At 43.0% G+C, this 72089-nt stretch overlaps 1 protein-coding gene and 1 non-coding gene across 2 annotated transcripts; one reads left to right on the top strand and one right to left on the bottom strand.

Annotated features, from left to right (window-relative positions):
• Positions 1-45347: 45347 nt before the first annotated feature.
• On the top strand, positions 45348-46667 carry LOC148804473 (uncharacterized). The gene has a single exon (XM_088901467.1). It carries the CDS (start codon positions 45348-45350, stop codon positions 46665-46667), a length of 1320 nt encoding a protein of 439 aa, XP_088757593.1.
• Positions 45726-45832, bottom strand: LOC148804474 (small nucleolar RNA R71). Its single transcript, XR_016081696.1, has one exon. It is a non-coding gene; the product is annotated as a small nucleolar RNA R71 (small nucleolar RNA).
• Positions 46668-72089: the final 25422 nt, after the last annotated feature.

The following is a 72089-nucleotide window of genomic DNA, read 5'->3' as shown; positions in this document are numbered from 1 at the left end:
AATCGTATTACCAAAATAAACAGTATATCCATCAGCCCACAATTTAGAAATAGAAATTAAATTTCTTCTCAAGTTCTGTACATAAAGACAATCTTTAAGTACAAGTACTCCTCTAAAAACTAATTCTACGGTTCCTATTGCCGTAGCTACAACACTTGCAATCGTTCCAAAGAATAGTGTCACTTCGCCTTCACTCAATCTTCTGCTAACTTTGAACCCCTGCAGTGAGTTACACGCATGAGTTGAAGCCCCAGAGTCAACATACCAGGACACAGAAGTAACTAACATATTAGTTTCTATGACACAAGTTTCGATATTACCTTTCTTAGATTCCAGGTAGGCAGGACAGTTCCTCTTCCAGTGGCCGGTCTGCTTGTAGAAGTGACAGACATTAGATGCCTTGTTCTTCTTCTACTTCTTAGGCTTGGCAGTTTTCTTCTGGGGCTTATTTGCCTTTCTCTTTTTCTTGCTCGATTTGTTAGCTTCAGCAAGCATAACCATAGGCTCATCCTTCTTGAGTAGATCCTTGGCCCTCTACAACATATTGCTGAGTTCCTGGACGCTGACATTCAGCTTATTCATATTGTAGTTCATTGTGAACGCATTGAAGGAAGAGGGCAAAGAATTCAAGATGGCATCCACTTGCGTGCCAAGATCTAGCCCGGATCCAAGAGCTTCTAGTTCGTTAATGTATCCCATCATCCGAAGACAATGGTCATGAACTTTCTGCCCCTTGGACATCTGCGCGGTCATGAACAATTTCAGGACCTTCTGTCGAGTAGAACAGTTCTGCTCTTCATACATTGTCTTTAGATTGTCCAATATGTCCTTGGCTAATTCGATCTGATCGAACTGCCTCTGTATTGAGTTGTCTAGTGAGGTAATGACAAAGCAGCGGGCTAGGGAGTTCTTATCCTCTCAATCTTGGTAGTCCCTCCTACGGGCCTCAGAAGCCCTATCACCCGGACGCTTCGGGGCAGGATTTTTCACCACCTTATCTAACTTTTCGGAAGTTAGGACTAACATAAGATTTCTATACCAGTTGGCATAGTTTGGGCCCTTAAGCTTGTTATTATCTAGTAGCTTTGCGAATTGACTGTTTACCATTTTCTGATAAAACAACAAAGACGTTAGTCCACAACCTTAGATTGATTCATGTCACTTACATAGACATGGTTTTTAATCTATGTTCCATTCCCATTTGTATATCTCTGAGATTTCCCTCCTTTCTTAGTGACGAAGACGACGAAATGTCTCTAGAAATGTGGGAAATCACATGGGGTCCCCTTCGAACCCTAGATTTGGTCCAAACAGTTTTGGTCCAATCTAGTCCGAAATGGTCCAAAACTGATTTTCAATTCAAGAATTAATTCATGAAAGATCTGAAATTAATAATCTTGATTTTAAACAATCACAAATCAATTATGGACTATTCGCACCACCTGCAAAACAGAGGTTAATAACAGAAATCCTATTTCTATTAATTAACTACATTCTTGATCAAATCCTATACATTCAGTCTAAAAATAAAAAAAAAAAAATATTTACAGACCGAATTGAATGAAATAATCGAAAAAGGGTGCGCAGACCATCTGCGCCAAATCTGCACTGCGATCTCCAGGTTCGAACAGTCCATTAAATCAAAATAAATAAAGAACAATTCTAAATAAATTTTGGATTTAACAAAAATTAATTTTAGATCAATCGCCCTTAACAAGAAACCATTTCTTGAAAAGAAAAGAAAGCAATCTGCGCAAATCTTGGTAGAACATCTTCTATCCATCTACGCAGGGTCAGATCTGATTTTCTTTTGGTTCAAGATTCGAACCTGTGGCTCTGATACCACTGAAAGAATGGTAGGATCCATCTAATGGACGCCAATAAGGTTGCAGAATGGGTGGGCGAATTTCAAAAATTTTCCTACCTTCTTCCAACTGGGAATCATATTCCCTAAATTTAGAATACTATATTCAAGGATCCTACTTGAACCATAATCGAACCAGATCTGAACCAAAAAAGCAAAAGGGAGGAATATACCTGATTCGGAGAAGCAGTATCTCCCAAAGTTGGTGTTCACGCCCAAAGAAGAAATCAAGATCCGCTCCTGCTGAAGATGACACAATTGTGGATGGAACGGAACCAGCAGGGTGCGTCCTACACACTGGATCCTTCGTAAGAATCCTCTAGAAACTCTGAACACCGAATCTATCTCAGTCTTTTTCGCAAGACTGATGTCAAGAACTGATTTCCTGACTTCCTATTGCTGCAAATATCAGATCTTGCAAGAGGGAAATGGCGGCAGCTGGAGGAGAACTCCTAGGACGAAGATGGCTGAACTGCTTCTCTTCTCTCTAGAGTTTGTATGAGATCTAATCTCTGTTTTGCAAGATAATTTCTTGCACCACAAACCCTTGGTTTGAAATCTGATATATTCATCTTAGGGTTTCTCCTCTTTTTCTTCTTGATTAAGAAACCTCCTATTTTGGAGTTATCCCAATCCAAATCAGTATTAGGATATGGTATTATCTTAATCCAAATCCGTTGGTGACTGAGATGGCTGAGCTGAACTCCCAACTTCCCTTTTCAACTGTATTAGGGCAGCCCGAACTGCATCTAAAGTCTCTAGGGGTGTGCCTTTTGTTCCTGACGAGGATGCTGAGTATTCACAGCCACATGAGCATTACCCTTCTTATTTCTTAGTTTTGTTGGGACCAAATAAGGATGCAGCTTCCAACAAGTATCTTTTGTGTGATTGGGTTTCTTGCAATGTTCACATAACAAGTCCCGTTTATCTTCCTTCTTCCTGTCCCTTTCTGTATCACCCCCTGACTTAGGTTTAATAGCTGTCAGGGCTGGGGAAAGAGGCTGAGGTTGCATCATGACTTTCCACCTGGTCTCTTCACTATGTACCAGGGAGTATGCTTGAGAGAGGGTCACACTATCTCTGGTTAGTATCTGTTGCCGCAAAATGTCATATTCTGAATTCAGGCCAGCCAGAAATTCAAACACCCTATTTGTCTCGACTTGCTTTCTGTGAGTTTGTGCATCTCTAGGACTCTCCCACTCAAGAGTCTCTAGGTGATCAATCTCATGCCATAGGGATTTCAAGGTAGAGAAGTAGACAGAAATTGGTTTCTCTCCTTGTTTAAGACTATTCACTTCACACTTCAGTTCATAGGCTCTGGCAACATTAAGGGGTTGGAAATATGTTTCTTTCATAACATCACATATCTCCTTGGTTGTCTTGGCCTACAAGTAATTTTGGCTGATATATGGCTGCATAAAATTACACAGCCATGCCATAACCAAGTAATTCTCTTGAACCCACTTAGTGTACATCAGGTCCTCCTTGGAAGGTTCTTTCACATCTCCTAAGAGGTAGCCTAGTTTTCCCCTTCCCCCAATAGCCATCATGGATGATTGGACCCATTCCAAGTAGTTTGACCAGTCAAATCTCATAGTTGTAATCTGAAACCCAATTTCAGATATACTACCATAACTGTTGTTCCCAAAACTACCTTCTCCCTGATTTTTAAACTCCATCTTTGGTCAAGAATCAGTAGGTACGAACTATTAGGGTCACTACAACAGAAAACAACACTTGGACAGTCGATCACAATCAGAAATCAGTATGGAATCAATGCAGGTCTGATCTAAAACCAATCTGTAATCACGGTATATGCATGAAACTAGTGCAGGTCTGATCTGAAACCAATTGGCAACCACAGTATATGCATGAAACCAGTATAAATCTTATCTGAAACCAATCGGCAATCACAGTACCAAGCAGTCCGTACAGTTAGGTTTTGTCGTAGGGTCAATGTGAAACCCTAAAACTGATCACCTCTGGGAGAAAACCTAAAACAAGCACTTTCCAAGAGGATAACAAGAGTTTGGCCCAACAGAAAGGTTTGTCGCAAGGTTAATGTCAAACCCTAGAACAGAGAGAAAACCCTAAAATAGTTCGGCCGCTCCTTCTAGATAGGTCCAACCTATCTTGAGTGATAGCAGTCTCTAGAAAAAAAAGACTTACCCAGAGAATGTTGTTCACTACCTTCCAAGGTTGCCTGAACCCTAGCCTTCTCTGATTCTTCTTGATTACCAACACTCTGCAAGCCGTGGCAAGTCTTCAACAGTTGCGAACCTCTTCTGGTAACCTCCAAGAATCAGCCAACGTATACTTCTTCATAAACTTCCAGCCCTAGATAGTTCTCATGTGGTCGGCTGGACTAGACTCACATGAGAAACCCTAGATAGATTGCTCTGATACCAAGTAGACAATCAAGACTACATCAGCCTTGAACTCTAATAGATTTCAGATTAGGAAAAGTAGAAGAAAAGAAGAGAAAGGAAGGAAAGAGAGGAGAAGAACTGGAGAAAACAAAGGTTGAAAGAAGGGACATATTCATAATGATCTGCCGCCACCACCCTCTTAGTATTTATAGGTTATGTTCAATACATAGGGAAAAGGACAGATCTGCCCTTAGTACTTACATGACAAATAAAGCAAATAAAAACTGAAATAAATAACAACTGAAATAACAAACTGACCACCAACTGACACTACCATAACTGAAACAAATAATTACACATACTGTCCTATGAACACTGATGTGGGGACCACAACTATGGGGCCCACATCATTGTTCTCTACAAAAACCATATAATCATTATTGAGTCTGAGTCTGATTCTTTTTTGGTGACAAAGATGCAATCAAGAATGTGGGTGCAAGAACTGAATTAAACTCAACAAAACCTTGTAGTCAGGACCCAAGACTCAGGACTCAGGCAACAAGGAAAGATAACCAGATAATGTTGATTTTGGTTCTGTATCTTTTGGAAAACAAAGAAACAAAAGGCAAAATACTGCCAAATCTTTCGTTCCTCAGAAAATCATTGAATGTGTTTAAAAGGTAGGGAGGGGCATTCAAAGATGCATTCGGATGGGTTTAACTTGCTCAAAAGGGAATTTGGAGAGAATTTGGAAAAGCATTCAGATACCAATCAAAAGAAAATTAGATGATAGGTAAATGGCATTTTTGTCATTTTACATGGTACTTAATGTTTGTTAACGGTTTTGGACCAACTTGACACTTTTTTGAAAGTTTGGGTATTACAGTGACATGTTCAAAAGTTAACTTGACACTACCCCAAAGTTGAGGCTACCAAAGTGGAATTTTCCTATTTCTAAATTTCTCCCTATCAATTTCTAATTTCTCTCTTTGCCCAGATCTAATCGGACGATGAGAATTAAAAGAATGGTAAATTTCTTAAACTACCCTTATGGTTTAGCGAATTGACTAAATGTACCCTTACTATTTGAAAATTGAAAAATGCTACCCCTACTATTTTTGTCAATTAACTAATACTTCCCTTGCCATTAACACCCCTTAATTTCCCTTTAACAAAAAGATAAAAGGACTATTTTACCCTTTAGATCTGTTTCTCTCTCTCCTTCTTTTCCCCCACCAGCCTCTTGTTAGACAGTTTTGTATGCCCTTAGCTTCAATCAGAATGATGTACTTTATGAGTTTATTGTAAATGAATAAAGATACATATTTGATTCATGTTCCCTTGGTATGTTTTTGTGTAATACCCTTAAACTGGACACTTAATGAGACTCGTGTTAGTTTAGAATGTTCACAGCCAGTGGGTCGGTCTGGAGAGACCTATCCTGACAAGGCTGACACTGTGGTGCCACCAAGTCGGTTGGGGTGTCCTGTCTCAGCTGCCAGGGTGAGACCCTAGGCACATACAGTGTAGGATTAATTGAATCTTTGAACTGGACCAGATTTCCAGTATTGCCCTGGACCTTGGAGATTGATGAGCAAAACTGGAAAGTTACACCCGACCCCTAGACTCGATTATGATACTACACTAGGTGTCGGATTGGGCTATCTTTGATGTACCAATCAGTGAGATCCTTAGCGGGGGTCAAAACCTGGGTATGTTGGGACAGTCCAATAATTCATCTGAGTGGGTGATCATAGTGACAGGATCAGCCCCTTTGTCGGACAAAGGTAATGATCGGGGATGCACTCTCATTGATGGAAACCTGAAGGGATGAGAGATCCATCCTATGGACGCCCAAAAGATTGCGGAATAAGGGGTGAATTTCAAAAATTTTTCTCTCCCTTCAACTGGGAATCGTATTCTCCATTTAGAAAATCATATTTTCAAAGATCAATCTTGAACCATAAACTGAACCAAATCTGAACCAAAAGGAGTGGGAAGGATTATACCTGATACGGAGAAGTAATATCTCCCAACGAAGGTGTTCACGCCCAAGGAAGGATCCAAAGACTGCTCCCACTGAAGATGGCGCAGTGTAGGTGGAGCAGAATCAGTAGTGTTCTTCTCCAAGAACTCTGTCCTTCACAAGAATCAGCAAGATGGTACGTGAGCACAACTTCCTTTCAATCCTTTCTCAAAGGACTAATGTCAAGATCCAATCTTGACTTCTCCCACAACTGGAGATCGAACTGGCAAACAGGGCGGCAAGAACAGGGAGGCGGCAAGAGAGTATTTGTAGGGAGCAGAATTCTCTCTTCTTGATTTCATCACTAAAGAAAATATGATGATCTGTGTGTATATCTTTTAGGCTGCCGCCCCCTTCTTCTTTTATAATCTTAAAGGGATCAGCTCCTAATCAGATTAGGAGTTGCTAATCCAAATCATATTTGGGTTAGAAGTCCCTTTAAGTGATAAGGGATAATCCTTATTTTATCTGGAGATCAGATCAGCCATCTCCTAATCTGATTAGGAGGTTTCCAAATCTAAATCTTATTTAGATCTTGGACTCTCTAAGTGGATAGGGTCTAAGCCCAATCCTATTAGCTGATCCACTTCAGAATTCGCCCCTTTATTAATTAAATAAACAACCCAGTTCGAATTGGGCTTTAGGCCCATTAAGCTTATGTGCTCACTTAACCCTCTTAACTGCTGCCCAGTTGGGCTTCCTTGTATGGCGTGGGACCCAAGCATTGATCTACACATCAGCCACATGGGTTCGGCCCAGCCTTTGTTACAAGGCCTGGCCGAATACACTGTTAAAGACGGTGCACCCCCTGAAACCCATCAAATGGGCTCTACGGGCCCAACACTTACCCTAAGAGGTCCCTGGGCCAAGCCACCTTGTAACACCTAGGGACTGTGGGCAGATGCAAGATTAGCCCATCAGGTATTATCCTCAATGGTCTTACACTTAACCTCTCAGCCCATAATGATCATACACTGCCCGACAAGAGAGGACCTCTCCCTCGGCTGCAAGGAACAGTGTTGCACTCTCCACTCATATGGATCCCGGGAATTAAAACCTTTTGCAAACATTTTAGAAACCATATATATATTTTTATATCTTATATAAAATATAATTTGCAAAACAAATCTCAACGGTTGAAATCGGCTGCCGGCAGTCTTGGTTTCCATCAGTGAGAGTGCATCCCCGATCATTACCTTTGTCCGACAAAGGGGCTGATCCTGTCACTATGAGCACCCACTCAGATGAATTCTCGGACTGTCCCAGCATACCTAGGTTTTGACCTCCGCTAAGGATCTCACTGATTGGTACATCAAAGATAGCCCAATCCGACACCTAGTGCAGTATCATAATCGAGTCTAGGGGTCGGGTGCAACTTTCCAGTTTTGCCCATCAATCTCCAAGGTCCAGGGCAATACTGAAAATCTGGTCCAGTTCAAAGATTCAATTAATCCTACACTGTATGTGCCTAGGGTCTCACCCTGGCAGCTGAGACAGGCCACCCCAACCGACTTGGTGGCACCACAGTGTCAGCCTTGTCAGGATAGGTCTCCCCAGACCGACCCACCGGCTGTGAACATTCTAAACTAACACGAGTCTCATTAAGTGTCCAGTTTAAGGGTATTGCACAGAAACATACCAAGGGAACATGAATCAAATATGTATCTTTATTCATTTACAATAAGCTCATAAAGTACATCATTCTGATTGAAGCTAAGGGCATACAAAACTGTCTAACAAAACCAAGACTGGTCTTAGATCTGATGTAACAATTGGGCTTAGACCCTATTGAAACCTCCTAATCAGATTAGGAGATGGCTGATCTGATCTCCAGATAAGATAAGGATTATCCCTTATCACTTAAAGGGACTTCTAACCCAAATGTGATTTGGATTAGCAACTACTAATCTGATTAGGAGCTGATCCCTTTAAGATTATAAAAGAAGAAGGGGGCAGCAGCCTTTAGACATACACTACACACAGATCATCAGGTTTTCTTTAGTGCTGAAATCAAGAAGAGAGAATTCTGCTCCCTGCAAATACTCTCTTGCCGCCTCCCTGTTCTTACCGCCCTGTTTGCCAGTTCGATCTCCACTTGTGGGAGAAGTCAAGATTGGATCTTGACATCAGTCCTTTGAGAAAGGATTGAAAGGAAGCTGTGCTCACGTACCATCTTGCTGATTCTTGCGAAGGACAGAGTTCTTAGAGAAGAACACTACTGATTCTGCTCCACCTCCACTGCGCCATCTTCAGTGGGAGCAGTCTTTGGATCCTTCCTTGGGCGTGAACACCTTCGTTGGGAGATATTACTTCTCCGTATCAGGTATAATCCTTCCCACTCCTTTTTGGTTCAGATCTGGTTCAGTTTATGGTTTAGAATTGATCCTTGAAAATATGATTTTCTAAATGGGGAATACGATTCCCAGTTGAAGGGAGAGAAAAATTTTTGAAATTCGCCCCTTATTCCGCAATCTTTTGGGCGTCCATAGGATGGATCTCTCATCCCTTCTGTGGTATCAGAGCCATGGTTCAAATCTTGAACCAGTTTGTTTCAGATCTGAACCTGCGCAATTGGGCAGAAGGTGTTCTACCCAATTTGCGCAGATATGGGTTTTGGGAATTTGTTCCCAAAATTAATGGGCGAATAATCTGAAATTAATTTTATATAAATCTGATTATTATTTAGAATTGTTCTTTATGATTTTCTTGATTTATGGGTTGTTCGTACAAGAGGAGATCGAAATCTTGGTTTGCGCAGGGAACCTACAAGATTTGCAGTTTCTTGATTTATTTATTACATTTGGTCTGTAAATAATTTTTTTATTTTTTTCTAGACTCAATGTATAAGTATTCGATCTGATGTAATTATTAATAGAAATAGGATTTCTATTTATTTTTATTTTGGATCGAAGATGGCGGCGCACAAAGGGAGATTTCGCAGAGAAGAAGATTTCGCAGATGAGAGAATCGCTATCTGTGATTTGCAGTTTGTGAAACTGCATTCTGTGATCTAACCTCTGTTTTGCAGGATGGATTGTGCGAACAGCCCTGATTTACTGATTGTTGTTTTTCTTTTATCAGTGATTAATTTCAGATTATTTTCTTGAATTAAAGATTTAATTAAAGATCAAACCCTAGACCCATTCGAACCAAGATTGGTTCAAACTGTTTGGACCGAATCTAGGGTTTAATCAAGGCTGAAAGTCAGCCCTAATTTTCCCACTAATGGGCCTAAGGATTGATATTTAATTAAATGGTTAATTCGGCCCAACCTGTAAAGGCCCAGTTTTAAACAGTTAAAACTGCTGAAAGCCCACTTAACCCTTAAAGCTATATGGGTTGAACCATTCGGCCCATATACTTAAAAAATATTAATGGTTAATATTATGGATTTGAAATGGGCTTCAAATGGGCTTTACAGATAATTAATTGATTGGATCAATTTATCCCTACATGTGATGTATGGATGTGTGATGTGCTACGTACATGGGCCATAAGTACTTGGCCCATGCTCAATCGACAGTGGCTCTTTCGCACACCATGGCTGAATGCACATCATTGCCATGGTGTCCCTTTTGGTCATTGGATGACCTCCCTCAGTGGTGGGCCCCACACCTCATCATGAGGTCTCGTGCGGAACCCTAGCCGATTTAGGCCCACCAAAATCTAGCTTTATGAAAGTCAGTGGGAGCCACTTTGGTTTGACCTCAAGATAGAAATAGGGCGTAATTATCTGTTCCCTCCAGATAATATGAGTGCATGTGATAGGGAGATTCATATGATGAACTCTCTAAAGGCTTTCCATCATTAGTACGAGGATGGGTCCTTCAGTAATGAGGAAACGCACCAGAAAATGGGCTATCCATTTGCTGTTGGGCTTGTCTAAGTGTTTCATAAGATGATAGGGGCGTCATAGACCGATGTGGGAGGGGCTTCACCAGAAAATGGGAATCTCTCACGGTACCTTGGCGTTCACGAATATGATGGGTAAGCACTCACTGGACAGAAAGGTTTACCTGAAAACGGCTCTGAACCTTATCTGACAGAGGCCAAAGGGAAAACTCATATGATGAGTGGATATGATCCTTCACAGAAAGGTGGTGGGGTTATGCAGCTGAAACAGTTGGCTTCATGCACCCTATGTGATTTCCCACATTTCCAGAGACAACCCGTTGTCTCCATCACTGAGAAAGGAGGGAAATCTCAGAGATGAATAAATGGAAATGGATCGTAGATTAAAATCCATATCTATGAAATGAACATGAATCAAATTAGGTCGTGGACTGATGTTTGCTCTTTTATCAGAAAATGGCAAACGGATCATTTGCAAAGCTACTTGATGACAACAAGTTGAAGGGCCCAAACTATGCTGACTGGTATAGGAACCTTATGCTGGTCCTTGCTTCTGAAAAACTTGACAAAGTGGCAAAGAATCGTGCCCCGGAGCATCTAGGAGATAGGGCTTCTAAGGCCCGAAGGAGAGACTATCAAGAATGGGAGGAGAAAAACTCCCTTGCCCGGTGTTACATCATTGCCTCCTTGGACAATCCGATACAGAGGCAGTTCGATCAGATCGAACTTGCCAAAGACATATTGGACAGTCTTAGGACAATGTATGAAGAGCAGAATCGTTCTACTCGACAAAAGGTCTTGAAACAGTTCATGACCACACAAATGTCCAAGGGTCAACAAGTTCACGACCATTGTCTTCGGATGATGGGATACATCAACGAATTGGAGGCTCTTGGATCCAGGCTGGACCTTGCAACCCAAATAGATGCTATCCTTAACTCTTTGCCTCCTTCCTTTAATCCGTTCATCATGAACTATAACATGAACAAGCTGAATGTCAGCTTACAAGAGCTCAGCAATATGTTGCAAAGAGCTGAAGAACTGATTAAAAAGGATGAGCCTGTAGCCATGCTTGTTGAAGCTGGCAAGACAGGCAAGAGAAAGAGGAAGGCAAAGAAGCCTCAGAAGAAAGCCACTAAAAGCAAAAGGCAGAAGAAAGACAAAGCATCGGATGCCTGTCACTTCTGCAAAAAGACCGGCCACTGGAAAAGGAATTGTCCTGCCTACCTGGAATCCAAGAAAGGTAACTTTGAAACTTATGTTATAGAAACCAATTTATTGGTAGCTTCTGTGTCCTGGTGTATTGACCCCGGGGCTTCAACTCATGCGTGTAACTCACTGCAGGGGTTCAAGGTAAGCAGAAGGCTGAGTGAAGGAGAAGTCACGCTCTACTTGGGGACTACTGCAACTGTTGCAGCCATAGCCATAGGAACCGTAGAATTATATTTTAGAGAAGGAATAATTGTACTGAAAGATTGTCTTTATGTACAAAATTTAAGAAGAAATTTGATTTCTGTCTCAAAACTGTGTGCAGATGGTTATTCTGTCTTCTTTAGTAATACGATTACTATTAAAAGAAACAACAGATTCATCGCATACGGGGAACTGGAGAACGGTCTCTATGTTCTACATCCTTCTCTAGAAACTAACATAACCGAAACTACGTCGATTGAAAACCCCAAGAAGAGAGCCCGTGATACAGTTAATCCCACGTGTCTGTGGCATTACCGACTTGGCCACATCGGTGTTGACCGAATCACAAGGTTGGTAAAGGATGGTCCTTTGGATTTTCGAGCTGTAGAAGATCTTCCCACCTGTGAGCCTTGCCTACAAGGCAAGATGACGAAATGGCCATTTAACGGTAGGCCTGAAAGATGTACGGGCACACTTGACCTAATACATACTGATGTATGTGGTCCCTTGAGTGTTAGGACACGAAATCAACACGTGTATTTCATCACCTTCACAGATGATTTTTCACGATATGGTTACGTCTACCTAATGAGACACAAGTCTGAATCCTTTGAAAAGTTCAAAGAGTTTAGACAAGAGGTCGAGAAACAGTTAGGGAGAGAAATTAAAGCCCTTCGATCAGATCGAGGTGGCGAATATCTCTCTGACGAATTCAGGGACTACTTAAAGGACAATGGGATAGTATCACAATTAGCTCCTCCTGCTACACCACAACTTAACGGTGTTTTAGAGAGGAGGAATAGGACCTTATTAGATATGGTCCGGTCGCTTCTCATACACTCAGAGTTACCCACATCCTTTTGGGGTTACGCATTAGAGACTGCGATTTACGTGCTGAATCGGGTTCCAACCAAATCGGTTCCAAATACTCCATATGAACTTTGGACCGGAAAGAAACCAAGTGTCAGACACTTGAAGATTTGGGGTTGTCCAGCACACGTTAAAAGAACGAATGCAGACAAGTTGGAATCTAAGACCAGCCGTTGCCTATTTGTAGGCTACCCAAAAGGCTCTATAGGTTACCTTTTCTATGACCCAAGTGAGCAGAAAGTGTTCTGCAGTCGAAATGCACAATTCTTGGAAACCGACTATATCCTGGACACCAATCGCCAGGAAGTTGTTCTTGATGAGGAGAGCTCAGGAGCAGTGGGAGATGTCCCACAAGTTCCAGGTAGTGACCAACTTCGAAGATCCACTTGGGCATCCAGGCCACCAGTCCGTTATGGTTATGATCAGGAAAGTTACCTGGTGGAAACCTTGACTCGTGAGGAGGATCCCGTGACTTACGTGGAAGCTATGTTGGACATAGATTCCCAGAAGTGGGTGGAGGCCATGAGAGCAGAGATGGACTCAATGGAGGCCAATGGAGTCTGGACTCTAGTAGATCCACCCTTCGGGGTAAAAGCAATCGGTTGCAAATGGATTTACAAGAGGAAGAAGGGCCCCGATGGCAGGATTGAGACCTTCAAGGCTCGTCTAGTGGCGAAAGGGTACACTCAGAAAGAAGGCATCGATTATGAGGAAACCTTTTCGCCTGTGGCCATGCTTAAGTCCATTAGGATCCTGCTAGCTGTAGCAGCATACCATGATTATGAGATTTGGCAGATGGATGTCAAAACTGCATTCCTGAATGGAGATCTTACTAAAGATATCTATATGCAGCAGCCGCAAGGCTTCATTGCTGCGGGTCAGGAAAACATGGTATGTAAACTTAATAGATCCATTTATGGACTTAAGCAAACTTCTAGAAGTTGGAACATCCGTTTTGACTCTGCTGTCAAATTGTTTGACTTCGAGCACAATCCGGATGAACCCTGTGTCTATAGGAAGTTCAGTGGAGATAAGGTTACCTTCTTGGTTCTATATGTAGATGAGATTCTACTCATTGGGAATGATGTAGGAATGTTAACTACAGTGAAAGTATGGCTTTCGCAGCAATTCTCCATGAAAGATCTTGGAGAAGCCTCCTATATACTGGGTCTTCGACTCTATAGAGATAGATCGAAGCGGATAATTGGATTATCCCAATCTGCTTATATTGACAAAATAGTCAAAAGATACAGCATGGAAAACTCCAAGAAAGGAAATGTTCTTTTCAGGCACGAAGTCACTCTCTCCAAGAAAATGTCTCCCAAGACTTCTGAGGAGATTGATGGCATGAAAGACGTTCCCTATGTCTCTGCCGTAGGGAGCATCATGTATGCCATGCTGTGCACTCGTCCTGACGTTGCTCAGGCAGTGAGTGTAGTAAGCAAATTTCAGGCCAACCTAGGGCAGGAGCATTGGACTGCTGTGAAAAACATACTTAAGTACCTTCAAAGGACAAAAGAGTTTTGTCTGGTGTTCGACGGTAGCTCACTACAGATCCAGGGTTTTACAGAGGCCGATTTCCAGTCAGACCCAGATGATAGAAAGTCTACATCTGGATATGTTTTCACGATAGGATCGTGTGCTGTTTGCTGGAAAAGCAGCAAACAAGGGTCCACTGCAGACTCCACGACCGAGGCCGAATACATTGCCACAAGTGAGGCTGCCAAAGAAGCTGTGTGGATGAAGAACTTCGTTCACGAGTTGGGAGTTGTTCCGTCCAGCACATCACCCATCCCATTGTTGTGTGACAACAATGGATCCATTGCTCAGGCTAAGGAGCCACGAACCCACTCGAAGTCGAAGCACATTGAGAGGAAGTACCACGTACTGCGGGAGATTGTTGGTAGAGGGGACGTCCTGATTCAGAAGGTAGCGTCAACGGAAAATGTCGCAGACCCATTGACAAAGCCACTATCACAGAAAGTGTTTGAGAAACACGTGGAAAGCATGGGACTCCGGCTAGTACCTGATTGGACCTAAGTGCAAGTGGGAGCTGTTAGACAGTTTTGTATGCCCTTAGCTTCAATCAGAATGATGTACTTTATGAGTTTATTGTAAATGAATAAAGATACATATTTGATTCATGTTCCCTTGGTATGTTTCTGTGTAATACCCTTAAACTGGACACTTAATGAGACTCGTGTTAGTTTAGAATGTTCACAGCCAGTGGGTCGGTCTGGGGAGACCTATCCTGACAAGGCTGACACTGTGGTGCCACCAAGTCGGTTGGGGTGGCCTGTCTCAGCTGCCAGGGTGAGACCCTAGGCACATACAGTGTAGGATTAATTGAAGCTTTGAACTGGACCAGATTTCCAGTATTGCCCTGGACCTTGGAGATTGATGGGCAAAACTGGAAAGTTACACCCAACCCCTAGACTCGATTATGATACTACACTAGGTGTCGGATTGGGCTGTCTTTGATGTACCAATCAGTGAGATCCTTAGTGGGGGTCAAAACCTGGGTATGTTGGGACAGTCCAAGAATTCATCTGAGTGGGTGATCATCGTGACAGGATTAGCCCCTTTGTCGGACAAAGGTAATGATCGGGGATGCACTCTCACTGATGGAAACCAAGACTGCCGGCAGCCGATTTCAACCGTTGAGATTTGTTTTGCAAATGTATTTTATATAGGATATAAAAGTATATATATATTATGGTTTCTAAAATGTTTGCAAGAAGGTTTTAATTCCCGGGATCCATATGAGTGGAGAGTGCAACACTGTTCCTTGCAGCCGAGGGAGAGGTCCTCTCTTGTCAGGCAGTGTATGATCATTATGGGCTGAGAGGTTAAGTGTAAGACCATTGAGGATAATACCTGATGGGCTAATCTTGCATCTGCCTACAGTCCCTGGGTGTTACAAAGTGGCTTGGCCCAGGGACCTCTTAGGGTAAGTGTTGGGCCCGTAGAGCCCATTTGATGGGTTTCAGGGGGTGCACTGTCTTTAACAGTGTATTCGGCCAGGCCTTGTAACAAAGGCTGGGCCGAACCCATGTGGCTGATGTGTAGATCAATGCTTGGGTCCCACGCCATACAAGGAAGCCCAACTGGGCAGTAGTTAAGAGGGTAAGTGAGCACATAAGCTTAATGGGCCTAAAGCCCATTTCGAATTGGGCTGTTTATTTAGTTAATAAAGGGGCGAAATCTGAAGTGGATCAGCTAATAGGATTGGGCATAGACCCTATCCACTTAGAGAGTCCAAGATCTAAATAAGATTTAGATCTGGAAACCTCCTAATCAGATTAGGAGATGGCTTATCTGATCTCCAGATAAGATAAGGATTATCCCTTATCACTTAAAGGGACTTCTAACCCAAATGTGATTTGGATTAGCAACTCCTAATCTAATTAGGAGCTGATCCCTTTAAGATTATAAAAGAAGAAGGGGGCGGCAGCCTTTAGACATACACTACACACAGATCATCAGGTTTTTTTTAGTGCTGAAATCAGGAAGAGAGAATTCTGCTCCCTACAAATACTCTCTTGCCGCCTCCCTGTTCTTGCCGCCCTGTTTGCCAGTTCGATCTCCACTTGTGGGAGAGGTCAAGATTGGATCTTGACATCAGTCCTTTGAGAAAGGATTGAAAGGAAGCTGTGATCACGTACCATCTTGTTGATTCTTGCAAAGGACAGAGTTCTTGGAGAAGAACACTGCTGATTCTGCTCCACCTCCATTGCGCCATCTTTAGTGGGAGCAGTCTTTGGATCCTTCCTTGGGCGTGAACACATTCGTTGGGAGATATTACTTCTCCGTATCAGGTATAATCCTTCCCACTCCTTTTTGGTTCAGATCTGGTTCAGTTTATGGTTCAGAATTGATCCTTGAAAATATGATTTTCTAAATGGGGAATACGATTCCTAGTTGAAGGGAGAGAAAAATTTTTGAAATTCGCCCCTTATTCCGCAATCTTTTGGGCGTCCATAGGATGGATCTCTCATCCCTTCACCTCTCCCTCTTTCTCTCTCCTTCTTTTTCCCATTTGTAGGTATATATTTATTCATTTAGTCTCTCAAAGAACATTAAACACTGTATTGACACCACATGGATGCCTGTGATCAACCTACAATTAACTTTCCCTCTACGATGAACCCGCAGTGCAGCACAGTCTCACGATGAACCCACAATGCGCATCACAGAACCACGATAAACCTACGGTTCATCGCACGCTCTCGACGAGCCCACTTGTAGCTCGAGCCAAGGCAAACCAAATCTGAACCCGCGATGAGGTTCGCATACACTTGGGCCTGCGATAAACCCTCAATCGCCACGATGCCACGACCTGCCAAGGAGTCGCGTCCAGACGCCACCTGCACGAGCAATGTCGAGGGAACGAACATGGCGAGGTGCCACGTAAGGCTAACAAGACATCACCCGCTAGACGGTGATGTCACTAGTGCCACATCAATTAAGTAAGGCACGCAAGAGGTAGTAGTGCATGTGAATTATGAGGGTTCTCGAGGGAAAGGAAAGTCGATCCTCGGAATGATCCCCATGGGGCGCGTGGCGAAACCCCAATGGTGCACTTAATGATTGACAGCAAACCCAATATTAGCACCTTTATCTCCTTCCTTTTAGGATCTTTAGATCTCCCCCATAAATAGAGATCCTCCTCGTATTGAAATTCATTCAGCAACCAAGTACCTTTGTTATTGACTCTCAAACTCTATCACCCGAGCTCGAGACCCTAGCTTGAGAACCAATCCCCCCAACTCTCAGTCTTTCTCTGTCTTTCAAAGAGACCGTTCCCCAATCTAGTCTTTACCCAACCTACACCATTGTTGTTGGATTCACTAGACAAAGTAAAGGTCCATGAAATTCTCTCTCAGTCTCTCTCCCTCTAATCAAAATAGAAGAATATAGAGCTTTTTATGGGCCACAGCAACCTCTTTTGGAAGCAAGAAGCCATGATTGAACGAAACTATACCCACAAGAGCTTGGACGAGCAAAAGCTTAGCCCAGAACACGATGATGACGAGTACCTACATAGTGACTATTTATGTTTCATGAGTTACCAGACCGTCTAGACTCGAGAATGATTCCTTTCACAAAGGATCACCGATGGGCTCAATTCCTTCTAAGGAGCCACAATCCTTTTGGTTCACATTCTTATCTAGGGTCCTAGCAAATGGATGCATTAATGGAACAGTCAAACAAGATGACCACTCAAGACTCCCTCACAGAATCTTCGGTGTACAGAGAGATTGGGTACAACAATTGTTTCTTAATTGAGCAAGATATGGAAATTGTTTCTGGCCACTTGGTGGGTGGCAAAGACAAGCAAAAGGCTTTCCGGAGGTTGGGAGGAGAGTAGTACCAATCAAAGAACCTCATCACTAAAAGGAACCAAAGGAATAAGATCCATCGAATTTGTAGTTGTCACCGGCTTTCAGAGAGCTCCAATAAGACAAACAGGGGAGATTCACCGTTGCTCTCCATCGCTTGGTCCAAACAAAACACACAAGAAAAAAAGAAGGGGAGATCCACCGCTACTCGACCTATTGCTTGGTCTAGCCAAAACATAAGAAAAAAAAGGAGAAGGGGAGATCCGTCAGTGGTTGTCGTTGTTGCCTGTGACAGTCATCCATGTTATTAGTGGGAATGTTTTGGTGAACATGTTTCCGAAACCGCCATTTTGGGTACGTTACCAAAATCGTCGTTGTTGACAAATGGAGGGGAAGAACGGAGAGAAAACAGAGCTTGCAATGGCGGTTGAAGAAATCGTTGCCTACCTTCTCCTCCACTACACAAACCACATGCCTTGAGGAGAAAAACGATCTCAAATCTGGGTTCAGATCTACACAAGCCACCTACAGGTCGAAGAAATCGCAGGTAGTAGCAACGACGACCAATGTTGTCTCTTTGAATCCCTTTTCAGTTTGTCATCTTTGAATCCTGTGGCTGGTGAAAGGTGACCATTCATCATAAACCTTTGATTTTGTAAACGATAACATGCCTGGCACATGCACGTGGAACTCCTTCTCCTCCTTCACCATGTAGACTCCCACTTCATCTTGTACTGTAAATACTTATCCTACTATACTTCTCCCTCTTGTAGATAACCCTTATCTTTGTAGATTATCTTTGTAGAGGATAAACTTATCCTAGTAAGATAAGCTTTATGCTAATTAGGATTTCATTTAACCTATTCTAATTGGATAAGACTTACTTATCCTTGTACTATATAAATATCAGTATTGAAAGTCGAATAATTCAGTTTAACCATTATTCACAATCGTCTTTCTCTCTCTCTCTCTCTCTCCCTTTATTATTCTCATATGGTATCAGAGCCATAAGCATGTTTTTTCAGGTTTTTGTCATGTCTTCCAGCATGTCTATCAGTTCGATCAATAAAATAAACTTTGGAGCATCAGGGAATCACATTCCTCAATTGATTTCAGTTCGGTTGGATGGTTCCAACTATATTGTATGGTGTTTTCAGGTTGAAAATGCCCTTCTGAGCCATGAGCTCCTCGGATATATCAATAGGACAACCCCTTGTCCATCTTGCTCGATGACAGAACCCTATACACAATGGGTTAAACAGGATTGTTATATCTTCAGCTGGCTTTTATCCTCTTTGATGAAAACAACACTAGCATAGGTCGGAAGCAAAACCAGCAAAGATGTCTAGGAAACTCTTGAGAATATTTATTCTCCTTGAGGAATATCTAGTGCCATTGGTCTCAGAAATGACCTCGACGCACTGCAAAAAAATGATCTCTTTGTGACCGACTATCTCTTCGTGACCAACCTCAGCGCACTGCGGAAAAATGATCTCTTAGTGACAAGCTAGTCGTAATTGGAGAGCCTCTGAAAAATTCACAGCTAATTCATCATGCCCTCAATGGCCTCAGTCCAGACTGTGATGCTTTCTCTACAGCTATAATTACCCGAACAAATGAATTATCATTTGCTAGTTTACAAGGTATGCTTCTCACTCATGAAAATCGTTTGCTTCATTCAATAACTATATCCACACAGGCTACCTCCCCTTCTGCGAATCTTGCCTCTAAAGGGAAGGATTCTAAGAAATATAATAAAGTTGATATACCTCAAACGAGTAATGGATCCACTAAGCCCTCCAAATATATCCACTAAGCCCTAGCGTTTACAGCTGCATCCAAACATGACAAGCAGAATGCAAATATTTGGTTTCCTGATTTTGGAGCAACACATCACCTCACTTCAGATCTCAATAAACTGCAAATACACTCTGACTTTGATGGATCTGATCGAGTCTCTATTGGCGATGGTTTAGGTTTGTAGATTGCTCATTCTGACTCTTCTACTATTTCTACTTTATCTTCTAGATCATTGATTATGAATTATATTCTACATGTTCCGCGGATCTCCTTCAATCTCTTATTTGTGGCTCGATTTTCTGCTGATAACAATGTCTACTTTGAATTTCATCCTCATGAATTTTTTGTGAAGCATCGATGACCAGGATGATAATTCTTCAAGGGTCAAATAAAGTTGGTTTGTATCAGCTACGTCTCCCAATCAAGATACCAGCTCCGTCCCCCTTTGCGTTTGTGTGTACTCATGTCAGCCCTGCGATTAGACCTGTTCATGGGTCAGGCCGGGCTGGGCTTTCACTCTGAATTAATAGATTTTTCTAAGGCCCGAGCCTGACCCGGCCCGACCATCGGGCCTACAACTTGGGCCCGAGCCCAAAATTTAGCCCATGATGTTACTACTACTGAAGCAGCTGAATAGAGAGAGAGAGAGAAACTATAAAGAAAAAAATAAAAAACGTATATATTAAATTATAAATATATATATATATATTTCAATAAAAATTATATTATTTATATATTTTATATAATATATAAAATACATATTATGTATTGTATAAAATATATAATGCGGAGTCAGACCGAGCCGGGCTTTTTTGACAAATCCTGAGTCCGGCCCAAAACACAGTTGGGCTTACTGTGTTAGGCCCGAGGTCAGGCCCGCGGGCCTAATTACATAACCAAGCCCGACCGGGGTGTGGGCCGGGCCATCGGGATACCCAGCCCATGAATAGGTCTACCTGCGATTTGGCACCATCGACTGGGTCACCCTGCTCTTAGAGTGACTCAAGATATTATTTATTTTCAGCATTTACCAATAATTTCTAGTAGTGAATTTAATTTTTTTTCAGCTTGCTCAATGGCCAAAAGTTATGTACTCCCCTTTTCTAGAAGACATACCATTAGTAAATCCCCTTTGGAATTAATTCATTATGACTTATGGGGACCCTCTCCAGTGACATCTGCTTCTGGTTATCGTTATTATATTCTTTTTGTTAATGATTTATGTCGGTATAGTTGGATTTTTCCTCCCACCTACAAATTTGAGGCCTTTAATGTGTTCTTGAAATTCAAAGCTAATGTTGAATTATTGTTTGATGCTAAAATTAAATATTTTCAAAGTGATAGTGGCTCTGCATTCAAGACTTTTGAAAATTATTTTAACCATGTGGGTATTTCTCGACGTATATCATGTCCGTATACATAGGCACAGAATGGGTGAGTTGAACACAAACATCATCATATTGTTGAGACCGGTCTTGCTCTTATGACTCATGCTGAAGTCCCTCCTAAATATTGGTTTGAGTCCTTCTCTACTACAGCCTATCTCATTAATCAGCTTCCTACTTTGGTTCTTGGATCGTGCTCCCCGTTTGAGAAATTATTTTGTCATCCTCTGGACTACCTCAAACTCCATTCTTTTGGGTGTGAATGCTTTCTACATGTTCGGCCATATAATAAGCATAAGTTACAACCTCGCTCCCTTTCATGTGTATTTCTTGGGTATTCTAATTCTCATAAAGGATATGTTTGTTTGCATCACTCTATGGGACAGATTTTTATCTCTCGGGATGTTATTTTTAAAGAGGATTCCTTTCCGTTTCTTTGTACCACGGATATTGAATCACCACCATCCTTGATTCAACCTCCTCCAGTTGGGACTCCTCCCCTTGTTGATTCAGACACCACATCGCCAAGTGAAGTTTCATCTTCTCCATCGTCTCCTCAAGATGTTGTGTCCCCACCTTCTCGTGCTGAATCTACTGCTTCTACCTTACCACCCCTTCTTCTGCCTTGCATCCGATGACCACTCGGGCTCGATATGGTATATTCAAGCCAAATCCAAGGTATGCCTTACTTGCTAGTCCCCTTTCTAAATCTGAACCAACTTGTTATTTTCAAGCTCATAAGGATCCTCGATTGGTTCTTGCAATGACTGATGAGTACAGAGCCTTACTTCAAAGTAAAACTTGGACTCTTATCCCAGCCCCACCTGATAAAAATATTATTGTCAACAAATGGGTTTTTAAAATCAAGCACAAGCTTGATGGTTCAGTTGAACGTTTCAAAGCACGCCTTGTTGCCAAAGGCTTCTCTTAGGAAACTGGTCTTGATTATGATGAAACATTTAGCCCTATTGTCAAATCGGCTACCATTCGCATAGTATTATCTATTGCCGTTTCCTTTAATTAAGATGTTCGCCAATTGGATGTTAGAAATGCTTTTTTACATGGCCACATTTCAGAAGAAATGTATATGAAGCAACTAGTTGGGTTTGTTGATCCTAGATTCCCAACACGTGTTTGTCGCCTCCATCGATCTCTCTATGGTTTGAAACAGGCACCTCGTGCATGGTTTACAAGCTGCGTGATTTTCTTCTTTCTATAGGATTTCTTGAATCCCGAGCCGATGCCTCCCTTTTTATCTCTTGTTCTGGATCTGACATCATTTTAATTCTTATTTATGTGGACGGCATCATCATTACAGGATCTTCTTCCTCTGCCACTAACACCCTCATTCAGCACCTTGCTTCTCAGTTTTCTCTTCGTGATTTAGGCTCTGCACATTATCTTTTTGGTGTTGAACTTCACAGATCATTCAATGGTTTTTGTCTCTCTTAGCACAAGCATATTGATGACCTTCTACATCGAGCACAACTTCATGATGCCCAAACTCTCTCCACTCCTATGTCTACCTCCACTCGCCTCACTAAATTAGAGGGTGAACCTCTCATTGATCCAACTTTCTTCCATAGCATTGTTGGTGCTCTCTAGTACGTCACTATTACTCATCCAGAAATTGCCTTTGTTGTAAATAAGGTATGTCAGTTCATGCAATATCCTACTACGGTCCACGGGGCTGCTGCAAAAAGGATTCTTCGATACCTAAAAGGAACAATCACTTATGGCTTGCTTCTTCAATTGTGTCGCACCTTCTCTCTTGTTGCTTACTCTGATGCTGATTGGGGTAGCTATCTTATGGATCGATCCCAGAGTGATTAGTGTGTTTCTTGGTTCTAACTTAATTTCCTGGAGTTCTAAAAAGCATCCTATAGTGGCTCAATCAAGCATTGAATCAGAATATCGCAGCTTAGCCTCCGCGGTTGCTGAGGTTTTGTGGCTTCATATGCTCCTCCAAGAACTTGGTATCTCCCTCTCTGTGACTCCTTTGATATGGTGCGACAACATGGGGGCTAAATTTCTTGTTAATAATCCTACACTTCATTCTTGCTCCAAACACATCGAGTTGGATATTCACTTCATTCAAGAAAAAGTTGCAACTAAGCTTCTTGATGTACGGTACATACCCTCGACGAATCAGATTGCAGATATTCTCACCAAGCCCCTTGGTCTTCCACAATTTGAGGTACTTCATCACAAGCTCACCGTGTCTCCCCCGGTTGTGCTTGAGGGGGGATGTAAATGATAGCGTGCATGAAGCATGCACGTGGAACTCCTCCTTCACCATGTAGACTCCCATTTCATCTTGTACTGTAAATATTATCCTACTATACTTCTCCCTCTTGTAGATAATCCTTATCTCTGTAGATTATCTTTGTAGAGGATAAACTTATCCTAGTAAGATAAGCTTTATCCTAATTAGGATTTCATCTGACCTATCCTAATCAGATAAGACTTATTTATCCTTGTACTCTATAAATATCAATAATGAAAGTCGAATAATTCAATTCAACCATTACTCACAATTGTCTCTCTCTCTCCCTTTATTATTTTCATAGATTTGGTCAGCAAGCTGCTGACCCAGGCGATCAAACTGTTCGAACTGTCTAATGGTTTTTGGTTGTTTTTTATTTTTCAAATTTTTTTAATTTTTTTGTCAGAACAAGGCATCCATTCGGTTCAAATGATAAGACCATTTGACCCAGGAACTAGACTCTAAACGATTTGTTGTCCAATTTGGTTTTAAAAAACCTTGACCATGCATGAAACAATATAATTGCACCCTGCCTACAAATGTGAAAGAAAAGGAAAAAATTTCTTCAGTGGATGCTGACCTTAACAGTTGAAACTCAATATAAATATTGGTTATTTTCAATCTCCAATATTGATTAATACCATGATTTGATTCTAGGAAGATATATTATATGAATACCGCAATTGGATGCAAAATTTCAGGTATAAAGCTTGTTGGCTTCCCTTAATCAATTGTTTTATCCACAACTTGTCGACCAAATTAATGGTAATCCAAGTAGAAATGAATTTATATATAGACTAGCATGTCATGCATAAAATAAAATAAAAAAAGAAAGATAAAATTGTGAAGGATTCAATTGAAGCCCATACATAGGGATGGTAATTTTACCCACAAAACCGGGTCCCCGATCCGACCCGCCCTGAACGAAGTGGATTTTCCCTGGTCACAAATGCATATGGGTCGGGTTCGGGAAATTTTCTTTTTCCCCGAACTAAGGATAGGGCGAGGATGGGGTCTGCTTATAAATCCCCAAACCCACCCCGATCCCGGTTGCGAATTACAAATATACCCATTTATATATAATGTATTAAGGTATTAGGTTAGGAGTTAGGACTTCTGCCTGTTTCGTCTTCCTTCAACCTTCGCATATATAGAGACTCAGAGAGTCACTGAGTCTTCCTTCAACCTTTGCACAACTGCCAATTGCTAGGCGCCACCGCCGTCGTAGCACAGAGGAACCACTAACTGTCGCACGGCTGCAGTGATTCACTCTTCAATCTTCATCTTCAAGACTTCTCACTTTCTCAGTCTAGCAGTCTTCCTTTGATCTTCATAGTGAATCAATGATTCACTCTTCTTCCTCTCTCTCCGTTTGTAATAGATCAACAACAGTTCTTAGCTTTTTCTTCCTCTCTTGCTCTAGCAATAACAGACCGTCGGGCGCCGCCATCACCATAGCAGCAGACTTCCCTGTCTTCCTTCGTTCTTCAATCTTCATTGTGTTGCGGGGCAGGTACATGTCGGTAATTCCCCATCCCCGACGGGGCCAGGGATGGGGGTTAAATATTTACCCTGATACCGGGGATAGGTGCGGGGATTTTAGCCACAGGGTGGGGATGGGAAGGAGGTGCCCCGCCCCGTTCCATCCCTCTGATTCACTCTTCTTCCTCTCTCTCCATTTGTAACAGACCTAATAGCCCAATTTGTAATAGATCAACAACGGTTCTTAGCTTTTTCTTCCTTTCTTTCTTTGGCGATAACAGACCGCCAGGCGCCACCGCCGCCATAGCAGCAGACTTCCCCGTCTTCCTTCATTCTTCAATCTTCACTGTATTGCGGGGCGGGTACATGTTGGGGATTCCCCATCCCCAACGAGACCGGGGGTGGGGATTGAATATTTACTCCGATATTGGAGACGGGTGCAGGGATTTTAGCCACAAGGCAGGGATGGGGAGGGGTGCCCCGCCCCGTTGCCATCCCTACCCATACAACAAAGTTGAACATCTTTGAATTAGCTGAATTTGGAACAGATTGTATCTTGAAGTCCATACAAGTTTGACTTGAGCAACTCTTTATCAGAAATATTGTATGGCTTTTCTACTTCATGCTTTCTAAATGTATAGTTGTAGATTCCTTAATATACCTTATTGATTATTTTCCGGTTTTCTCAAAATTTTTTATTATTGTTGTTGATTTTTATTTTTAGATGATAAAATAAATAAAACGAGAAACAACGCGGGAAACTTGGCATTATTGTTGACAACTCCAGATCTAAATGACTATGAGAAGAGAAACAATGTTTTGATAATTTCCTAGATAAACAAGGTGACGGTGGATAATCATTGCAATATTGCTAATTTCGTAGAGAAGTAACAGTTTTATTTTCGTTGTATAATTGTCGTTATATTGCCTCTAAGCACAAGAAATTTTTTTTGTTCTTTGTAGTTGCCAAGAAAAAACTCTATGATAAAGTAAAAAGTAAAAGACATAATGCTTATCCAACTATTGAAAGTGATTATCCACTTTTTAGATTCTTTTTTGTATTATCAATAATTATTCATTAAAATAATTATCATCTAATCAATTATTCTTTGAAGCTATAATAATCTTTGTACATTAGGGTTTTGGAAAAAAAATCTAATTTTTGATAATGTCACTTTTCCTTTTGATTTTATTTTAAATAATTTTTACTATTATAAATATGTTCACACTAATGCACATGCATACCTTCTCGTAGTACCTTATATAAAAGAGAGAGTTTCAGGTTCTCTATTGAAATATCTTTCGTCCATGATGGTGTTTTATTTTTCCAAATTTGTCTCCATCAATTTCAATTTTTTTCTCTTTGTCCTCTTTTATTAAGTTAGTCTTTTTTACTCTAATGAGAATCGAAAGAAACCCACCTTCTCTCTCTCTCTAATTTTCTAACACAAATCCAGCGTCGTGATCTGCCGGAACCGAGAGATTGTTATTTCTTTCGTGCTTTCCTTGTCGCCTTGATGGTTGAAAATCACAAGCTGTATTAATCCAGCCATTTAATAGTAGGATTACGATTGGAGCTCAATTGGCTTATATATTCAGATATTTTATTTGATTCTGTAGCAAAAATATAGTCACCTTTCGTTTTCAGGAACTTACTTATTATTGGGGAATATTTATTTGGATAAATATAATTATTCGTATTCTTGTATTTCTTAGATAATTATCTATAAAAAACCATTATTAAAAGGGGTAATATTATTTTATTCAAGTGTTGCAACTTTTTCCAATTTGGGAATTGATGGAGGATGATTTGGCCCGACGTACAAAACGATGACACATGTGAAAGAATGGTAGGATCCATCTAATGGACGCCAAAAGGTTGCGGAATGGGTGGGCGAATTTCAAAAATTTTCCTACCTTCTCCCAACTGGGAATCATATTCCCTAAATTTAGAATACTATATTCAAGGATCTTACTTGAACCATAATCGAACCAGATCTGAACAAAAAAACAAAAGGGAGGAATATACCTGATCCGGAGAAGCAGTATCTCCCAAAATTAGTGTTCGCGCCCAAAGAAGAAACCAAGATCCGCTCCTGCTAAAGATGACACAGCTGTGGATGGAACGAAACCAACAGGGTGTGTCCTACACACTAGATCGTTCGCAAGAATCCTCTGAAAACTCTGAACACTGAATCTTTCTTAGTCTTTTTCGCAATACTAATGTCAAGAACTGATTTCTTGACTCCCTATTGCTGCAAAGATCAAATCTTGCAAGAGGGAATGGTGACGGCTGGAGGAGAACTCCTAGGATGAAGATGGCTGAACTGCTTCTCTTCTCTCTGGAATTTTGTATGAGATCTTATCTCAAATCGTAGGGAGTTTTCTTGACAAAAACCCTTGGTTCGGAATCTGATATATTTCTCTTGGGTTTCTCCTTCTTTCTTCTTGATTAAGAAACCTCCTAAATAGGAGTTATCCCAATCCAAATCTGTATTTGGATAGGGGATTATCTTAATCCTATCTGCAGATTAAGTTAACTTACTCCTAATCTTATCAGGAGATTACCAGATTCAAATTTGTTTTGAATTTGGTCTTCCAAAGTGAATAAGGTTAAAGGCCCTATCCTTTTACTAACATTAATCTTAGATTCGCCCCATAGATGGGTGATCATATCAGCCCAGCTCAAAATGGGCTTTTGGCCCATTAAGTGTTCAGTGTTTAACTAGTTTCCAATATGCTGCCCAGTTGGGTTTCTTTGTATGGCGTGGGACCCATGCATTGATCTACACACCAGCCACATGGGTTCGGCCCAGCCTTTATTACAAGGCCCAGCCGAATTCCCTGAAAAACTCAGTGAACCCCTGAGTCCATCACATGGACCCTATGGGCCCAACACTTACATTAAGTGGTCCCTGGGCCAAGCCATCTTATAAAAACCCAGGGACTGTGGGCAGGTGCAAGATTAGCCTATCAGGCATTATCCTAAATGGTCTTACACTTAACCTCTCAACCCTTAATGATCAAGCACTGCCCGACAAGAGAGGATCTCTCCCTCGGCTGCAAGGAACAGTGCCGCACTCTCCACTCACATGGATCCCGGGAATTAAAACCATTTGCAAACATTTCAAAACCGTACATACATATATAAATATATTTATTTTGCAAAACAAAATTCCAACGATTGAAATCAACTGTCGGCAGTTTGGTTTCCATCAGAGAGAGTGCATTCCCGATCATTACCTTTGTCCGACAAAGGGGTTGATCCTGTCACTATGATCACCCACTCAGATGAATTCTCAGACTGTCCCAACATACCCAGGTTTTGATCCCCATCTAAGGATCTCACTGATTGGCATATCAAAGACAGCCCGATCCGACACATAGTGAAGTTTCATAATCGAGTCTAGGGGTCAGGTATAACTTTCCAGTTTTGCCCATCTATCTCCAAGGTCCAGGGCAATACTAGAAATCTGGTCCGGTTCAAGGATTCGAGTAATCCCATTCTGCATGTGCCTTGGGTCTTACCCTGGTGGCCGAGACAGGCCATCCCAACACTTGGTGGCACACCAGTATCATCCTTGGCAGGATAAATCTCCCAAGACTTATCCAATGGCTGTGAACATTTAAAACTAACATGAGTCTCTATAAGTGTCCAGTTTTAGGGTCTTACACAGAATTAAACCAAACAACATGAATCAAACATGCACTTTATTTATTTCCACTAAATAACAAAAGTACATCAAATCGGATTGAAGCTAAGGGCATACAAAACTGTCTAACAACATGAACCTGACTCAGCGCGAGCAACAGCTCAGCTTCATAGCCTGGTAACGGCTAAGTAACGAGCCTATAAAGCAGCTCGCTATATTGTAGCTCGATGAAAAAGGAGCTCGCTACAACACGAGCTCCAGGTTCCCCGAGCTACCCCGAAGGGGATATTCCAAGGCTACCTTAGCTCGCGAGCTAGGGAAACCAGCTCACTTAAGCCCCTAAGCAGATAAGTCATTAGAAGGGTAACCCTGAAGTATTCCTAAGCTCGCTACAAAATAGCTCACAAGTGAGCAGCGCGAGCATTTTTCAAGAAGCTTCTATCTGACAGACCGTACCGATCAGACTGCGCCATGTCCCTTGACTGATGGCGTAGTCCCTGTCCTTTCAATAGTCTACGCCCACGTCTCTCAGCAGGCGGAGGCATGCCTGCCCTTTGGAGACATGTCACCCATCCGAAAAAGGGGTACGTCGCAACAGCCACCTGCACAACCCTGGCAGGTAACGGCTATGGCAGGGGCCCAGTGGCGGTTATGCCCGATCTAACAAGAACGCCCCTATAGCAGCTCTTGAGGAAGAAGGGAAAAGGATCTTCAGACTTTTGAATACTTTCGCACTTTCATACTCTAACTAAATACATCTTTGCTCGCGAGCTAATCTCTCGAGCACAGTGATAAAGCGTGACCTACACTCTTAGCTTTCGCACTCTTCTTTTTTCTTTCCCCTGTGTTCTAACTTAAGCGTCGGAGTATTCCCATCGGGTAAACCCCTGGGAATCCTTCTTTTTCCATCTTCTCAGGTGCCGCCCGTTTCCTGCAAGGAGCCAGTCCGCAGCCTGCTAGGAATGCCCGAATTGTGCCGCATCATTTGGCGACGTCTGTGGGAACAGCTTCAAAAAGCCTCCCCTTAGTTTTTGCAACTCCCTTTTTAAGACTTAGCACCCATGGCTTCTTCAAGCAACGCCGGACGCAGCATGGAGATGGACGTCGCCGTGGTTTGCATTGGGCAGTTCACTATTCCCCTCTCTGCGGATGGGGTCCCCAGCCTGAATGTGCCACAAGTAACGGAACCCTTGAGCGTCCCCCTACTTTTTCAGTCGGGACAACCTTCACTAAACCTTCCATCGTCCCTCCGACGACAAGCCAGAGCCAACTCGACAACCTGGTGTAGTCCATGCGGGCCATGCAAGCCCAGATGCAGCAGTTTCAGCAATTCCAGCTCTACCAGCAGCAGGTGATGCACCAAGTCTCTCAATATCATTATCAGCAGCAGTTCCCTCAGCTGCCTCTGCCTCAGCCTCAGCTCCCTCCTCGGCACCCAGCCTCGCGACAAACTAGGCCTCGTCGCCAGAATGAGTGCCCTTCTCACCAAGAAGAGGCTTCCCAGGACCCCCCTAAGAGCCAAGCCTCCTCCCGCTGCAGGAAGGAAAGAACAGCCACTCTAGTCCCACCGCGGGCAGTCAGGTCGGGAGGATCCCAGCTTCCTATGAAGGGATGAGAGATCCATCCTATGGACGCCCAAAAGATTGCGGAATAAGGGGCGAATTTCAAAAATTTTATCTCTCCCTTCAACTAGGAATCGTATTCCCTATTTAGAAAATCATATTTTCAAGGATCAATCTTGAACCATAAACTGAACCAGATCTGAACCAAAAGGAGTGGGAGAGGATTATACCTGATACGGAGAAATACTATCTCCCAACGGAGGTGTTCACGCCCAAGGAAGGATCCAAAATCTGCTCCCACTGAAGATGGCGCAGTGAAGGATGGAGCAGAATCAGCAATGTTCTTCAAAAGAACTTGACCCTTCGCAAGAATCAACTGAACGGCTTGTGAGTACAGCTCCAACCAATCTTTTCCCAAAAGATTGAGATCAAGAACAAATCTTGATTGCTCCCAAGAACTGGAGATCGAACTGAAGGAATGGCAATGGCAGGAAGGTGGCGGCAGGAGAGAATTCACAATATGCAGGAAATCTCTCAATCTCTCTTTCTTTAAGAGAAGAATGCTGTTGATGATGTAAAAGGCTGCCGCCCCCTTCCCCTTTTATAATCTCAAAGGGATCAGCTCCTAATCAGATTAGGAGTTTCTAATCCAAATCATATTTGGGTTAGAAGCCCCTTAGTGATAAGGGATAATCCTTATCTTATCTGCAAATCAGATCAGCTGTCTCCTAATCTAATTAGGAGGTTTCCAGATCTAAATCTTATTTAGATCTTGGACTCTCTGAGTGGATAGGGTCTAAGCCCAATCCTTTTAGCTGACCCACTTCAGAATTCGCCCCCTTTAAATGACTGATCAAATCAGCCCAGTTCGAAATGGGCTTAAGGCCCATTAAGGTTATGTACTCAAAAACCTTCCAAATTGCTGCCCAGTTGGGCTTCCTTGTATGGAGTGGGACCCAAGCATTGATCTACACATCAGCCACATGGGTTCAGCCCAGCCTTTGTTACAAGGCCTGGCCGAATGCACTGCTGAAGACAGTGTACCCCCTGAAACCTATCAAATGAGCTCTATGGGCCCAACACTTACACTAAGTGGTCCCTGGGCCAAGCCACCTTGTAACACCCAGGGACTGTGGGCAGATGCAAGATTAGCCCATCAGGTGTTATCCTCAATGGTCTTACACTTAACCTCTCAACCCATAATGATCATACACTGCCCGACAAGAGAGGACCTCTCCCTCGGCTGCAAGGAACAGTGTTGCACACTCCACTTATATGGATCCCGAGAATTAAAACCTTCTTGCAAACAATTTAGAAACCATACATATATACTTTTATATCTTATATAAAATATATTTTGCAAAACAAATCTCAACGGTTGAAATCGGCTGCCGGCAGTCTTGGTTTCCATCAGTGAGAGTGCATCCCCGATCATTACCTTTGTCCGACAAAGGGGCTGATCCTGTCACTATGATCACCACTCAGATGAATTCTCGGACTGTCCCAACATACCCAGGTTTTGACCCCCGCTAAGGATCTCACTGATTGGTACATCAAAGACAGCCCAATCCGACACCTAGTGTAGTATCATAATCGAGTCTAGGGGTCGGGTGTAACTTTCCAGTTTTGCCCATCAATCTCCAAGGTCCAGGGCAATACTGGAAATCTGGTCCAGTTCAAAGATTCAATTAATCCTACACTGTATGTGCCTAGGGTCTCACCCTGGCAGCTGAGACAGGCCACCCCAACCGACTTGGTGGCACCACAGTGTCAGCCTTGTCAGGATAGGTCTCCCCAGACCGACCCACTGGCTGTGAACATTCTAAACTAACATGAGTCTCATTAAGTGTCCAGTTTAAGGGTATTACACAGAAACATACCAAGGGAACATGAATCAAATATGTATCTTTATTCATTTACAATAAACTCATAAAGTACATCATTCTGATTGAAGCTAAGGGCATACAAAACTGTCTAACAGCTCCCACTTGCACTTAGGTCCAATCAGGTACTAGCCGGAGTCCCATGCTTTCCACGTGTTTCTCAAACACTTTCTGTGATAGTGGCTTTGTCAATGGGTCTGCTACATTTTTCGCTGACGCTACCTTTTGAATCAGGACGTCCCCTCTACCAACAATATCCCGCAGTACGTGGTACTTCCTCTCGATGTGCTTCGACTTCGAGTGGGCTCGTGGCTCCTTAGCCTGAGCAATGGCTCCATTGTTGTCACACAACAATGGGATGGGTGATGTGCTGGACGGAACAACTCCCAACTCATGAACGAACTTCTTCATCCACACAGCTTCTTTGGCAGTCTCACTTGCGGCAATGTATTCGGCCTCGGTCGTGGAGTCTGCAGTGGACCCCTGTTTGCTGCTTTTCCAGCAAACAGCACACGATCCTATCGTGAAAACATATCCAGAAGTAGACTTTCTATCATCTGAGTCTGACTGGAAATCGGCATCTGTAAACCCTTGGATCTGTAGTGAGCTACCGTCGAACACCAGACAAAACTCTTTTGTCCTTCGAAGGTACTTAAGTATGTTTTTCACAGCAATCCAATGCTCCTGCCCTGGGTTGGCCTGAAATCTGCTTACTACACTCACTGCCTGAGCTATGTCAAGACGAGTGCACAGCATGGCATACATGATGCTCCCTACGGCTGAGGCATAAGGAACATCTTTCATGCCATCAATCTCCTCAGAAGTCTTGGGAGACATCTTCTTGGAGAGAGTGACTCCGTGCCTGAAAGGAACATTTCCTTTCTTGGAGTTTTCCATGCTGTATCTTTTGACTATTTTGTCAATGTAAGCAAATTGGGATAATCCTATTATCCGCTTCGATCTATCTCTATAGAGTCGAAGACCCAGTATATAGGAGGCTTCTCCAAGATCTTTCATGGAGAATTGCTGCGAAAGCCATACTTTCACCATAGTTAACATTCCCACATCATTCCCAATGAGTAGAATGTCATCTACATACAGAACCAAGAAGGTAACCTTATCCCCACTGTACTTCCTGTAAACACAGGGTTCATCCGGATTCTGCTCGAAGTCAAACGATTTGACAGCAGAGTTAAAACGGATGTTCCAACTTCTAGAAGCTTGCTTAAGCCCATAAATGGATCTGTTAAGTTTACATACCAGGTTTTCCTGACCTGCAACAATGAAGCCTTGCGGCTGCTGCATATAGATATCTTCAGTAAGATCTCCATTCAGGAATGCAGTTTTGACATCCATCTTCCAAATCTCATAATCATGCTATGCTGCTACAGCTAGCAGGATCCTAATGGATTTAAGCATGGCCACAGGCGAAAAGGTTTCCTCATAATCGATGCCCTCTTTCTGAGTGTACCCTTTCGCCACCAAACGAGCCTTGAAGGTCTCAACTTTACCATCGGGGCCCTTCTTCCTCTTGTAAATCCATTGGCAACCGATTGCCTTTATCCTGGAGGGCGGATCTACTAGAGTCATGACTCCATTGGTCTCCATTGAGTCCATCTCCGCTCTCATGGCCTCCACCCACTTCTAGGAATCTATGTCCAACATAGCTTCCGCGTAAGTCACGGGATCCTCCTCACTAGTCATGGTTTCCACCAGGTAACTATCCTGGTCATAACCATAACGGACTGGTGGCCTGGATGCCCGAGTGGATCTTCTAAGTTGGTCACTACCTGGAACTTGTGGGACATCTCCCACTGCTCCTGAGCTCTCCTCATCAAGAACAACTTCCTGACGATGGGTGTCCAGGATATAGTCGGTTTCCAAGAATTGCGCATTTCGACTGCAGAACACTTTCTGCTCACTTGGGTCATAGAAAAGGTAACCTACAGAGCCTTTTGGGTAGCCTACAAATAGGCAACGGCTGGTCTTAGATTCCAACTTGTCTGCACTCGTTCTTTTAACGTGTGCTGGACAACCCCAAATCTTCAAGTGTCTGACACTTGGTTTCTTTCTGGTCCAAAGTTCATATGGAGTATTCGGAACCGATTTGGTTGGAACCCGATTCAGCACGTAAATCGCAGTCTCTAATGCGTAACCCCAAAAGGATGTGGGTAACTCTGAGTGTATGAGAAGCGACCGGACCATATCTAATAAGGTCCTATTCCTCCTCTCTGAAACACCATTAAGTTGTGGTGTAGCAGGAGGAGCTAATTGGAATACTATCCCATTGTCCTTTAAGTAGTCCCCGAATTCGTCAGAGAGATATTCGCCACCTTGATCGGATCGAAGGGCTTTAATTTCTCTCCCTAACTGTTTCTCGACCTCTTGTCTAAACTCTTTGAACTTTTCAAAGGATTCAGACTTGTGTCTCATTAGGTACACGTAACCATATCGTGAAAAATCATCTGTGAAGGTGATGAAATACACGTGTTGATTTCGTGTCCTAACACTCAGGGGACCACATACATCAGTATGTATTAGGTCAAGTGTGCCTGTACATCTTTCAGGCTTACCACTAAATGGCCGTCTCGTCATCTTGCCTTGTAGGCAAGGCTCACAGGTGGGAAGATCTTCTACAGCTAGAAAATCCAAAGGACCATCCTTTACCAACCTTGTGATTCGGTCAACACCGATGTAGCCAAGTCGGTAAAGCCACAGACACGTGGGATTAACTGTATCACGGGCTCTCTTCTTGGGGTTTTCAACCGACGTAGTTTCGGTTATGTTAGTTTCTAGAGAAGGATGTAGAACATAGAGACCGTTCTCCAGTTCCCCATATGCGATGAATCTGTTGTTTCTTTTAATAGTAATCGTATTACTAAAGAAGACAGAATAACCATCTGCACACAGTTTTGAGACAGAAATCAAATTTCTTCTTAAATTTTGTACATAAAGACAATCTTTTAGTACAATTTTTCCTTCTCTAAAATATAATTCCACGATTCCTATGGCCGCGGCTGCAACAGTTGCAGTAGTCCCCAAGTAGAGTGTGACTTCTCCTTCACTCAGCCTTCTGCTTACCTTGAACCCCTGCAGTGAGTTACACGCATGAGTTGAAGCCCCGGAGTCAATACACCAGGACGCAGAAGCTACCAATAAATTGGTTTCTATAACACAAGTTTCGAAGTTACCTTTCTTGGATTCCAGGTAGGCAGGACAATTCCTTTTCCAGTGGCCGGTCTTCTTGCAAAAATGACAGGCATCTGATGCCTTGTCCTTCCTCTGTTTCTTGGGTTTGGCAGCCTTTTTCTAGGGCTTTCTCTTCGCCTTCCTTTTCTTGCCCGATTTGCCAGTTTCAACAAGCATGGCAATGGGCTCATCCTTTTTAATCAATTCTTCGGCCCTCTGCAACATATTGCTGAGTTCCTGCAAGCTGACGTTCAGCTTGTTCATGTTGTAATTCATGATGAATGGATTAAAGGATGGAGACAGAGAGTTGAGAATAGCATCGATCTGAGTTACCAGATCCAGCCCGGATCCAAGAGCCTCCAGTTCGTTGATATAGCCCATCATCCAGAGACAATGGTCGTGAACTTGTTGGCCCTTGGTCATCTGCGCGGTCATGAACTGTTTCAAGACCTTCTGCCGAGTAGAACGATTCTGCTCTTCGTACATTGTTCTAAGACTGTCCAATACGTCCTTAGCAAGTTCGATCTGATCGAACTACCTCTGAATTGGATTGTCTAGGGAGGCAATGATATAGCAGCGGGCAAGGGAGTTTTTCTCCTCCCATTCTTGGTATTCTCTTCTTCGGGCCTCAGAAGCCCTATCCCCCGGACGATCCGGGGCAGGATTCTTGGCTACCTTGTCAAGTCTTTCAGAAGCAAGGACCAGCATAAGGTTCCTATACTAGTCAGCATAGTTTGGGCCTTTCAACTTGTTGTCATCAAGTAGCTTTGCAAATGATCCATTTGCCATTTTCTGATAAAAAAGCAAACATCAGTCCACGACCTAATTTGATTCATGTTCATTTCATAGATATGGATTTTAATCTACGATCCATTTCCATTTATTCATCTCTGAGATTTCCCTCCTTTCTCAGTGACGGAGACTACGGGTTGTCTCTGGAAATGTGGGAAATCACATAGGGTGCATGAAGCCAACTGTTTCAGCTGCATAACCCCACCACCTTTCTGTGAAGGATCATATCCACTCATCATATGAGTTTTCCCTTTGGCCTCTGTCAGACAAGGTTCAGAGCCGTTTTCAGGTAAACCTTTCTGTCCAGTGAGTGCTTACCCATCATATTCGTGAACGCCAAGGTACCGTGAGAGAGCTCCCATTTTCTAGTGAAGCCCCTCCCACATCGGTCTATGACGCCCCTATCATCTTATGAAACACTTAGACAAGCCCAACAGCAAATGGATAGCCCATTTTCTGGTGCGTTTCCTCATTACTGAAGGACCCATCCTTGTGCTAATGATGGAAGGCCTTTAGAGAGTTCATCATATGAATCTCCCTATCACATGCACTCATGTTATCTGGAGGGAACAGATAATTACGCCCTAATTTTATCTTTAGGTCAAACCAAAGTGGCTCCCACTGACTTTCAAAAAGCCAGATTTTGGTGGGCCTAAATCGGCTAGGGTTCCGCACGAGACCTCATGATGAGGTGTGGGGCCCACCACTGAGGGAGGTCATCCAATGACCAAAAGGGACACCATGGCAATGATGTGCATTCAGCCATGGTGTGCGAAAGAGCCACTGTCGATTGAGCATGGGCCAAGTACTTATGGCCCATGTACGTAGCACATCACACATCCATACATCACATGTAGGGATAAATTGATCCAATCAATTAATTATCTGTAAAGCCCATTTGAAGCCCATTTTAAATCCGTAATATTAACCATTAACATTATCTAGGTATATGGGCCGAACGGTTCAACCCATATAGCTTTAAGGGTTAAGTGGGCTTTTAGCAGTTTTAACTGTTTAAAACTGGGACTTTACAGGTTGGGCCGAATTAACCATTCAATTAAATATCAATCCTTAGGCCCATTAGTGGGAAAATTAGGGCTGACTTTCAGCCTTGATTAAACCCTAGATTCGGTCCAAACAGTTTGAACCAATCTTGGTTCGAATGGGTCTAGGGTTTGATTTTTAATTAAATCTTTAATTCAAGAAAATAATCTGAAATTAATTACTGATAAAAGAAAAGCAACAATCAGTAAATCAGGGCTGTTCGCACAATCCATCCTGCAAAACAGAGGTTAGATCACAGAATGCAGTTTCACAAACTGCAAATCGCAGATAGCGATTCTCCCATCTGCAAAATCTTCTTCTCTACGAAATCTCCCTTTCTGCGCCGCCAGCTTCGATCCAAAATTAAAATAAATAGAAATCCTATTTCTATTAATAATTACAACAGATCGAATACCTATACATTGAGTCTAGAAAATAAAAAAAATATTTACAGACCAAATGTAATAAATAAATCAAGAAACTGCAAATCTTGCAGGTTCCCTGCGCAAACCAAGATTTCGATCTCCTCTTGTACGAACAAACCATAAATCAAGAAAATCATAAAGAACAATTCTAAATAATAATCGGATTTATATAAAATTAATTTCAGATTATTCGCCCATTAATTTTGGGAACAAAATTTCCCAAAACCCATATCTGCGCAAATCGGGTAGAACACCTTCTGCCCATTTGCGCAGGTTCAGATCTGAGACAAATTGGCTCAAGATTTGAACCATCCCTCTGATACCACTGAAGGTATGAGAGATCCATCCTATGGACGCCCAAAAGATTGCAGAATAAGGGGCGAATTTCAAAAATTTTATCTCTCCCTTCAACTGGGAATCGTATTCCCTATTTAGAAAATCATATTTTCAAGGATCAATCTTGAACCATAAACTGAACCAGATCTGAACCAAAAGGAGTGGGAGAGGATTATACCTGATACGGAGAAATACTATCTCCCAACAGAGGTGTTCACGCCCAAGGAAGGATCCAAAATCTGCTCCCACTGAAGATGGCGCAGTGAAGGATGGAGCAGAATCAGCAATGTTCTTCAAAAGAACTTGACCCTTCGCAAGAATCAACTGGATGGCTTGTGAGTACAACTCCAACCAATCTTTTCCCAAAAGATTGAGATCAAGATCAAATCTTGATTGCTCCAAAGAACTGGAGATTGAACTGAAGGAATGGCAATGGCAGGAAGGTGGCGGCAGGAGAGAATTCACAGTATGCAGGAAATCTCTCAATCTCTCTTTCTTTAAGAGAAGAATGCTGTTGATGATGTAAAAGGTTGCCGCCCCCTTCCCCTTTTATAATCTCAAAGGGATCAGCTCCTAATCAGATTAGGAGTTGCTAATCCAAATCATATTTGGGTTAGAAGTCCCTTAGTGATAAGGGATAATCCTTATCTTATCTGCAAATCAGATCAGCTGTCTCCTAATCTAATTAGGAGGTTTCCAGATCTAAATCTTATTTAGATCTTGGACTATCTGAGTGGATAGGGTCTAAGCCCAATCCTTTTAGCTGACCCACTTCAGAATTCGCCCCCTTTAAATGACTGATCAAATCAGCCCAGTTCGAAATGGGCTTAAGGCCCATTAAGGTTATGTACTCAAAAACCTTCCAAATTGCTACCCAATTGGGCTTCCTTGTATGGCGTGGGACCCAAGCATTGATCTACACATCAGCCACATGGGTTCAGCCCAGCCTTTGTTACAAGGCCTGGCCGAATGCACTGCTGAAGACAGTGTACCCCCTGAAACCCATCAAATGAGCTCTATGGGCCCAACACTTACACTAAGTGGTCCCTGGGCCAAGCCACCTTGTAACACCCAGGGACTGTGGGCAGATGCAAGATTAGCCCATCAGGTGTTATCCTCAATGGTCTTACACTTAACCTCTCAGCCCATAATGATCATACACTGCCCGACAAGAGAGGACCTCTCCCTCGGCTGCAAGGAACAGTGTTGCACTCTCCACTTATATGGATCCCGGGAATTAAAACCTTCTTGCAAACAATTTAGAAACCATACATATATACTTTTATATCTTATATAAAATATATTTTGCAAAACAAATCTCAACGGTTGAAATCGGCTGCCGGCAGTCTTGGTTTCCATCAGTGAGAGTGCATCCCCGATCATTACCTTTGTCCGACAAAGGGGCTGATCCTGTCACTATGATCACCCACTCAGATGAATTCTCAGACTGTCCCAACATACCCAGGTTTTGACCCCCACTAAGGATCTCACTGATTGGTACATCGAAGACAGCCCAATCCGACACCTAGTGTAGTATCATAATCGAGTCTAGGGGTCGGGTGTAACTTTCCAGTTTTGCCCATCAATCTCCAAGGTCCAGGGCAATACTGGAAATCTGGTCCAGTTCAAAGATTCAATTAATCCTACACTGTATGTGCCTAGGGTCTCACCCTGGCAGCTGAGACAAGCCACCCCAACCGACTTGGTGGCACTACAGTGTCAGTCTTGTCAGGATAGGTCTCCCCAGACCGACCCACTGGCTGTGAACATTCTAAACTAACACGAGTCTCATTAAGTGTCCAGTTTAAGGGTATTACACAGAAACATACCAAGGGAACATGAATCAAATATGTATCTTTATTCATTTACAATAAACTCATAAAGTACATCATTCTGATTGAAGCTAAGGGCATACAAAACTGTCTAACATCCTAGGCCTGCATCGCCCCAGCAATCGAAGTTCGAAGCCCCGCTTCTGGAGAACCGGTTCGAGATCCTGGCTGCAGACTCTAAGCAGGACCCCTCCGTCTGCAGCCATCACCAGCAGCCCAAGTCGCTTCCTGTGAAAACTATCCCTGACAGTACGGAGGCGAGCAGCACCAACGCAAAGCCCACCAAGAAGCAAAGACGCTGCCACCGAGCTCGCCGAACTGCCATCTACGATCTGCCCAAACTTAGAGGCAGGGAAGAGGTAAGCTCGGGTGAAGTAAAAGCTCCTTTCCTTTCCGTTACATCCCCCCTGTCTCCCGAGCTTTGGCCATTCCAATGCCCAAGGACTTCAAGCTCCCCCCTCTCGATAAGTATGACGGGTCGTTCGACCCGAATGATCATGTAGACGTTTTCCAGTCACAGATGCACCTGGCAAGGAATAGTGAGTCTTGCATGTGCGTGGCCTTCTCGACCACTTTTAGAGGAGCGGGCCGCAAGTGGTATCGAAACCTTCACCCGAATCGATAAGAAGCTGGGCACAGTTCGCGCAAGCCTTCACGTTCCACTTCGTCACCAGCAAGCGGTGTTCGCAAACTGAGGAAAGCCTTCTCAGCATAGTACAGAGAGAGGGAGAGTCCATCCGGGGCTACATCAAGTGGTTCAATGATGCATACACGTAGATACCACGCCTAGACCCCACAGTACGCCTTGCAGCAGCCAAGAAGGGCATGACGCACAAGGAATTCAAGTGACACATGGTTGTCAACCAGCCGATGACCATAACTGAATTCCTTAAGCTCGCAGACTGGTTCATAGCCACGGAAGAGGAGATCAACCAGAAGGGTGAAAGCGTGCCCAAAAAGAGAAAGAGAGAAGGGGAACCTTCCAGCCAAGGAGACAGCCGAAAGAATAAGGACTTAGCTCGGGGGGCAAAGCCGAGTCAGCCATTCTGAGCCCCTGTAGCGGGCCGAATTGACTACACCTCACTGAAGGCTAAGCGGGCCGAAATCCTGATGGCAATCAAGGATGCCCCGTACGTGAAGTGGCCACCCTGCCTGAAGGGGAATCTTAATGAAAGGAATAAAAATTTATATTGTAGCTTTCACAGATACCACGGTCACAATACCGAGAACTGTAAGAATCTCCGCGACGAGATAGAGGAACTCATTCATCGCGGATATCTAAGGAATTTTGTACAAAATAATAATAATAATAATAATAATAATAAAGCAGGTCGGCAAGGGGAGCACGGTAAAGATGTTCCCGAGTCCAGCAACAGGCCGGTAGAGCAGTCACAGAGGCAGCCCCCAGAAGAGAGGCTAGTTCGGGGCACCATCCACATGATAGTTGGAGGCTTGATCATTGCGGGTTGTACCTTGGCGGCAGCTCAAACATCAGTTCGCGAAGCTGCCAGAGAAGAGCAGGTGTGTCCTCATTGACTCAGACATCGTTGCGGGCTGTACCTTCAAGGAGGACGATGCGCACGGGGTCCACTACCCCCACGATGATGCGCTCGTCATAAAAGTAAGGATCAATGATTTCGAGGTCAGGTGCGTCCTCATTGACTCAGGTAGCTCGGCGGATATCCTCTTCAAAGCCGAGTTCGACCAGCTTCAGCTGCAGGGAAGTGACTTGAGGTCCACGAATACTCCCTTGGTAGGCTTCAGCGGAGAAGAAGTCAGACCCCTGGGGAAAATAACAGTACCTGTGGAAGTCGGCGCATGGCCCAGCATAGTAAGGCTCAACCATGACTTCTTACTGGTCGCGACCCCTGATGAACCTACAATTTATCTATATTTTTATGAGGTTTTTGCATGAAATTTTATGTCGGTTTAATTAATTTTTGCCTTATTTTTAGCTTAACTGCAATAAAGATTTCAGGGGTAGCCAACTCGAGAAAAAGAAGACAAAAGCAAGAAAGAAAGCCCAAAAATTATCAAGTTCAGCTCAGCCCAACCTTGAGAGCAAGGGAGTTTTCATTCGGCCCAAGTAGTGCAAGCTAACTCTTTGGAAAACTCAAGGGAAGAAGCCTAGCAAGAAGGAAATTTCGGCCCAGCCCAGTTTTAGCCCAAAGAATAGCCTAGAGTGCAGCCTACATGTGCTCAAAAACAAGCTAAATTGCAGCCCAAATAGCAGCCCAAAGGGAGATAGGGGCGGCAACTCCTAGAAGTTTCTTGGAGAGAAGGAGGGAGCACTCTAGATGGTTCATGAGGGGTGTAATACACCCAATTCTAGAGGCTTCAAGAAGAGGCAAGACCTTCCTTGAAAGCCTATATAAGGAGGCCTCTAGAGGAGGAGAAGGGGTCCATCACCTAATTTCAAACTCTCCTTGAGCTCTTGTTCTAAGAGAGAAAAAGAGAGAGAGAGAGATAGGCGCAAGAGAGGAGAAGAGAGGAGGAACAAGCAACTTCAGGAGAAGAAGAAGCTGAATTCGAAGGGGGAGAAAGCAATTGAAGATCAAGGGTTTCATCCTCACTTGATTTCTGCACCATTTGGTAATCGAATTCAGTTAAGATTTATGTAATTTCTCCATCAAATTTTCCTTTCTTGTTGTAATCAAAGCTTGTTTTATGTAAATTCAATTCTGTAATTTGTTTTCTAAGTTCATTCGAGTAAAGTAGGTTCAATCTTGAAGTTTCTTGTTTGGAATTTTAATTGTGGATTATTGGCCAAACTGCTAATCTGAAATCTCAGATCTGAAATTTCAGATCATGAATTTACAAGGTCTGAATTGCTATTTTCCAATCTCAGATCTGTAAATTCAGATCATGAAATAGTGAGATCCGAACTGCTATTCTATAAAATCAGATCTGTGATTTCAGATCATGAACTTGTAATACCTAAATTACTTGAGAAAGAATTCAGGTAGCTTTAATTCAGTCTGACGAATTGTTCCTCTTTCTTGGAATTCCTAGAGTGCTTGAGAAAGACTCTAAGAATTCAGATCTGCCAATCAAGAGCCGAAATGAATGCAAGGTAAGAGATAACTTGCACAATTCAATTGGTGTTCATTCAGCTGAGTTGATGATCATCCAGCTGAAATGAAGCCCTAGAATTGCTAGATCTGAATGCATGCATGGGGATTAGATTCTTGCTAGAGATAGAAGAACCGTCACTCATGCATAGATTGAACATGTGCTCGAGAGAGGCTGTTCATTGCTTTGGGATTTCACCAAACCAAGGCTGAATCCTATTCTACTCGAATTGCCTAGAAAACTAGTTGCTGAATTTATTTTTCTATGCATCTTTAGCTTGTCTCCTCACTTGCATACAAGGTGTTTGGTCTAATGTGTTAGAAAAAACTTTGTAGTTTTAATTTCAGTTTTTCATTAATTTTGCATTTCGGTTGATCAGATAACAGTAGACTGATTGATTACTAGTAGTTGCTACATAAGTCCTTGTGGGAACGATACTCTACTCACTACTCTATTACTTGAGCAGTTAGTGCACTTGCTAGTGTCACCATGAGCCACACATCAAGTTTTTGGTGCCGTTGCCGGAGACTTATTGTAGCAATATTAGGAACCATTAGCCATTGTTAATCTGATTTATAGCTTTGCATTCATTGCTGGGTTTCAATTCTACATCTTAAATTTCAGTTTTGAATGCAATGGCTTCATTGATAGAGCCGGTTTTCTCTCTTAGTATTTGATTGCTCCATCTTTAATTTCAGTTTTAGTTGAGTTTATGTAGATCTGATCATATTTTTTGTGTTAGCTCCATTATCTCAAAAGAGTACAGATCTGATTGCATTACTTGTTGTTTCTTGAATTCAACAATCAGATCTGCACTCACATAAAAAGATTTTGGTTAGTTTACTTTCTTTTCTGTTAGTTTTCCTCCATCTTAAAAGAAAAAAAAAAGAGAAAAAAAAATGGTTTGTTTGCTTTCAAATCTGAGCTTCAGATCTGAAATGGTGTGAGTACAGGTCTGATTTCAGATCTGTAACTCACCCCCATTCGAAGACACATCAGGACTGATGAGAAGCAAGCTAGAATAACTAGTGTACAGACCTAAGATCAGTGGTATTGCTTGATTTCAGACCTGATATACTGATCTCAGATCTATATACACCAATACACCCTGCTGAATTCTCATATTAGCCCTGATAACTGTGGTTCTAGCTACTGAACTTAGCATCAGTAGCTGCTGAATTGCAAAATTACAAATCTGAAGGTGTAAAGGATTCGTGCTTATACCCTCATAAACTTCAGATCCCAAGGTGTAGAAACCATGTACAACATCTATACCCTATTAGGTTGGTGGTGTGAACTCAGATTGCAGATCTGAAATCTTCTGAGTTAAATGAATTCAGATCAGAGTTCATCCAAACTCTGACCTGAACTCATCTAACTCAGATCTGAATTCGGCTACTATCAGTAGCACAGGTTGCAGACCTGATTTCAGGTCTCTGCAACTATTTGATGTTTACAAGTTATACAAATAATAAGAAGTTTAAAGCTCTTGATTCCAGCCTGAATTCAGATCTGGTTGCAGTATATGGGAAGCAAGCTAGAACATACCAGATTTGGAATCCGAGGTTATGCATGGATTTAGACCTATTACACTGATCTGATCTCAGGTTATGCATGATTTCAGACCTGAACCACTGATTTCAGATTGAGTAGCTGCTACTCAAAAGAGTGCAGTTCAGATCTAATTACTTTTCTTGTTACTTCTGAAATCAAAAATCAAATCTGAACTCATTATTGCTATAGCTTCTGCTCTTTTTGGTCTGCATATCTTATGAAAATAATGTGGTTCAGATCTGATTACCTTACCTATCACTTCTGCAATCAGATCTGAACACATACCGAATCATATCTGTATAACTTGCTGCTATAACTTTCAATTCTGAGTTTCAGATCTGTATTTGTGGTGTATACAGATCTGAAACTTTGCTACCATGCATAGTATAGCCACAGATTCAGATCTGTATACACTAGCTCTTTCTTCTGAAATCTCTTATCAGATCTGAGCACACTAAAATGTCTTTTTACTGATTGATTTCGGTTTTGCACAGATCTGTATACAGCATGCTTCACTACTGATATGAGTTGGTTATCTTGCTGATTTGCTCAGTTTTTAGTATGGCCACTTTAGCTGGTGTTTGGTGATGCACAACTCATAAAAACAGTGGGGTCTGATCTGATATTTAGTAGCCTTTCATTATAGAAATCAGACCTGAACACGGCTGTACTACTCTCAGTGGCTACTGAATTCAGATCTGATCTCAGTAGTAGTCGTAGCTGTTCTGTATATGGCTGTTCTTAGTAGTTACTAAGATTTCAGAACTGATTTTAGATCTATATATTGATGTTCTCAGTAGCTGCTGAAATTTCAGATCTCAACAGTTCAGATCTGTGTACTTCAATCTCTTTGCTGATTTCAGCAATGAAATCAGATCTGTATAATGAGAAGGAATTTGTAAACTGCTGTTCTACTCTCAATGGTTATTGTTTTCACACCTGTTTACTAAGAAAAAATTTTTTTTTTTGTAAATTGCAGTAGCTAGCTGATTAAGAATTTGTAAATTGCTACTGAATTCTGTATATTGAATAAGTTGTTGGTTCAGATCTGCTTTTAGTTAGCTGCATTTATTTATTTTTAGGATGTAGGTTTTTGTATTTCAATAATTCACTTTACATTTTCAGTTTTGATAAGGTTAGTTATTTATATTCTTCTGTATTATCTTGTTTACTGCCTTGACTTTCACAGTTTCTGACAAGCAGAGTCGAGCTGGAGGAAATCCTCTACGACCCGGAGATTGAAAGAACCCTCCGTGTCCATCTAAGAGCAGCCAGACAAATCTAGCAAGAAGCTCAAGAAGCTCAAGAAGTTCAAGAAGCTCAAGAAGCTCAAGAAATGGCTGAGCAGAGGACTATGATGGATTATGCCAAACCCACACTCACTAGAGCTGCCTCCAGCATTATCAGGCCCAATATTGTTGCTAACAACTTTGAGATCAAACCGGCCATCATACAAATGATTCAAAATACGGTGCAATTATGTGGTTTGGCCCACGAAGATCCCAATGCACACATTTCTAACTTTTTGGAAATATGTGACACCTTCAAACACAATGGGGTAAGTGATGATGCCATTAGGCTTAGGTTATTCCCATGTTCTATGAAGGATAAAGCCAAAGCATGGTTGAACTCATTACCGGCAGGATCTATAGCCACGTGGGATGAAATGGCTAGTCGATTCCTTTCTAAGTATTTTCCCCCCTCTAAAACTGCAAAAATGAGGAATGATATTACTACCTTTTTCCAGCAAGAGGGGGAATCTCTCTATGAGTCCTGGGAACGATACAAGGAGCTACTAAGGAGGGTTCCTCATCATGGCCTTCCCATATGGCTGCAAGTGCAAACTTTCTATAATGGTCTTACCGACTCAAATAAGGCCATATTAGATGCTGCAGCCGGAGGGTCCATAAACAATAAGACTCCTGAGGTTGCCCATGCACTCATCGAGGAAATGGCAGCCAATAACTATCAATGGCATTCTGAAATGACTCAAACTAAGAAGCAGCAAGGCCTGCATAATGTTGATACTTATACAGCACTATCTGCACAATTAGGAGCACTCAATAAGAAAATTGATGAAATGCAGATAGCTACCAAGCATGTGCAGCCTCTTACTTGTGAATTGTGTGGGGGAGGCCACATCAGCACTGACTGCCAAGTTGGCAATCAGTTCAGGCCATCTACTGAACAAGTCGACTATGTCAGTAATTCGTCAAGACAGCAGGGTTACCAAAGTCACCATACCTTTCACCCAGGATGGAGGGGACATTCAAATCAGCCCTGGCCAAATCAGCATACTTCAAAGCCTTTCCACCAGACCTATCATCAGCCCGAACCAAAGTCCAACTTGGAGGAACTAATGACAAAATTTATAACAAGTGCGGAAACCAGGTTCCAGAACCAGGAAGCCTCAATCAAAAACCTGGAAAACCAAGTGGGGCAATTGGCACAATTAATCTCTTCCAGAATGCCGAGAACTCTTCCAAGCAACACTAAAGTGAATCCGCGAGAGCAGGTGCAAGCTATTACCTTAAGAAGTGGAAAAGAGTTGTCCGAGGTAGAAAAGAAGAATTGGACTGAACCCAAGGCAAAAACAAGTCTTGGGACTGGACAACAAATGAAGGAACAATCAGGAGCACAACAAGGGATGCACTAGTAGCCACAAGTTCTATTCCCTAACAGGTTGAAGCAACAGAAATTGGAGAAGGAATTTGGTAAGTTTCTTGAAATTTTTAAAAGTTTACACATTAATATCCCTTTTGCTGATGCTTTAGCCCAGATGCCACGCTATGCAAGGTTTTTGAAAGAATTATTGGCAAACAAAAGGAAGCTGGGAGATGTGGCTACAGTTGCTTTAAATGAGGAATGTTCTTCTATCCTTCTGAACAAGCTGCGTTAGAAACTTAAGGATCCAGGGAGTTTCACTATTCCTTGTACTATAGGCTGTCTCAAAATTGAAAAAGCTTTATGTGACCTAGGAGCTAGCATCAATTTAATGCCATATTCTATCTTCAAGAAATTGGGATTGAATGAACCCCAACCCACTAGAGTGGCATTACAATTGGCTGATAGATCCATTAGACATCCTAGGGGGATCATAGAAGATGTTTTAGTTAAAGTTGACAAATTCATTTTTTCAGTTGATTTCATTGTGTTAGACATGCAAGAAGATGTAGAAGTCCCATTGATCTTAGGGAGACCTTTCCTGGCTACCGGGAAAGCAATGATTGATGTCCAACAAGGACAACTCAGCCTTAGGATACAAGATGAGGAGGCTATTTTTAAAATGTCTGATGCTATGAAACATGCACCCTCTAGTGATGATTCTTGCTTTATGATTGATGCCATTGAATTGACAATTGATGAATGCCTCCAGGTAAGCAGATTAGTTGATCCTCTTGAACTCTGCCTCCAGCAGGGAGACCTGGAAAAAGGAGAAAATGAAGAATTAAACCTCATGATAGCATACCTAAATGATAAGCCTCAATTCAAGGGAAAAGGGTTTCTCAAGTTAGAGAACTTAGGCAAATTGCCTGGACCATCAGGTAAGCCATCATCCCAAGAACCCCCCACCCTTGAATTGAAGCAATTACCTTCCCATTTAGAGTATGCTTTCCTTGAGGAACCATCAGATCTCCCCGTAATAATTTTCGCAGCACTAATTCCCTTACAAAAAGAAAAGTTATTAAGAGTGCTGCGAGAACACAAAAATGCTATAGCTTGGAAGATAGAGGATATCAAAGGCATTAATCCATCAATCTGTACTCATAGAATTTTGATGGAAGAGGACAGCAAACCTTCCATTCAGCCCCAAAGGCGCCTGAACCCCAACATGAAAGAAGTGGTAAAGGCTGAAATAATTAAGCTGCTAGATGTCGGGATCATTTATCCTATTTCTGATAGTTCTTGGGTAAGCCCTGTGCAAGTTGTGCCCAAAAAAGGGGGTATGACTGTTGTTCCAAATGAGAAAAATGAACTCATCCCTACTAGAACCGTCACGGGATGGCGTATGTGTATTGACTATAGAAAATTAAATGAAGCCACCCGGAAGGACCATTTCCCTCTCCCATTTATGGACCAAATGTTAGAGAGGCTAGTTGGGCATGAGTATTATTGTTTCTTGGATGGATATTCAGGGTACAACCAGATACCAATTGCACCAGAAGACCAAGAAAATACCACTTTTACTTGCCCATATGGTGCACTTGCATACCGAAGGATGCCCTTTGGGTTATGCAATGCCCCAACAACCTTTCAGCGATGTATGATGTCTATATTTTCTGATATGGTTGAAAATTTTATTGAGATCTTTATGGATGATTTTTCAGTTTTCGGATCTTCGTCTGATGCATGTTTAACTAATCTGGAACAGGTACTTACTAGATGCGAAGAAACACATCTTGTGTTGAATTGGGAGAAATGTCATTTTATGGTGCAAGAAGGCATAGTGCTTGGCCACAAGATCTCTCAAAGAGGTATAGAAGTCGACAAGGCCAAGGTGGAGGCAATTGAAAAATTGCCACCCCCAACATTTGTTCGTTCTTTGGGAAGTTTTTTAGGACATGTCGGATTCTATAGGAGGTTTATTAAGGATTTCTCAAAAATTGCCAAGCCATTATCTACCTTGCTTCAGAAAGAAGTGACTTTTGAATTTTCAATTGAATGCCTTCATGCTTTCAACATCTTGAAAGACAAATTGATCCATGCACCTATCATGGTAGCACCCGATTGGACCCTCCCATTTGAATTAATGTGTGATGCGAGTGATTCTGCTATAGGAGTTGTTTTAGGACAAAGAATGAACAAACATTTTCAGCCAATTTACTATGCTAGCAGAACCTTGAATGGACCCCAACTCAATTACACCACTACCGAAAAAGAGCTGCTAGCAGTAATATTTGCACTTGACAAGTTTCGTTCATATCTGATATTGTCCAAGGTTGTTGTCTATACAGACCACTCGGCATTAAGGCACTTGCTTACCAAGAAAAACTCAAAACCAAGATTGATCAGGTGGATCCTTTTGTTGCAAGAGTTTGACATTGAGATTAGAGACATGAAGGGTGCTGCAAACCTGGCTGCTGACCATCTCTCCCGGTTGGACAAGGTAAGCTCAAAAGAGGAAATAACTAGAAACATTCGAGAGGAATTTTTGGATGAACAGTTGTATTGAATCCAGGAATACTCATCTCCTTGGTATGCTGATTTTGCTAATTATCTAGCTGCACAAGTCCTTCCTCCTAACCTTTCATATCAACAGAAAAAGAAATTCCTTTCTGATGTAAAATACTATCTCTGGGAGGAACCCTTTTTATATAAATTGTGTGCATATCAAATCATAAGGAGATGTGTCCCCGAGGAGGAGATAGAGTCGGTACTCCATTTTTGCCATGATAAAGAAGCAGGAGGTCATTTTGGAGCTAGTCACACAGCAGCCAAGGTTTTGCAATCAGGTTTTTATTGGCCCACACTTTTCAAAGATGCCCATAGGTACGTGTCCACATGTGACAAATGCCAAAGATCGGGAAACATTTCCCGACGAAATGAAATGCCCCTTTCCAATATATTTGATCTGTGAAATCTTTGATTTTTGGGGTATAGATTTCACGGGACCTTTCCCGAATTCTTTTGGTAATAAGTACATCCTCGTTGCAGTTAACTATGTGTCCAAATGGGTAGAAGCAATGGCTTTACCCAAAAATGACTCAAGAAGGGTGGTACACTTCCTAAAGAAGCTATTCTCCCGATTTGGCACTCCGCGAGCTATAATTAGTGATAGGGGAACTCACTTCTACAATAGCCAATTTGAGAGGTTAATGCAGAAATATGGAATTACACACAAATTAGCTACCCCTTATCACCCTCAAACTAGTGGCCAAGTGGAGTTGGCTAACAGGGAACTCAAAAGAATTCTGGAAAAGACCGTAGCATCTGCCAGAAAAGATTGGTCCATCAAATTAGATGATGCATTGTGGGCATACAGAACTGCATTTAAGACACCCATTGGCATGTCCCCCTACAGATTGATCTTTGGTAAAGCATGCCATTTACCAGTTGAATTAGAACACAAGGCCTATTGGGCTCTTAAATTCTTAAATTTTGACATTCAGGCCACAGGGGCTAAAAGGTGGTTGCAATTGAATGAATTGGATGAATTCAGACTTGCTGCCTATGAGAATGCCAAAGTTTATAAAGAAAGAACCAAAAACTGGCATGATAAGAACTTGCTAAGATGGGACTTTTATGTAGGCCAACAAGTATTGTTATATAATTCCCGTCTCCGCTTGTTTCCAGGTAAGCTGAGATCCAGGTGGTCTGAACCCTTTACCATTTCACAGGTTTTTCCCCATGGGGCTATAGAAATCACCCACCCGGTTCAGGGCACATTTAAAGTAAATGGTCAGCGCCTGAAACCATATTTAATGGGCGGTACTGTACCCCCTCCATCCACTGTATATCTTGATAACCAATAATCTTCTTTGCTTGATCATGAACAGGTTAAGGCATCTCTTTGTCATTTATCCTTTTAGATTATTAGTTAGCAAAATAAAAATCTTCTTCTCAAAAGTCCAATTCTTTAAGGACAATGTTCATCCTTTTCTTTTCTTCAGTTTGCTCTAGAAAGTGTGATTCCCTAACACTACGAACATTGAGGACAATGTTCATCTTAAGTGTGGGGGAGTGAGCCTGAGAACTAGAATTTGGGGGCTGAAGCCATGCACCTCATTCACCCCAACACACATTTGCAGGCAATGACAAATCCAAGTAAACTGGAACCCCCCCAAGTCATTGCTATTTATTAGTGATTTTTAAGAAGGAATACAACGAGTTGAGGGAGACTAATGTACTTGTTAAGTTTTTATTCTTGTGAATAATGATAGCTATGAATATATAACCCTAGCAAGTGCACTAGTTATCAAGTAGTATAAAATATCGTTCCCACGAGGATTTAACAAAATAAGTATTAGAACCACAGTCTTCCCTAATTATTTGGGCAACCAAAATTCAGAATTGAGCAAGGACTATTGAGAATAAAAATTCGCATAAGAAAATAAAAGCGAAGGTGATCACTAATCGAATCTGCAAAGGATGGAATCGCTAGGGCTTTTGGTCCACCTAACCAATGCAATGAATATTTATGGGTTCGATTTACCAAGATTAGTTGTCATTCTCATAAGCTGAAGTCTTTCCAATTTTATTTAATATTCTCTCTCGAGATATACTAAACCTACGGCCATCAGGTAGCCCTTCGATCTCTCGAATAGAACTCTCAAGATGGGAGTGCATTAAGTCCAAGAAGATCATGAAATTCAGATGAATCATGTATATATATATCTCTATATACCATTCAATTCACACTATGAATTATTCAGTCGATTATGTGAATTCCTCTCTCGATTCATTCACATAACTCAAATCAATTAAGAGGTGGCCAAGTTCTTAATTGCATTAAGCACAGTAATTCATAGACTATATGAAAATCACAATCTTGGATAAATCATAAAGATAAAAATATATTCATTAACATAATTAGGCTTTCCTCAGCCCTAGCAAGAAATAAATCAGTTCATGATAAGAGAATTAAAGCAAATAAAGGGAAAGAAGGAACTCTTGAATTCGTCCATGGTGCTGAGATCTCCTCTTTTTGTCGCCACCTTCTTCTTGAGATTTCTTGAATTCTTGATCTCTTTTCCTCTCTTTCTTGACTTCTTTTCTCCTCTCCTGACTGATAGCTCAATGCAATTCGTGATCCCCTCCAGAGATTGAGTGATTCAGTGATGCCTAAAGTTGGTCCACCCCCTCCTTTATATAGCTTAAAGGGGAGGGGGTGGTCTCCTACTTCCTCTTGAAGTTGATCTTTACAAGAATAGAAAGTCCTATCCTAATTCTAATCTTATCTTTTTATCTAATGAATTCAATCCTCTTATCTCTCTAAGATTACATCAAGAATTTAGATCTGGAAGGACTGTTCTCAGTTTCTTGTTCTTGGATTCGTATTAGACCTCCTCTACGAATTGGGCTTCAGTTGCGGATTGGGCCTTCTTGTGAAATTACCCTGACTTCGGGCCTGAATTTGACTTTGATGCAGGCCGAATCAGCAAAATCCCAAAATACGAAAGTTATGGCTTTTTCTCTTATCTTTTCAGTGGGTCTTGAATCAGCCCATTCGGAGTTCGGAGACACGAGTTACGCCCAGATCACTGAACGATGTTGAAATTGTGAAAAATCATCCGATTTGTCTTTCTTTGCTCTTGATGCCTTCTTTCATGCCCTGAACAGAAATATGAGTCCAATTAGGTGCTAATTCAGTATAAAAGACAGAGTAATTGGGGATATAAATATGATAAATTCTCCTCTCATCAAATAACCCAGTTTGATATATGCATGAGAAAAGGGGAGCTGAATATGTCTTTCAGCATGACTAGCCCTAACTACCTTCATGTGTATGAAAGCACTTGATTTCATTGTTAATGGTCAAGGAAGCTAGAGCACATCTGATTTACTGATACATGAGATTCAACCCAAAATGACTCCGCTATTTTGAGTTGAATAGTAAAACTAGTAACTCAGAACACGAGTCTTTTATCTACCTCAAGCATGTGACCAGTGTGAGATGGAGCATAAAATGCACTCACACCGAAAGAATAGCCTAGAGTGCAGCCTACATGTGCTCAAAAACAAGCTAAATTGCAGCCCAAATAGCAGCCCAAAGGGAGATAGGGGCGGCAACTCCTAGAAGTTTCTTGGAGAGAAGGAGGGAGCACTCTAGATGGTTCATGAGGGGTGTAATACACCCAATTCTAGAGGCTTCAAGAAGAGGCAAGACCTTCCTTGAAAGCCTATATAAGGAGGCCTCTAGAGGAGGAGAAGGGGTCCATCACCTAATTTCAAACTCTCCTTGAGCTCTTGTTCTAAGAGAGAAAAAGAGAGAGAGAGAGATAGGCGCAAGAGAGGAGAAGAGAGGAGGAACAAGCAACTTCAGGAGAAGAAGAAGCTGAATTCGAAGGGGGAGAAAGCAATTGAAGATCAAGGGTTTCATCCTCACTTGATTTCTGCACCATTTGGTAATCGAATTCAGTTAAGATTTATGTAATTTCTCCATCAAATTTTCCTTTCTTGTTGTAATCAAAGCTTGTTTTATGTAAATTCAATTATGTAATTTGTTTTCTAAGTTCATTCGAGTAAAGTAGGTTCAATCTTGAAGTTTCTTGTTTGGAATTTTAATTGTGGATTGTTGGCTGAACTGCTAATCTAAAATCTCATATCTGAAATTTCAGATCATGAATTTACAAGGTCTGAATTGCTATTTTCCAATCTCAGATCTGTAAATTCAGATCATGAAGTAATGAGATCTGAACTGCTATTCTATAAAATCAGATCTGTGATTTCAGATCATGAACTTGTAATACCTGAATTACTTGAGAAAGAATTCAGGTAGCTTTAATTCAGTTTGGTCGAATTGTTCAACTTTCTTGTAATTCCTAGAGTGCTTGAGAAAGACTCTAAGAATTCAGATCTGCCAATCAAGAGCCGAATTGAGTGCAAGGTTAGAGATAACTTGCACAATTCGGTTGGCGTTCATTCAGCTGAGTTGATGATCATCCAGCTGAAATGAAGCCCTAGAATTGGTAGATCTGAAAGCATTCATGGGGATTAGATTCTTGATAGAGATAGAAGAACCGTCACTGATGCATAGATTGAACATGTGCTCGAGAGAGGCTGTTCATTGCTTTGGGATTTCACCAAACCAAGGCTGAATCCTATTCTACTCGAATTGCCTACAAAACTAGTTGCTGAATTTATTTTTCTATGCATCTTTAGCTTGTCTCCTCACTTGCATACAAGGTGTTTGGTCCAATGTGTTAGAAATAACTTTGTAGTTTTAATTTCAGTTTTTCATTAGTTTTACATTTCGGTTGATTAGGTAACAGTAGACTGATTGATTACTAGTAGTTGCTACATAAGTCATCATGGGAATGATACTCTACTCACTACTCTATTACTTGAGCGGTTAGTGCACTTCCTAATCTCACCATGAGCCACACATCAACCCCCTCCCCGTACAACGCCATAAGAGGCCGGCCGATCACCCATGCCCTACGGGCGGTGGTTTCCACTTATTATTGGCAATGAAGTTACCTACAGACTTCGGAGTGGGGGTAGGACGGGGCGACCAGCTTGAGTCTCGCAAGTGCTATGTTTACGCTCTCAAGGGAAAAACCAAGGTGGTCGACAATCTTGAACTGGAGCGACCTACGGAGCAAGGCGAAGAACGAGCTAGACCCACAGAAGAAACTGTTTCTATTCCAGCTTCAGCAGAAGACCCAGCTCGGACACTTCAGATCGGAGTTTCAGTCCAAGAGCCCCTGCGATCCAAACTACTAAATTTCCTACTTCAAAATTTAGATATTTTTGCATGGTCCGCGGCAGAGATGCCCGGCATAGACCCTAATCTCATAACTCACAAACTCAATACTGATCATGTAGTTAGGCCCGTTAGATAGAAGAAACGCAACCTAACCCCAGAGCGATGGAAAGTAGTCGACGAGGAGATCGGGAAGCTCCTCACAGCCGATTTCATAAGAGAAGTCCATTACCCAAGCTGGGTAGCCAACCCCATTCTGGTAAAGAAGGCTAACGGCAAGTGGCGCATGTGCGTCGACTACACCGACCTGAACAGAGCATGCCCAAAAGATTGCTTCCCCCTCCCCAGAATCGACCGCCTAGTGGACGCGACCTCGGGGCATGAGTTGTTGAGTTTCTTAGACGCCTATTCGGGCTATAATCAGATCAGGATGGACCCAGCGGACGAAGAAAAAACTGCCTTCATAACAGAGTTTGGTCTGTATTGTTACAAGGTTATGCCCTTCGGATTGAAAAATGCTGGGGCAACCTTTCAAAGGCTTGAAAATAAACTATTTGAGCCATTAATTGGCAGAAAAATAGAGTGTTATGTAGACAACATGGTCGTCAAAACCCAATTCTCACATGAATTAATACAAGACATACATTCTGTCTTTCAAATTCTACGACAATTTGACATGAAGTTAAATCCAAACAAGTGTGACTTCGGTGTTACCTTGGGTAAATTCCTAGGGTACATCTTCAACCAGCGCGACATTGAGGCCAACCGGATAAAGTTAAGGCAATCCTAGATATGAGATCACCCCAAAAATTGAAGGAGGTTTAGAGGTTGAATGGCCGCATAGCCGCCCTGAGCCGCTTTATGTCCAAGTCGGTAGACCGCTACCTGCCTTTCTTTAAGGCAAATAAAAGCAAAGGGTTTGAGTGGACCCAAGACTACCAGCTCGCATTTGACGAGCTCAAGAAATACCTCGCTAGTGTGCCAATCTTAACCCGGCCCGAAGAGGGCAATGTTTTAGAGTTGTACCTCTCGGCAAGTAACAAAGTGGTCAGCTCGGTAGTGATAAAGAAGGAGGACCGGGTCCAACAAATCATCTATTATGTTAGTAAGTATTGTAGGGAGCATAAACGAGATACCCAGAGATAGAGAAGCTACCCTACGCACTGGTCACCGCAGCTCGAATGCTCCGCCCATACTTCCAAGCTCATACTGTTATCGTCCTCACGAACAAACCTCTGAGGCAAGTCTTACTTAAGCCTGAGGTCTCTGGTTACGAAGTGGGTCATTGAGCTCAGCGAGTACGACCTCCAATACAAGCCGCAAACTACTATTAGAGCCCAAGCCTTAGCAGATTTCATTGTGGAGTGCACTTTCAGGTCCGAAGTCCCCAAACCGGTTGAGCCCGAGGTCCCCAGTTCGGGCAAGCCCGGAACTCCCAGGCCTGTTGAGCTTGAGCCCCGTGAGGTAGCAGCTAGTGTGGCATCTCTCCTAGTTAGGCCAAGCGTGAACTGGGATGAGGAGCCATGGATCCTTCACGTAGCCGGCTCCGTGAACCACCAGGGCAGCGGAGCCGGAATAGTTCTGCACGGCCCAAGTTGCACAAAACTGGAGTACGCACTACACTTCGAGTTTGCAACATCCAACAATGAAGCAGAGTATGAAGTGTTGATAGCCAGGCTAGCTTTAGCCAGAGAAGTAAAAGCCAAGCATATCATCAGCCGTGGGGAGCATCATGTATGTCATGCTGTGCACTCGCCCGGACATTGCTCAGGCGGTGAGTGTGGTAAGCAGATTCCAAGCCAACCCAGGGCAGAAGCATTGGACTGCTGTGAAGAACATATTCAAATACCTTCGAAGGACAAAAGAGTTTTGTCTGGTATTCGATGTTAGTTCACTGCAAGTTCTAGGGTATACCGATGTCGATTTCCAGTCGGATCCAAATGATAGAAAATCTACATCTGGGTATGTTTTCATGATAGGATCGTGTGTTGTTTGCTAGAAAAGCAGCAAACAGGGGTCCACTACAGATTCCATAACCAAGGCCGAGTACATTGCCGCAAGTGAAGCTGCCAAGGAAGCCATGTGGATGAAGAAATTCATACACGAATTGGGAGTGATACCATCTAGCACATCACCCATCCCGTTGTTGTGTGATAACAATGGAGCGATCGCCCAGGCTAAAGAGCCTCAGGCCCACTCGAGGTCAAAGCACATCGAGAGGAAATACCACGTACTACGGGAGATCGTTGGTAGAGGGCACGTCCTAATTCAGAAGGTAGCATCAGCGGATAATGTGGCAGACCCATTGACTAAGCCACTGACACAGAACGTGTTTGAGAAACACGTGGAAAGTATGGGACTCCGGCTTGTACCAGATTTGACCTAAGTGCAAGTGGGAGCTGTTAGACAGTTTTGTATGCCCTTAGCTTCGATCCGATTTGATGTACTTTTGTTATTTAGTGGAAATAAATAAAGTGCATATTTGATTCATGTTGTTTGGTTTAATTCTGTGTAAGACCCTAAAACTGGACACTTATAGAGACTCGTGTTAGTTTTAAATGTTCACAGCCATTGGATAAGTCTGGGGAGATTTATCATGCCAAGGCTGATACTGGTGTGCCACCAAGTGTTGGGATGGCCTGTCTCGGCCACCAGGGTAAGACCCAAGGCACATGCAGTATGGGATTACTCGAATCCTTGAACCGGACCAGATTTCCAGTATTGCCCTGGACCTTGGAGATAGATGGGCAAAACTAGAAAGTTACACCTGACCCATAGACTCGATTATGACACTTCACTAGGAGTCGGATCAGGCTATCTTTGATATGCCAATCAGTGAGATCCTTAGATGGGGATCAAAACCTGGGTTTGTTGGGACAGTTTGAGAATTCATCTGAGTGGATGATCAAAGTGACAGGATCAGCCCCTTTGTCGGACAAAGGTAATGATCGGGAATGCACTCTCTATGATGGAAACCAAACTGCCGACAGTTGATTTCAATCGTTGGAATTTTGTTTTGCAAAATTAATATATATATATATACATATATATATATATATTTATGTACGATTTCGAAATGTTTGCAAATGGTTTTAATTCCCGGGATCCATGTGAGTGGAGAGTGCGGCACTGTTCCTTGCAGCCGAGGGAGAGGTCCTCTCTTGTCGAGCAGTGTTTGATCATTAAGGGCTCAAAGGTTAAGTGTAAGACCATTTAGGATAATACCTGATGGGCTAATCTTGCACCTGCCACAGTCCCTGGGTTTTTATAACATGGCTTGGCCCAAGGACCACTTAATGTAAGTGTTGGGCCCATAGGGTTCATGTGATGGGATCAGGGGTTCACTGAATTTTTCAGTGAATTCGGCTGGGCCTTGTAATAAAGGCTGGGCCGAACCCATGTGGCTGGTGTGTAGATCAATGCTTGGGTCCCACGCCATACAAAGAAGCCCAACTGGGCAGCAAATTAAAGACTAGTTAAACACTGAACACTTGATGGGCCAAAAGCCCATTTCGAGCTGGGCTGATATGATCACCCATCTATGGGGCGAATCTGAGATTAATGTTAGTAAAAGGATAGGGCCTTTAACATTATCCACTCTGGGAGACCAAATTCAAAACAGATTTGAATCTGGTAACCTCCTGATAAGATCAGGAGTAAGCTAACTTAATCTGCAGATAGGATTAAGATAATCCCCTATCCATATACTGATTTGGATTGGGATAACTCCTAATTAGGAGGTTTCTTAATCAAGAAGAAAGGAGGAGAAACCCAAGAGAAATATATCAGATTTCGAACCAAGGGTTTGTGATGCAAGAAATTATCCTGCAAACAAAAATTAGATCTCATACAGACTCCAGAAAGAAGAGAAGCAGTTCAGCCATCTTCGTCCCAGGAGTTCTCCTGCAGCCGCTGCCATTCCCTCTTGCAAGATTTGATCTTTGCAGCAATAGGGAGTCAAGAAATTAGTTCTTGACATTAGTCTTGCGAAAAAGACTGAGAAGATTCAGTGTTCAGAGTTTCCAGAGGATTCTTGCGAAGGATCCAGTGTGTAGGACGCACCCTGCTGGTTCCGTTCCATCCACAGCTGTGTCATCTTCAGCAGGAAAGGATCTTGGTTTCTTCTTTGGGCGTGAACACCAACTTTGGGAGATACTGCTTCTCCGGATCAGGTATATTCCTCCCTTTTGCTTTTTGGTTCAGATCTGGTTCGACTATGGTTCAAGTAGGATCCTTGAATATAGTATTCTAAATTTAGGGAATATGATTCCCAGTTGGAAGAAGGTAGGAAAAATTTTGAAATTCGCCCACCCATTCCGCAACATTTTGGCGTCCATTAGATGGATCCTACCATTCTTTCAGAGCTTAGCGAGTACGACCTCCAATATATGCCGCAAACTACTATTAGAGCCCAAGCCTTAGCAGATTTCATTGTGGAGTGCACTTTCAGCTCTGAAGTCCCCAGGCCGGTTGAGCCCGAGGCCCCCAGTTCAGGCAAGCCCGGAACTCCCAGGCCAATTGAGTCTGAGCCTCGTAAGGTAGCAGCCAGTGTTGGATCTCTCCTAGTTAGGCCAAGCGTGAACTGGGATGAGGAGCCCTGGATCCTTCACGTAGATGGCTCCTCGAACCAGTAGGGCAGTGGAGCCAGAATAGTTCTGCATGGCCCAAGTTGCACAAAACTGGAGTACACACTACGCTTCGAGTTCGCAACATCCAACAATGAAGCGGAGTATGAAGTGTTGATAGCCAGGCTGGCTTTAGCCAGAGAAGTAAAAGCTAAGCATATCGTCATCTGCAGCGATTCCCAGCTCGTAGTCAACCAAGTCACAGGAGATTACGAAGCTCGCAAACCAACCATGATTGCTTACTTAGCCAAAGTAAGAGAGGCTCTGCTCAACTTCTAGTCACACTTCATCAGGCAAATCCCGAGGTCGGAGAACGCTGAGGCCGACGCTCTGACCCGGTTAGCCAGCACCAGCGACATCACCATGAGGACCGTGTACATAGAGGAGCTGCCTCGGCATAGCATTCTCGGGGGGGGGGGGGGGGGGCAGAGAAGGTCGCTTCCGTCGTTCAAGAAGCGCCGAACTGGATTGACCCGCTCGTGAGCTTCCTGCTACATGGGACCCTCCCCGCAGACCACAATGCCGCCAGAAGGGTAGAGTGTCAAGCGGCCAAATACGTCATAATAGACGGATAGCTGTACCGAAGATCCTATACGCTCCCCTACTTGCATTGCCTACGACCTTCCAAAGCCGAGCTCGTACTCTGCGACACTCATGAAGGCCAGTGCGGTGGACACTTGGGGAGCAAAGCCCTTGCCCAAAAAACACTACGACAGGGGTACTACTGGCCAACATTGAAAGCAGATGTTGTTGAGTTCGTCAAAAAGTGTGACAAATGCCAGAAGCACGCCAACATCCATCATCAGCCCATTGCCGACCTCAAATACCTCACCAGCCCGTGGCCTTTCGCACAATGAGGTACCGACTACTTTGGTCGTTCCCACCAGCGATAGGCCAGAGGGGGTTCTTAGTGGTAGCGGTAGATTATTTCACCAAGTGGGTAGAAGTTGAACCCCTTGTAACGATCACAGCCCGAAACGTCCAGAACTTCTTTTGGAAGAACATAGTGTGTCGCTTTGGTCTACCTTGAGTGTTAATCTCTGACAACGGCAAGCTGTTCGAGGACATAAAATTCCAGAACTGGTGTCAAGATATGGGAATATGACAGAATTTCACTTTGGTTGCACACCCTCAAGCGAACGAACAAGCAGAGGTGACAAATAGAGCTATCCTTCGCGGACTGAAAGCACGCCTAGATCGAGCTAAAGGACTGTGGGCAAATGAACTACCCACCGTTTTATGGGCCTACCGAACTACAAAAAAGACTGTCACGGGAGAAACTCCCTTCAACCTCACCCATGGCACCGAAGCAGTCATCCCAGTCGAGATTGAGATTCCCTCATTATGACTGGAAACATATGACGACAAGGCAAATGAAGATGAGCTACATACCAACCTTGACCTGCTCGACGAAATAAGGGACTTCGCATATATCCAAACTGCAGTTTACCAACAAAGAGTAGCCCGATACTATAATGCTAGGGTCAAGAAGCGGAACTTCCGCGTTAGCGACCTAGTCCTTCAGAAAGTTATGGTACCCGAACCTGGTGTTGGCAAGTTTGGACCGAATTGGGAAGGGCCTTACCGAGTGAAACGAGTTCTCGGGGAAGGAACATACGAGCTCGAGACCCTCGAAGGGAAACAAGTACCTCGGGGATGGAATATTGTCAACTTAAGACAATATTACCTGTAACGTCTGAGTAGACCACGAGTCACTCTTAAAGCCTAAGGGCCAAAATGCCAAGCTAACATGATCTCGGCGCAATAAGACCCAGTCGCCTCTATGGCACGGGCGAACTACTGAGTAGACCATGAGTCACTCTCAAAGCCTAAGGGCCAAAATGCTGGGCTAACACGATCTCGGCGCAATAAACACATAGCTCGGGCATGTGTGGCACCATAGGGATGCCTTAAAATGTCAAAAGACGGCTCGGAACAACAATTGCCGAAGGGTCCTACTTCGAGTAAACATTGTGGCAAAAAGGAAAATTCATCACTGCTTCAAAAAAAAATACACGAAAGAAAAATAGCAAAAGACAAATCAATAACCGAGCTAAATAGCTCGGGAAAGTCTGATAAAAGGTGAGAGGGCACAACCGCCCAACAAAAGATCTTTTCAAGACCGGGTTTATGGCACCCGAGAGCCACCAAAAGTCCAGACAAACACCGCCGAAGCCTCAGGGATCCGCCTCCTCGTCATCATCCTCTAGAGAGTCAGGCTCCTCTTCCTCTGCCTGGTCCGCCGTCTCGGGAGACAGACCTTTCATGGTGATGTCGTCGAGGTTGAGCCCGGAGAATTTCTTCTGGACCAACCACCGGTAGAGCTTAAACCCAGAGTGAAGGTCATGATATTCCTGGGAATCTTTGAAGTCCCAGACTGCCTTCTCTCGCTCGGCCTCCACCATGTTGTCAAAATTCCAAGTTCGATCCAACAGAGTGGACTCCAAATCCCGAACCTGTTGGCGAAGGAGCTCCCACTCCACTGCCACCCTTGACGATTCCTTCCTGTAACGCGCACTCTCTTCAGAAAGCCTGGCAATTTGCGCCTCCGTGTCTCGGACGAGCAACTCTTGGGACTCACTCCCCTTGTGAGTGTGAAGGAGCTCACCCCGAGTCCGGTCAAGCTCGCCCCGAAGCTTCTAAATGTTGACCTTTTGGTTATGAGCGTCACAGGAGTGGACGTGCGTCTAGAGGGCCATAGCGTGTATGGCGGTGTTTACTTGCCAACAAGAGACCAAAGTCAAAAGACAGCAAAAAGGAAAGGAGGACAAAGGAAGATAGAAGGACCACTTACCACCATACAGTGAGAAGCAGCGAGTGCGGCAAGATCCCTAGGCTCCATTGCTCCCCACTTAGCAACCTCCTCATTGCAGATCGCTCTCTGGCTCCTCTTGCGAGCCACGACGAACTCCTTTACGCCCTCCCAGTTCCCCACTGGGAGGCGCAGATAGGGAAATGACCGAGAGGGACCCGAGGGGACTACCTCTTGTTGCGGGAGCTCGCCCTCCTCGAGGCTGACCCCGCCGGCAACCCCTTCGGGTGGAGGCGGCGGAACTTCGGGCGGCGGAGAGGTGAAGCCCGGCTCGGCAGACCCGAACTCAGTGCCCTCGGAGGGGGGAGTCTGGTCGGAGCGCAACCTCTTTACTTTGTGCCTCTGGTTGCTTGACAGAAGGCGGCGCGATTCAACACCTGACAAGATGGCTGCCAAGAAGAAACCATAAAGTATCAGTTCGGTAAGAATGAAGTACAAGTATATACATAACATTGTGACAAGGTACTACGCGACCTAAAGAGGCAACCTACTCGGGCTCAGGCCGGCCTGCACGAGCTTCTCCTCGATCAAGTAATCCGAACAGAGGAAGCCAACTGATGTTAGACAGTTTTGTATGCCCTTAACTTCAATCCGATTTGATGTACTTTTGTTATTTAGTGGAAATAAATAAAGTGCATGTTTGATTCATGTTGTTTGTATGATTCTGTGTAAGACCCTAAAAATGGACACTTATAGAGACTCGTGTTAGTTTTAAATGTTCACAGTCGTCGAATAAGTCTGGGGAGATTTATCCTACCAAGGTTGATACTGATGTGCCACCAAGTGTTGGGATGGCCTGTCTCGGCCACCAGGGTGAGACCCAAGGCACATGCAGAATGGGATTAATCGAATCCTTGAACCGGACCAGATTTCCAGTATTGCCCTGGACCTTGGAGATAGATGGGTAAAACTGGAAAGTTACACCTGACCCCTAGACTCAATTATGACACTTCACTAGGTGTCGGATTGGGCTGTTCTTGATATGCCAATCAGTGAGATCCTTAGATGGGGATCAAAACCGGGGTATGTTGGGACAGTCTGAGAATTCATCTGAGTGGGTGATCATAGTGACAGGATCAGCCCCTTTGTCGAATAAAGGGTAATGGTTGGGAATGCACTCTCTCTGATGGAAACCAAACTGCCGGCAGTTGATTTCAATCGTTGGAATTTTGTTTTGCAAAATTAATATATATATATATATATGTACGGTTTCGAAATGTTTGCAAATGGTTTTAATTCCCGGGATCCATGTGAGTGGAGAGTGCGGCATTGTTCCTTGTAGCCGAGGGAGAGGTCCTCTCTTGTCGGGCAATGCTTGATCATTAATGGCTGAGAGGTTAAGTGTAAGACCATTTAGGATAATACCTGATGGGCTAATCTTGCACCTGCCCACAGTCCTTGGGTTTTTATAAGATGGCTTGGCACAGGGACCACTTAATGTAAGTGTTGGGCCCATAGGGTCCATGTGATGGGCTCAGGGGTTCACTGAGCTTTTCAGTGAATGCGGCTGGGCCTTGTAATAAAGGCTGGGCCAAACCCATGTGGCTGGTGTGTAGATCAATGCTTGGGTCCCACGCCATACAAAGAAGCCCAACTGGGCAGCAGATTGGAGACTAGTTAAACACTGAACACTTAACGGGCCAAAAGCCTATTTCGAGCTGGGCTGATATGATCACCCATCTATGGGGCAAATCTGAGATTAATGTTAGTAAAAGGATAGGGCCTTTAACCTTATCCACTCTGGGAGACCAAATTCAAAACAGATTTGAATTTGGTAACCTCCCGATAAGATCAGGAGTAAGCTAACCTAATCTACAGATATGATTAAGATAATCCCATATCCAAATACTGATTTGGATTGGGATAACTCCAAAATAGGAGGTTTCTTAATCAAGAAGAAAAGAGGAGAAACCCTAAGAGAAATATGTCAGATTTCGAACCAAGGGTTTGTGGTGCAAGAAATTATCCTACAAACAGAGATTAGATCACATACAGACTCCAGAGAGAAGAGAAGTTGTTCAGCCATCTTCGTCCCAAGAGTTCTCCTCCAGCCGCCGCCATTTCCCTCTTGCAAGATCTGATCTTTGCAGCTGACATCAATCTTGTGAAAAAGACTGAGAAAGATTCAGTGTTCAGAATTTCCAGAGGATTCTTGCGAAGGATCCAGTGTGTAGGACGCACCCTGCTGGTTCCGTTCCATCCACAGCTGTGTCATCTTCAGCAGGAGTGGATCTTGGTTTCTTCTTTAGGCATGAACACCAACTTTAGGAGATACTGCTTCTCCGGATCAGGTATATTCCTCCCTTTTGCTTTTTGGTTCAGATCTGGTTCGATTATGGTTCAAGTAGGATCCTTGAATATAGTATTCTAAATTTAGGGAATATGATTCCCAGTTGGAAGAAGGTAGAAAAATTTTTGAAATTCGCCCACCCATTCCGCACTCTTATTGGCGTCCATTAAATGGATCCTACCATTCTTTCAGTGGTATCAGAGCCACAGGTTCGAATCTTGAACCAAAAAGAAAATCGATCTGACCCTTCGCAGATGGATAGAAGATGTTCTGCCAAGATTTGAACAGATTGCTTTTTTTTCTTTTCAAGAAATGGTTTCTTGTTAAGGGAGATTGATCTGAAATTAATTTTTGTTAAATCCAAAATTTATTTATAATTGTTCTTGGTTTATTTTGATTTAATGGACTGTTCGAACCTGGAGATCGCAGTGCAGATTTGGCGCAGATGGTCTGCGCACCCTTTTTCATTTATTTCATTCAATTCGGTCTGTAAATAATTTTTTTTATTTTATTTTCTAGACTGAATGTATAGGATTTGATCAAGAATCTAATTAATTAATAGAAATAGGATTTCTGATATTTATTTTCTTGATTAAAGAAGAAGGAAGAAGATGGCAGCGCTGGAGATTTGCAGATGGAGAAATTGCTTCCTGCGATTTGCAGTTTGTGAAACTGCAACATTAGTGATTAGCCTCTATTTTGCAGGTGGGGCGAACAGTCCATAGTTGATTTGTGATTGTTTAAAATCAAGATTATTAATTTCAGATCTTTCATGAATTAATTCTTGAATTGAAAATCAGTTTTGGACCATTTCGGACTAGATTGGACCAAAACTGTTTGGACCGAATGTAGGGTTCAAAGGGGACTATTTTTCTGTCCATCTTTCTCACACTTGCTGTTCCAAATATGATGTTTAATTATAGGGATTAATTCGGCCCACTTGTAAAGCCCAATTTTAAAGGGTTAAAACTGCAAAAGCCCACTATTGCGAGAAAAGCTGTATGGGCCGAACTGCTAACTGCGATTCAGCCCATACACCTAGTCGACATTAATTGTTAATGTTAGCTTTTTAAACGGGCTATTAAAATGGGCTTTACAGCAGTTGATTGATTGGATCAATTCTTCCTTTACATGTGATGATTGGATGTTTGATGTGCTGCGACCATGGGCCATAAGCACTTGGCCCATGAAGACTCGTTAGTGGCTCTTGCGCACACCATGGCTGAATGCACATCATTGCCATGGTGTCCCCTAAGGTCATTGGATGACCCCTCCTTGCTTGGTGGGCCCCACAACCCTGAAAAGGGATGCGTACGGAACCCCTAGCCGATTAAGGCCCACCAGAAATCTGACTTTATGAAAGTCAGTGGGAGCCACTCTGGTTTGACCTAAATTGGAACTAGGGCGTAATCTCGTTCCCTCCAGCAAATATGAGTGCATGCGATAGGGAGATCCATATGATGGACTCTCTAAAGGCCTTCCATCATTAGCACAACGATAGGTCCTTTAGTAATGAGGAAACGCACCATAAAATTGGGTTATCCATTTGCTGATGGATCTGTCAAAGTGTTTCATAAGATGATAGGGACGTCATAGACCGATGTGGGAGGGGCTTCACCAGAAAATGGGAACTCTCTCATGGTACCTTGGCGTAACCTGAATATGATGGGTGAGCACTCACTGGACAGAAAGGTTTACTTGAAAACGGCTCTGAACCTTGTCTGACAGAGGCCAAAGGGAAACTCATTTGATGAATGGATATGATCCGTCACAGAAAGGTGGTGGGGTTATGCAGCTAAAACAGTTGGCTTCACGCACCCCATGTGATTTCCCACATTTCCAAAGACACTTCGTCATCTCCATCACTGAGAAATGAGGGAAATCTCAGAGATGAACAAAAGGGAATGGAACATAGATTAAAAACTGTGTCTATGTAAGTAACATGAATCAAACTAACGTTGTGGACTAACATCTTTGCTATTTTATCAGAAAATGGCAAACGGTCAATTCGCAAAGCTACTAGACGATAACAAGCTTAAGGGCCCAAACTATGCCGACTGGTACAGAAATCTTATGCTGGTCCTAACTTCCGAAAAGTTAGATAAGGTGGTGAAAAATCCTGCCCCGGAGCGTCCGGGTGATAGGGCTTCTAAGGCCCGTAGGAGGGACTACCAAGATTGGGAGGATAAGAACTCCCTAGCCCACTGCTTTGTCATTGCCTCACTAGACAACTCAATACAGAGGCAATTTGATCAGATCGAATTAGCCAAAGACATATTGGACAGTCTAAAGACAATGTATGAAGAGCAAAACCGTTCTACTCGATAGAAGGTCCTGAAATTGTTCATGACCGCGCAGATGTCCAAGGGGCAGAAAGTTCATGACCATTGTCTTCGGATGATGGGATACATTAACAAACTAGAATCTCTTGGATCCGGGCAAGATCTTGGCACGCAAGTGGATGCCATCCTGAACTCTTTGCCCTCTTCCTTCAATGCGTTCACAATGAACTACAATATGAATAAGCTGAATGTCAGCGTCCAGGAACTCAGTAATATGTTGTAGAGGGCCGAGGATCTACTCAAGAATGATGAGCCTGTGGTTATGCTTGCCGAAGCTAGCAAATCGGGCAAAAAAAAGAGAAAGGCAAAGAAGCCCCAGAAGAAAACTGCCAAGCCTAAGAACCAGAAGAAGAACAAGGCATCTGATGTCTGTCACTTTTGCAAGCAGGCCGGCCACTGGAAGAGGAACTGTCCTGCCAACCTGGAATCTAAGAAAGGTAACATCGAAACTTGTGTCATAGAAACTAATATGTTAGTTACTTCTGTGTCCTGATGTGTTGACTCCGGGGCCTCAACTCATGTGTGTAACTCACTACAGGGGTTCAAAGTTAGCAGAAGATTGAGTGAAGGCAAAGTGACACTATTCTTGGGAACGACTGCAAGTGTTGCAGCTGCGGCAATAGGAACCGTAGAATTAGTTTTTAAAGAATGAGTGTTTGTACTTAAAGATTGTCTTTTTGTACAAAACTTGAGAAGAAATTTTATTTCTGTTTCTAAACTGTGTGCTAATGCATATACTGTTTATTTTAGTAATATGATTACTGTTAAACGGAATAACAAATTCATCGCATGCGGGGAACTAGAGAATGGTCTCTATGTTCAACATCCTTCTCTGGAAACTAACTTAACCGAAACTACGTCGGTCGAAAAACCCAAGAAAAGGAATCGTGATACAGTAAATCCCACGTGCCAATGGCATTACCGACTTGGCCATATCGGTGTTGACCGAATCACAAGGCTGGTAAAGGATGGTCCTTTGGATTTTCTAATCGTAGAAAATCTTCCCACTTGTGAGCCTTGCTTTCAAGGTAAGATGACTAAGCGGCCATTTAACGGTAAGCCTGAAAGATCTGCAGACACACTTGACCTAATACATACTGATGTATGTGGTCCCCTAAGTGTTAGGACACGGAATCAATACGTGTATTTTATCACCTTTACAGATGATTTTTCACGATATGGTTACGTATACCTAATGAGACACAAGTCTGAATCCTTTGAAAAGTTCAAAGAGTTCAGACAGGAAGTCGAGAAATAGTTAGGGAGAGAAGTTAAGGCCCTTCGATCGGATTGAGGTGGCGAGTATCTCTCTGATGAATTTAGGGACTACTTGAAGGACAATGGGATAGTGTCACAATTAGCTCCTCCTGCTACACCTCAACTCAACGGTGTTTCAGAGATGAGGAATAGGACCTTGTTGGACATGGTCCGATCACTTCTCGTACGCTCAGAATTACCCACATCCTTTTGGGGATACGCATTACACTCTGCTATCTACGTGCTGAATCGGGTTCCAACCAAATCAATTCCAAAAACACTATATGAACTTTGGACCGGAAGGAAGCCAAGTGTAAGACACTTGAAGATTTGGGGTTGTCCTGCACACGTTAAAAGAACAAGTGCGGACAAGTTGGAGTCTAAAACCAGTCGTTGCCTATTTATAGGCTACCCAAAAGATTCGGTGGGTTATCTATTCTATGACCCAAGTAAGCAGAAAGTGTTCTGCAGTCGAAACGCCCAATTCTTAGAAACCGAATACATCTTGGACACCCATCGTCAGGAAATAGTTCTTGATGAGGAGAGCTCAGGAGCAGTGGGAGATATCCCACAAGTTCTAAGTAGTGACCAACCTAGAAGGTCCACCCGGGTATCCAGACCACCAGTCCAATATGGTTACGACCAAGATAGTTACCTAGTGAAAGCCTTGTCTAGTGAGGAAGATCTCGTAACTTATGCGGAAGCTATGTTAGACATAGATTCCCAGAAGTGGGTGGAGGCCATGAGAGCTGAGATGGACTCGATGGAGACCAATGGAGTCTGGACTCTAGTAGATCCGCCCTCCGGGGTAAAAGCAATTGGTTGCAAATGGATCTACAAGAGGAAGAAGGGCCCCGATGGCAGGATTGAGACCTACAAAGCTCGTTTGGTGGCAAAAGGGTATACTCAGAAAGAAAGCATCGATTATGAGGAAACCTTTTCACCCGTGGCCATGCTCAAATCCATAAGGATCCTGCTAGCTGTAGCAGCATACCATGACTTCGAGATTTGGAAAATGGATGTCAAAACTGCGTTCCTGAATGGATATCTTAGTGAAGATATCTACATGCAGCAGCCGCAAGGCTTCATTGCTGCTGGTCAGGAACACATGGTATGTAAACTTAATAGATCCATATATGGACTTAAGCAGGCTTCTAGGAGTTGGAACATCCGCTTTGATTCAGCTGTCAAAACGTTTGACTTTGAGCAGAATCCGGACGAGCCCTATGTTTACAGGAAGTCCAGTGGACATAAGATCACCTTTTTGGTGTTGTACGTGGACGATATCCTACTCATTGGGAATGATGTAGGAATGTTGACTTCGGTCAAGGTATGGCTATCACAACAGTTCTTCATGAAAGATCTTGGAGAAGCTTCATATATACTGGGTCTTCGACTCTATAGAAATAGATCGAATCGGATAATTGGATTATCCCAGGCTGCTTACATTGACAAAATTGTCAAAAGATACAGCATGGAGAACTCCAAGAAAGGAAACGTTCCTTTCAGGCATGGAGTCACTCTTTCCAAGAAGATGTCTCCAAAGACTTCTGAGGAGATTGAGAGCATGAGAGGTGTTCCCTATGCCTCAGCCATGGGGAGCATCATGTATGCCATGCTGTGCATTCACCCGGACATTGCTCAGGCGGTGAGTGTGGTAAGCAGATTCCAAGCCAACCCAGGGCAAGAGCATTGGACTGTTGTGAAGAACATACTCAAATACCTTCGAAGGACAAAAGAGTTTTGTCTGGTATTCGATGGTAGTTCACTGCAAGTTCTAGGGTATACCGATGCCGATTTCGAGTCGGATCCAGATGATAGAAAGTCTACATCTGGGTATGTTTTTACGATAGGATCGTGTGCTGTTTGCTGGAAAAACAGCAAACCGGGGGCCACTGCAGATTCCACAACTGAGGCCGAGTACATTGCCGCAAGTGAGGTTGCCAAGGAAGCCGTGTGGATGAAGAAATTCATACATGAATTGGGAGTGATACCATCCAGCACATCACCCATCCCGTTTTTGTGTGACAACAATGGAGCGATCGCCAAGGCTAAAGAGCCTCGGGCCCACTCGAGATCAAAACACATCGAGAGGAAGTACCACGTACTACGGGAGATCGTTGGTAGAGGGGACGTCCTAATTCAGAAGGTAGCATCAGCAGATAATGTGGCAGACCCATTGACTAAGCCACTGACACAGAATGTGTTTGAGAAACACGTGGAAAGTATGGAGCTCTGGCTTGTACCAGATTGGACCTAAGTGCAAGTGGGAGTTGTTAAACAGTTTTGTATGCCCTTAGCTTCAATCCGATTTGATGTACTTTTGTTATTTAGTGGAAATAAATAAAGTTCATGTTTGATTCTTGTTGTTTGGTATGATTCTGTATAAGACCCTAAAACTGGACACTTATAGAGACTCGTGTTAGTTTTAAATGTTCACAGTTATTAGATAAGTCTGGGGAGATTTATCCTGCCAAGGCTGATAGTGGTGTGCCACCAAGTGTTGGGATGGCCTGTCTCGGCCACCAGGGTGAGACCCAAGGCACATGCAGTATGGGATTACTCGAATCTTTGAATCGGACCAGATTTCCAGTATTGCCCTGGACCTTGGAGATAAATGGGCAAAACTGGAAAATTACATCTGACCCCTAGAGTCGATTATGACACTTCACTAGGTGTCGTATCGGGCTATCTTTGATATGCCAATCAGTGAGATCCTTAGATGGGGATCAAAACTTGGGTATGTTGGGACAGTCTGAGAATTCATCTGAGTGGGTGATCATAGTGACAGGATCAGCCTCTTTATCGGACAAAGGGTAATGATCGGGAATGCACTCTCTTTGATGGAAATCAAACTGCCGGCAGTTGATTTCAATCGTTGGAATTTTGTTTTGCAAAATTAATATATATATATATATGTACTGTTTCGAAATGTTTACAAATGGTTTTAATTCCCAGGATCCATGTGAGTGGAGAGTGCGGCACTGTTCCTTGCAGCCGAGGGAGAGGTCCCCTCTTGTCGGGCAGTGCTTGATCATTAAGGGCTGAAAGGTTAAGTGTAAGACCATTTAGGATAATACCTGATGGGTTAATCTTGCACCTGCCCATAGTCCCTGGGTTTTTATAAGATGGCTTGGCACAGGGACCTCTTAATGTAAGTGTTGGGCCCATAGGGTTCATGTGATGGGCTCAGGGGTTCACTGAGTTTTTTAGTGAATTCGGCTGGGCCGAACCCATGTGGCTGGTGTGTAGATCAATGCTTGGGTCCCACGCCATACAAAGAAGCCCAACTGGGCTGTAGATTGGTGACTAGTTAAACACTGAACACTTAATGGGCCAAATGCCCATTTCGAGCTGGGCTGATATGATCACCCATCTTTGGGGCGAATCTGAGATTAATGTTAGTAAAAGGATAAGGCCTTTATCCTTATCCACTCTGGGAGACCAAATTCAAAACAGATTTGAATCTAGTAACCTCCTGATAAGATCAGGAGTAAGCTAACTTATCTGCAGATAGGATTAAGATAATCCCATATCCAAATACTGATTTGGATTGGGATAACTCCAAAATAGGAGGTTTCTTAATCAAGAAGAAAAAAGGAGAAACCCTAAGAGAAATATATCAGATTTCGAACCAAGGGTTAGTGGTGCAAGAAATTATCCTGCAAACAGAGATTAGATCTCATACAGACTCCAGAGAGAAGAGAAGCAGTTCAGCCATCTTCGTCCCAAGAGTTCTCCTCCAGCCGCCGCCATTTCCCTCTTGCAAGATCTGATCTTTGCAGCAATAGGGAGTCAAGAAATCTTTTCTTGACATCAGTCTTGCGAAAAAGACTGAGAAAGATTCAGTGTTCAGAGTTTCCAGAGGATTCTTGCGAAGGATCCAGTGTGTAGGACGCACCCTGCTGGTTCCGTTCCATCCACAGCTATGTCATCTTCAGCAGGAGCGGATCTTGGTTTCTTCTTTGGGCGTGAACACCAACTTTGGGAGATACTGCTTCTCCGAATCAGGTATATTCCTCCCTTTTGCTTTTTGGTTCAGATCTGGTTCGATTATGATTCAAGTAGGATCCTTGAATATAGTATTCTTTCAACTGATGCCCAGGACAACATCATTTTTTGAGTGTCGGGGTTTAGCTCGACCCCGAAGTCATGGATGGCGCTCCTCCAAGAAGTAGGGAAGGGCCACCCCTCAGGGTTGCTGACCAAAAAATAATCCCGCTTCCAGTGGGAATTTTATTCGGAAGCTCGTATAAGAGCTTATAGCCACGACGGGGAGAGAAGTAGTATAGACGCCTCTCCGGTGGAGCCCCAGAAGTGGCATTCTTTATACAAAGGATAGAAGAAAAAATGTCGAGGTTCAATGGAAGACAGTATTCACAACAC

Source organism: Nelumbo nucifera, chromosome 1, assembly GCF_055504915.1.
Source record: "Nelumbo nucifera cultivar China Antique chromosome 1, China Antique-T2T, whole genome shotgun sequence".
NCBI classification, from domain to species: Eukaryota; Viridiplantae; Streptophyta; class Magnoliopsida; order Proteales; family Nelumbonaceae; genus Nelumbo; species Nelumbo nucifera.
Note: the sequence above shows the minus strand (reverse complement) of the source record. Positions and strands in the feature narration are given on the sequence as shown.

Bases quoted from the DNA above. Each gene is read 5' to 3' on its own strand.
- LOC148804473 (XM_088901467.1), top strand. From the start codon at position 45,348: ATGGCTGAGCAGAGGACTATGATGGATTATGCCAAACCCACACTCACT.